General features: G+C 36.3%; 1 protein-coding gene and 1 long non-coding RNA gene across 5 annotated transcripts; both read left to right on the top strand.

Annotated features, from left to right (window-relative positions):
• The first annotated feature begins 24907 nt into the window (after positions 1–24907).
• Positions 24908–60733, top strand: YTHDC1 (YTH N6-methyladenosine RNA binding protein C1). Of its 4 annotated transcripts, none has more exons than XM_082728031.1 (17): positions 24908–25318; positions 35145–35246; positions 35616–35944; positions 36064–36496; positions 41201–41290; positions 41760–41813; positions 42380–42474; positions 43930–44038; positions 44122–44239; positions 50346–50430; positions 51465–51631; positions 54116–54198; positions 55466–55502; positions 55599–55638; positions 55745–55807; positions 57488–57622; positions 59721–60733. In XM_082728031.1, exons 1-17 carry the CDS (start codon positions 25291–25293, stop codon positions 59943–59945), a joined length of 2193 nt encoding a protein of 730 aa, XP_082584157.1. In that variant the 5' UTR covers positions 24908–25290; the 3' UTR covers positions 59946–60733. The 4 variants fall into 4 exon arrangements, with proteins under 4 accessions (XP_082584157.1, XP_082584156.1, XP_082584159.1 ...); XM_082728030.1 differs by having other exon boundaries at positions 24918–25318; positions 55575–55638; XM_082728033.1 differs by lacking the exon at positions 41760–41813 and having other exon boundaries at positions 24922–25318.
• A 1631-nt stretch (positions 60734–62364) lies between these two features.
• Positions 62365–67283, top strand: LOC309862499. Its single transcript, XR_014310549.1, has 3 exons — positions 62365–63269; positions 63553–63626; positions 66576–67283. It is a non-coding gene; the product is annotated as an uncharacterized lncRNA (long non-coding RNA).
• Positions 67284–72089: the final 4806 nt, after the last annotated feature.

The following is a 72089-nucleotide window of genomic DNA, read 5'->3' as shown; positions in this document are numbered from 1 at the left end:
CATTTGGTTTTCCAAGCTTTTCCTATAGAGTTTACAAGCCCAATTGACACATGGTCTGCATTATAAGGAAAAGCAGGTAACAAATTTACTGAAAGTGTTGCTACTACATAAGATAGCTGTCCAGTATTTCTTCACTCTCCAGAGCCACGAGCTGAGTTAATGCCACGGGTTTTTTTAGGTTTTTGTTATGGCAGTACCTCACTTCTGTTACCAGTTACTGGGTTACAAGGAGTAAAGATCACTAGCAGCGTTAGTAATAAATCTCAAATCAGAGAAGCATAATACAACAAAACTTTGTGTTCAGTTCCTAATGTGACACAAGTAGCCCTTTCAGGTGACTCTACTCCAAGTGATGACTCACTTTTGGATTCCTTCCTTGGTGAGACTCTTCCATCTCACTTTTCACCACCTGAACAGAAAGAGAACTTGAGATAATAGAAAATACATGTCCTGGACTCTGCCCTCAGTTCCTGGCAAAGAGTTCTGAAAACCCTTGTAATTTCCTAAGTGACAAGAATACTAGGAGCTACTCTTATTCTAATATTTGTCTTTGACCCCATCCCTAACACAAGACTCCTAAAACCCTCATAAATTCCTAAGCAATAAGAACACTAGGAGTATTTTTTGTTTTAATGAGGCAACTCTGGGTGGACTCCTGGATGGCTTCCGGATGGTGGCTGATCATGGGAAAAACCCAGGCATGGTTAGAAACTTAGAATTTTCTGTTCCATCCCCCCTCGTACCCTCTTGCCATCTTTAGAGAAGGAAGAGGGGCTGGAAGTGGAGTTAATAATTGGTCATGTCTATGTGAGGAAGCCTCCATAAAATCCTAATAGTGTGGGGTTCAGAAAGCTTCCAGGCCAGTAAAAACCACATGGGAGAGTGATAAACCCCAACTCCATGGGGATAGAAGCTCCTGTGCTCAGATATTCTCACACCTCATCCTACATATCTCTTCTCCTGTTTATACCCTTTATCATATCATTTAATAAACTGGTAAACATAAGGAAGTTTTTCTCTGAGTTCTGTGAACCGTGCTAGTCAATTAATCAAACCCAAGAAGCTGCTGTTGGGACCTCTAATCCATAGTGGGTCGGTTAGAAACATAAATAATAACCGGGGCTTGCAACCAGTATCTGAAAGGGTGGGTAGTTTGGTGGGGGCGGGGGGCAATCTTATGGGACTGAGCCCTTAGCCTCTGGGATCTAATGCTGTCTCCACATAGAGAGTGTCAAAATTGAGTTAAATTGTAAGACACTTAGCTGGTAGTGGGAACTCCACACATTTGGTTATCAGGAGTATCAGAAGTGAATTGTTCTTTGTGAATAATAAAGGAGACTCATACAAAAGAAACACACAATAGGGAAGAAATGGAATTTTCCTTACATATGGGGGGAAAAATCCCTGAGGTTTTCCCTCTGGAGAGTATGTACAAGACTGAGGAGATATTTTAGTGGCTAGCACTGGAAGCCGCAAACACCACGCTTGCTCATTGTCCATAAACTAGTCACTTGGCCCCAGACTGATGATGACAAGAGTGGCTGGGAAATGTAAGCTTCCTGTGTGCTTAGTAAAACGAAAAAGTATTGTTCAGCATGTAGCTGATGGATCTTTGCCACACTATGATAGGGAGAAAAAGCCCAGGCTTAGAGCAGTTATATTTGATACGAACTCTTAGTTCTTACTAAATATTTGGTCTCAACCAAGTTAATTATTGTCTCTAATCTTTGTTTCCTAATAGGTAAACACTATTCATAAAACCTATCTTTCTAAGGTTATAGAGATGCATAATTCAATTCTATATGCTGTTGGTCAGGGTTATCAATACAAGAAACAGAAGCCACCTCTAATTTAGGCAAAAAAGTAATTTATTGAAAAGATTTTATGTAACTAGGAGAACTGCCAGGAAAGCTAGAGAACCACATTCTGACATGTGGAAAGTACCAAGAATACTAGGCAATAGACCACAACTGAGACCGTGGACCTCGGGCCACGAGAGTACTGTTCCCATCACTGGTGAATGTTGGATGCCACCACTTGCACAACCACCCACCGCTGGCACTGGACTCCGTTGGCCACACTAGTTCTATTTCCACCAGTGCCACGGAACAGGTGGTTGCCCATGTGCTGCTGCCACGATCACAGTCGGTTCTTCACCACTCCTGTGCAAAGTTATGTGGGTGCAGCTAATCAGTGGAGCCCAGATCATGTTCCTGTGCCCTTGCTGAAAGGAAGATGGGGTATAGAGTACATGGGCTTTAGGGCTTCTGTCAAAGCGGCCCATGGTGAAGAATTCCATAAGTATAAAAAGGGAATTTGCACTTGGCGCAAAGAGAACAACAAAAGACAAATATTTACTTCAATTAGTGAGTTATATCTGGAATTTCTGGGTTCAAGGGACAAAAGTCAATGTAATAGTTCCTGCCTCTAAAAAGCTGTATATGAAAGTATTTTATGAATTGGAAAGCCCTCAGAAATTGAATATCTTGATGTTATTATAATAATTTTAATGTCTAGATTATACTAATAGATTCTGGAGATATTTTACAGACTTCTGTTTATTTAGACTCATGCATAGCCTTAAAAATAAACATAGTGTTGTTTTCTGGGTGTGCGCATTTAATCTCTTTAAAAGATAGTCCCTTATAAATCTCGTATTGTTTCTTTTTTTCCCTTACTCGCCATGATATTTGAAGATTTGCCTAGCTATATTTTAATATAGAACATCAATTCTGAGTGCTGCATATAACTTAATTATATGTCTATCTCTCATTTCACTTCCCATTCCTTCCCTGATAGACATCTAGGCTTCCTCCATTCTTATTACCACAAACGGTGCTGTAAACAGTCTTCGTAGTGACAAGTACAAGAGACCTGGTATAAAACTGTTACAGCATGTAGAGTGTATAAGTATGGCTAATTTACCAAGTACTGCCAGGTTGTGCTCTGGAATAATTGTACTAGTTTACTCTCCCTAAAGCTGTATGGGCGGTTTCTTATTTCCTAAGATCCTCAACACAAGTTAATATTATCAGACTTTCCTTTAAAAAAAAATAATAATAATTAATTAATTTATTTGGCAGAGAGAGAGACACAGAGAGAGGGAACACAAGCAGGGAGAGTCGGAGAGGGAGAAGCAGGCTTTCCACCAAGTGGGGAGACCAATGTGGGGCTCAATTCAGGACCCTGGGATGATGACCTGAGCTGAAGGCGGATGCTTAACTACAAACCACTGAGGTACCCCTTATCAGACTTTCTAATTAACATTCCAGTTTGCATTCTTTGTAATCAGTCGTAAGGGCAAATAACTCTTCAGTTGCTTATTAGCCATTTGGGTTTTCCCGTTCATTTTTTTATCTTCTGTTTCGACAGTAGAAGGCAAACTTTATGGGTGCTGCTATTGATTTGAATCTTCCTTCCTTTCCTGATCAGTTTGATCAAAAACTGTTTAAATTAACCTTTAAAAGAAAAACAAACTCTGGAGTTTTATAGCAATGTTGGCACATAGATGCTTAATATATATCAAATGAATGATGAATAAAGGAATACAAGACAAATGAGTGTATTTTGCTGGATAGTAAACACCTGCACGGCTCAGTGACACAACACGGTATGCAGACTGGTCTGCTGGAAGCTGTGGCTCTGCTGAGATCTACCAGGCTCGGCTCCAGCCTGCAGTTCAGTTGAGGTCTGTGAAGAGAGGAAACTATCCTTTGGATTTTAAAAATACTTTTTGCTCAAAAGGTTCCATGTTTTAAATTGCCTTCCTTTAAAAAATGAAGGAGAAAATATGGTACAGAACATTTACAACCCAGGAAGCCTAACAAAACACCTTGCAAGCTGACTTGCCAGGAAAATATCTTGCATAAGATCATATTTGATTATTTTCTCTTCTTTATTATAACTTAATATCCCCTACTTATAAAGTCTGACTTCCAATAGAAAGAAGACTCTCCAATATGCCAAATTGTTTTACTACAGACCATCTTAATCCCTCTGGAATAAAACAGCTACCCAAAGTGGGTCTTAAAAAAAAGGAAACAAGCAAAGCATGCTTCAGAAATTTGTGTGAAAGTCATCAGATATAAAGGCATATTGCTACTCTGCCAGCATACATGACCGTACCAGTTGTTAACATTTTGATGCAAGTCCGTGTCCATTGGTAGATCAACTCTACTCCTGAGCCCCTCCCCACTGCCTCTCCACTGGCCCAGCCTGTCCCAGGTATATTCATAATCCCCATGGGGAAAACACAGCCAAAGCCTCCCGAAACTTCCCCTGGCACTTTAGCTGGCGTCTGCTCTGATCAGTCAGTGCCCCATGCCCTGCTACACATTCCTCGAGTAAGTATACACATATACATATGACACATGTGACACACATGCTTACTCTTTGAAATCTCTGGGGGAAAGAAAGCAGTGCAGTCTTGTTTTCCCCAAAGCTATTTGTATTAAAGATGCCTCCAGCAGTTTCTGTTCCAAACACAAGGCAAAGCTTTGCTTCTTCCATACTCTCCGCTCCCAGTTACCTTCTGAATTCATTCCTTTTCTTGATCAAACACTTTCTCCCACAGTGTTTTCATATATCCTGGTGTGTCAGCCTTCTGAGGCCTTGTATACCTTACAATAACTTATTCAGCCTTATATGTAATTAATTAGAAAACAAATTCTAGCTTCTAGTTTCTCTTATTTTAACACTTCCTCTGTCTCTTCCCATATGGATCCTTATATTATTCTTTAATCTTTCAAAATTCGTAAGTCACTATGTCTTAACCTTTCTCTGGTTTTTAGTACAACTTTGTACCTTTGTTCCAAATTTCTTCTGGCAATGATCACTGACCTGGTATTACAGCTTACAAATTTGTCTTTCAAGTGTATTTGATCTGATAAACAATATCCCCAAAACAGCAAGAAGGTATAGCTGATACTGTTCTTACTGTATTATTTCATCTAGTAGACTTTTCATATTCAGTATCTCCAACTGGTGCTTTTCCTGATTCATGTTTCCAGTTTTTTCCCTTTAGTTCTCTAATATTATTTTTTAATTCTTTTTAAAAATCCTTGTTGGTTCTGGTCCATTCATTTGGTTTCCTCTTTTAAAGATTTTTCAGTTTGCTTACTTTCTTTTCATAGTATTTTTATAACTCCTTTATTATTTTTTTCCCATGTCTCTTAGGATCTAGAGTACTATGTAAATGATTTAAAACCAGATAGCATGGACACTAACTAATCCTAATAGAATGCTGAACATACTGGAATAGATAGATGCCCATGTAACTACCTGATACAGGCACTTTGCTGAATGACAGCCCAATCTGGGACTATCAGCAATCTTTGCTGTTTATACATACCAGCATATCCTGAATAATATCTCTAAAATGCGAAGTTTCTTATATCAAAAGTCTCTGCCCAGTGACCCAATTCTGATGTTGAGCTGTTATAACCTCGTTGGCAAACATTTTTTGAAATCTTCTCCCTGAAACAATTGAAATATAATTCACATTTTATTATGAACAATATGATTTTTAAGATTATAAAATGTTTAAGATGTTTCAAGTTAAAATAAGATATGTTCAAGAAAAGCCCGCAGTCACAAATATTCTGTTTCTCTTCCAGGGGTATTCTTTTTATTTCCAAATTAGATGACCTGACACAATATCAAATTATAACCATGGATTATTTTACATAGAGTTTCTAAATCAAAATGTATCAAAACAGTGATGAGCTTTATTTGATACCACAGTACTCACTGTTCTCTTTTAAAATATTTGGCTCTGACATTCGAGTGTCAGAATCTCTCTTCCTAGGAACTTGCTTTCAATTAGCCTATCTTGCCACTAGATGGAGAGTGATGACCGTCTAGGGTCTTGTAACCAGTCAGCCTTTAAGGTAGCTGGTTAAGGGTAATGCATATGTTTGGGGCCTTGCGTTCATCTAGCAAAAGATTAATATTCTAGTTTCAAAGGTGAATTTAGAAAAGTTTTTTCCCTTCTAAATCACTAAATACAAATAAAACAAGACTTCTTTTTAATTCCTCCTCTAAATTTCCCTATATTTATTTGGGGGAAAGGGGGGGAGAATTGTTAGCTGCAGGAATAGTAAATAAGTAAGTAATCCATTAATCAGCGCGTGCATCCTTTAATCCCTTAACATATCAGTCTAGATGCTGAACATGCTGCCTGCTGGAAGAAAAAGTCGTGGGAGCTGTAATGCCAACAGGCTGAGTGTTCCCCAGAATTCATTGAGCCACATTAATCAGGAAAGGATAAAGATTCCATCAGCAGGTTCCAGCAGATGAAATGGCGGCTGTCTGTTTCAACCTTTCAAACCTCCCTGAACCAAAGAGCTCTTTCTTCAGAGCTTCTCTCCTTCCAGGGCTCCTACTGTGAGTGGCAAGACATTCAGAGCTGGATCCAGGCATGGGTAACCCACAGACTATACTGATAGATATTTAGACACTTACAATTCACATCTAGCATTTGCACCCAAAATTGAAGTAACTGCCTCCTAATCATGTTACATAATCTTACTTTTAAGTTAAAGCCTACAGGCTTGGTTAAGTTTAATTTTAGAGACAGTAAAAGAAGAAAGTTTCCTTAATGCTTGTTTGAAAGACATACTCTCTGTCTACCAATACAGGGCTGTAGTGAGAGGCCACTAGATCTTAATGTTACTTACTTAACTAGCAATAAATATGTGAGGAGAAACAAAACAAATGTTATATTTCTCATCATTTGAGATAAAGAATGAATGCATTATTGAAAACTACTGGGGGACTTGGTAAAGACTTGACTGTAATTCACCTATGGTAAGAATTAAAATGTTCAAACTCACTAACAAAAAAAATTCTTAGGGTTTTTCTTGTTGTTTGTATGTGTGTGCGCGCGCGCGCGCGCGTGTGTGTGTGTGTGTGTGTGTGTGGTGTGTTTTAAGTAAACTCTACTCCCAACATGAGGCTCCAATTCATGACCTCAAGATCAAGAGCCACAGGCTCCATCGACCGAGCCAGCCAGATGCCCTTAAAATTTTTAGTTTCTTTTTTCATATAAAATATTTTATTTATTGGGACGCCTGGGTGGCTCAGTGGGTTGGGCCTCTGCCTTCGGCTCAGGTCATGATTTCAGGGTCCTGGGATCGAGCCCTGCATCGGGCTCTCTGCTCAGGGGAGCCTGCCTTCCGGTCCCTCTTTGCCTGCCTCTCTGCCTACTTGTGATCTCTCTCTCCCTCTGTCAAATAAATAAATAAAATCTAAAAAAAAATGTATATATAAAAAAATATATTTTATTTATTTATTTGCCAGAGAGGAAGAGAGTGTGCACAAGTAGAGGCCCACAGAAGGAGAAGCAGACTCCATACTGAGCAGGGAGCCCGACATGGGGTTTGATCCTAGGACCCTGAGATCATGACCTGCGCTGAAATCAAGAGTCAGACACTGAATCAACTGAGCCACAACACCCTGTGTTATTTTCCTTTTTATAAAAATACAAATGTGGGGGTACCTGCTTGGCTTTAGTTAAGCCCTCAGGCTCCCTGCTCAGCACCTGCACCACCCCCACCACACCTCCGCCACGCTGTGCATGCAATATTGGGTGCCTGTGCATGCTCTCTCTCTCTCTCTCTCTCTCTCAAATAAATAAATAAATCTTTAAAAAAAGAAAAGTACAAATGCATTAATCATGATTGACAATATAGAACAAAGATGGCTGTAAAAAACATAAACTCTTTTAAGTTTCCAAGAGGGCGATTTTGCAATAATTATAAAAAACTTGAACAGAATTCATATTGTTTGACTCAGAGATTTCACTTATAGGAATTATAGGAATTCAATTTATAGGAATTGTACTTATAGGAATATAGGATTTCATTTATAGGAATTTAATTATTTATCATGGGGAAAATATGTATCAATCTAGTATCAAAATTCAAAGAATGATTAAATAAGTTATGATTCAATGCTCTACTTCCATCTCAACCTATTTCTAATAACCTTTTTGTGCCTTAGGGGTTGGAAGGTAAAAACTACATTTACCAGATGCCTTCGCTGTTAAGGCGGTAGATGGGTATGTGTCACCCCCCACCCCCACCACCATTTAGCGACATGGGGTCATGGAGGGAGAACTCACAGCAGTGGCTGGTTTTGGTGCTGCAAACCCAATGGTGCCTGAATTGTCCTGTTTGGTCACCACCCTGTGGTTTGATGACATCGTAGGGGCAGTGCCTGCCTCCAGAATGCGGAATTAGCAGGCGAGTGGAAGTTATCAGAAGTTCACTTAGTTCCAGCCATTCCAAAGAATTTAAGCCATCGAATACCCAGTAATAAATTTGTGCTTAAACTAGGTAGGACAGTCTTCAAGTGCAGCCCATAGCTAATAACTCATTTCATAATATGACACATCAGTTCCAAAATCACATTGTGTCAGGACCATTGAACTCACAGTGGTCAAGAAAGAACTCTTGAGACATTTTACACTACAATTTAGTATATTTAAGTAACACTGGGACCACAGACCAGATCCGTGGGTAGAAAGGGCTGTACTTTTGCTTTATGAAGCTGGTATTTATATAATTAGCGTTCAAGGGGGAGGGAACATGCAGGGAATATTAGATCATAAGTGTTTGCTTCAAATTTCTACTTGTAAAACTTTCACAAGATTTTTCTGGTGTTTGTCATTCATTCACCTGCATGTGAGCTATCAGTGAGATGTACAGACAGTCATGTGACCCTTTAAGAATGTAGCAACCAGCACGTATTTGATCCTTATCAGAATTATGCAGGCTATCTGTTAGCCTTCTGGGCTAAAGGTGAACATTTTTCTGCTTCTGTCCTTCACCAACATTGTCAAAATTAAGACTTGATGATATACAAAGTAAATTTCTAACTTTTTTTTTTACTGGGTCAACTTATTTTCCACTGATTTATAATGTATGCATCATTACTTAATGCCAAAAACTATTTTCTTAAAGGGCCTCTATGTCTTTAAGAGCAAACACTTAAATACATGTAATAAGTTTAATCTGGTTGTAGGGGAAATTACAAATGATTTTTTAACTCAAAGCACTAAAAAGATTTCTTTTCTGCTGTTCACCTTAAGCCACAATTGTTCTACCCAGTTTCCTTCAAAAGCATTTGTTTTTAGGAGTAATGCAGTTAATTATTTAGCCTGTCCTTCAATATTCAAACAAATTTGGCTCAAACTCACATAAATGGCGTAAGTCTTGCATATCTCCTGTTTCTAATTTTTCAGCTAATTCTTGAGAAGAGATGGAAGGCGGGAGGGTGGCTTCATTTTGTTTTATTTTGTTTTGATTTCTGGATGGTTTATCGAGTGGTCTTCTGCTTGTTGTCTTCATTCTTTATGAGAGCGCAGAAATGTCTCTCCCTCTGTTATGAATTACACTACTTCCCTTACCTGTGTCAAATTAACTAAAAAGAGGCCATTAGACTGAGGAGGCTTTAAATGCCCTTTCGGTCCACATAAAGCAAACCAAACCTTAAGCTTGTAAATGCCTCAATGTTATTACATCAAAAGCTAAATGCAACCAACCACAAACAGCTAACTAGACTTTAAACTATAGCCAATCAATAATTTCCTTCCTTGCTTCAGTTTTTTCTTTATTAAACATCTCTCCCCAGTTCCTAACTACTTCTGATTTGGCACTACCCAATTTGCATTGATTTTTGCTCAGATAAACTCAAAATTTTTAATATGCCTCGACTAATCTTTTTAATAACAGATGGAAGAAGCAAAGTCGATTTTAGTTTTAAATATGTTTTCTACTTCCTTTCTATAAGATGACTCTGTCATCATAGTTGCGTTTGAAAAACTTATAACTTAAGACCACACCAGTATGTTCTGCATATGTTTGTAGACATGTTTGGTTTAAAGACTATAGACTGTAGATCAAAGCTAAAGTCAATCATTCAGAGGAAAGACTATAAGAGAATTTCTAAAAAATGCCACTTTTTATTTTTTTCTTCAACCTCTAGAACTGACTGGAGTTAAGAGCTGTCGTATGAGTCCCCCTGTTACCCCACCTGGTCTTCCCAGGCTACCATGACTAGGAGGCAGTTTGGTACACAGTCTCCCGGGGGATTCAAGATTGGTTAGTTCTGGGTTCAAGTTTGAATTCTCCTACATTAACTGCATTACTCCTAATTTGTTTGGTGAAATAAGTTAACTTGATATTTCAGTGTTTTCATCCTTAAAAGTGGGGATTATGAGAATGCCTTCCTCATAAGGTTATTATGCAGATTCCATGAGAAAATGCATGCAATTAAATTTTAGCATTTAAAAGTCTAAGGTCCTGGGGTTGGGAAATTGACCCGAACTGGATTTACAGTCCTTACAATCCTGATTCTTCTTTTAAATCCTTATCTCTGCTAATACATCTTTTGGATGCTTGTCAAGAACAGATATTATTTCCTTCTCTGAGCTAAGTATAATTTTGATTCTTTTAAAACAAGCAATGAGAAGAAAATTTCAGAGCAGCCATAATGGTAGAATATGTTACATAGGGATTAAATAAGTAAATGCATGGAAAGTGTAAAATAAACTAATAGTAACAAAATAAATCTTTGCCTATTTCTAGATAATAGAAGCAGTCAGAACTCTTCTCTCTCTTTTTTTTTTTTAATTTTTAATTAATTTTTTATTTTTTATAAACATATATTTTTATCCCCCGGGGTACAGGTCTGTGAATCACCAGGTTTACACACTTCACAGCACTCAACTAGTTAAGTATCTAGTCATGCCGCAAAAGCTTGACCTGCAAATTGTGGGGAAATCTTCATGTCCTACTTCTCTTCCCTCAAAAACAAAACAAACAAACAAACAAACAAACAAAAAACAAGGCACTGCAAAACTGCCACCAGTAATAACTGCAAGAACAATACTCCCAGTGGTGCATTTAGCCCAGGTTATGATCCCAGGGTCCTGGAGTTGAGCCTGGCATTGGCATCGAGCTTCTTGCTCAGTGGAGAGCTGGTTTCTCTGTCTCCCTCTGTTGCTCCCACTGCTTGTGGGCTCTCTCTCTCTGGCACATAAATAAAATCTTAAAAAACAAATAAATTTTAAAAACCCACCACCACCAATAATACTAATAATAACGTCCTTCTTTTGAGCATGTACTGCAGTATGCCAGATACTACATGTGCTTTTAATTGCTAAACTTGCCCAGTTACTTTCTGAGCTAGGAATTTTGATCTACACATACCCTCAGACATTAAGACACCCAGTAGGAAGAGGTTAATTTGGCCAATAGCTCCTAAATGGCAGAACCTAGATTAGAAGAGAAGGTGTTTCCAGGCTGATTTCTCCTAAAGAGAAATAAAAATTTGCAGGGTTGGGCTGCCCACAAACCAAATCACTAGATGCATGGAAAGTGACAGACTTATTTTAAAATGTAAATCCACTCATGCTATTCTTTTGAATCATTTCAAATGCCAGTTAAAAGGGCAGATTACCAGGCCAAGATCAAGCCCCTGAATGTGATCTCTAGGATTAAGACTAGGAATCTGAATTTTCAATAAATTTTTCTTTGGACTTTATGCACAATATAAGATTCGACTTTAAAAATCAAGATCAGATCAAGAGGATGAAGTTCAAACTTTTTATTTTGGCACAAAAACCAGTATCTTGAGCAGTGCCTAGCACAAAATACATGTTCAATAAATACTTGTGGTGGGAAAAAAAAACAAGGATTCAGGAGGGGGAGGAGAGGGTTAGGTAGGTCTGGCTGCTTAAATATTAGGTAACATTAAGGCTTAAGACAGAGACGGAGAATAGACTAGTTACCCTACAGATACTCTGCACATATTAATTCCAGTCCACTTTCTGCTTTGTTATTCTTTCTCCAAAAGTTTGCGTAGCCTTTGAAAAACAAATGAAATGATTAATGGTCAAATTAACTATTTTACTTTTCATTTTTTTAAAGATTTTATTTATTTGAGAGAAAGAGAGAGAAAGTGAGAGAGAGAGAGAGAGAGAGGACAAATGGGTGGAGCCCAAATGGGGCAGATAGAGGGAGAAGCAGACTTCCACGGAGCAGGGAGCCTGATGCCAACCGGATCCCAGGACCCTGGGATCATGACCTGAACCAAAGGCAGACGTTTAACCAACAGAGCCACCCAGGTGCCTGTTAACCATTTCACTTTTTAATGCCTTTCATTCTTTCCCTCTTTTTATTACACCATTCTCTGCTTACACTGGCATGTGAACTGGTTTAACTGGTCACATCAGTTTGGATGGAAGCATTAATTTACAGGAGCACAGCTTGCATTGAGGTCCTTCATATCCATGCACAGCCGTACATGAACAGAAGTAGTGGCTGCACATCTGTATTCCAGTTAGCCCACAGCATCTTTTTAGATGTTCCTGGAAATTTGGCCTCAACGTTGCTTCAGAAAGACTGGTACAATTTAAATCCAAACTTACCCAAGTAAAAAGTCTCCTAATGATGTGTTTTTTTTTTTTTTTTTTTAAGATTTTGATTATTATTTATTTGACAGACAGAGATCACAAGTAGGCAGAGAGGCAGGCAGGGAGAGAGGGGGAAGCAGGCTCCCCACTGAGCAGAGAGTCCAATGCGGGGCTTGATCCCAGGACCCCGGGATCATGACCTGAGCCGAAAGCAGAGGCTTTAACCCACTGAGCCACCCAGGTGCCCCCTAATGATGGTTTTTGAAGAGCAGTTTTAGACTCACAGTAGAATTGATAAAAAGGTACAGAGATTGGAACTTGTTCTTATTCCTACTTCATTCTCCTTAGCTGTGGCTAGATGATTACTATAACATTATACAAAAACAACTAACAATAGCTGTGGATCTGAGGGGCAGTTAAGGGCAGTAGAATGTTGGAGCAGTCAAAATGACCTACAAGAGCCAATTATTCAATTTTCAGAAATTCTGGAAGCTGGTTGTTAAACATAGGAGTTATTAAAAATTAGATTTATATAAAGTGATAGTTAAGTATATTAAAAACAAAAGTAATAAATTTCAAAACTGATCAATTCCTAATTTTTTCAACTAAAATTTAATATCTATGTTCTTGAGTTTATCTACATTTATATCTATTACATCTGAAGAGTGGAAATAATATATGTTACTGCATAGTTCTCAACTCTGTATTCAGTAATGTGATGTCACATTTGTAGATTGAAATAAGTCATGGTGTGAATATTTACATCAGAAAAATTGGCAAACACTACAAAGACGTTTCGGGAGGGTTGTTTGTTAAATATATACCAGCTCACCACTGGTTAAATGAGTCAAAATATCCTTTACTATTTATGTCTTCTACTGTCCTAGAAGATAAATTTCCTCCGAACTGGCTATAACACCATTGATTCTAATACAATGGTTTCTTCTATGATTTTTGATATTCTAATCAGGTTATTAAAAAAACTGAGTATGGACCCTGGTTAGCATGATTTGAATTTAATTGTTTATGAATCTTCAAAGACACCCACAATCCAAATGTATTCTTTATGGTAGAATCCATTCTCCAAATGATTGACTTCCAACATTTTTCTAATCTTCTCATCAGTGGCAGTAAAGGATAGAGGGTAAGAGCACAGATCCTAGAATCAGAAAAGGCAGATTCAGACTCTAGTTCTGTAATATGCTGGCCATGAGCTTCTATCTAGCAATCAGTAAAATAAAGGTTAAATGAGAGAGTGCACATAAAGCACTTTTTATAGTGCTTCGCACCTAATCATTACTCAGTAGATTTTGAATTGTCATCTGAGGACATTATTGTTCATGTATCGGTTGCCTTCATCTCTAGTTTCCCTAACTCTCCCAACACACATGTACATGTGTAAAACTTACCCGTGTATTACCCATAGCTTCAGTATGCTGGGCCTGTACTCAATTTAGATTTTCAAGTTAGAATCTCATTTACTGAAAAAAGAAAGCATTTTTTATTTTGTTTTCATGTTTGCATTCAACAAATAATGGTTGAACAGTTCCCAGTGTGGTATTATGGGAGAAGAAAGCTGCAGATAGCATAAGGATCATACATTTTCCAAAAGATTTAAAAAGTTGGTTACCATTTATTTTCATGAACACTTTATAGAGAACTGTACCATTTTGGCACTCAAATTACATGCATCCCAATTTTGATTCAAAAAGTAAGGTGGTGGTTTTAAGGCTAAATTACTGATGACTGAAAAGTGACTATGCGTTTGGATAGCCACGTTTACAAGTAGCCACAGGAGAGGAGCAAGCTTCACTGGACCACAGAGCAGGCTGTGGTCACTTGAGGCACACTGGGTGATATCTCAAAAAAAAAAAAAAAGTAAAACTACTAAGTTGTTTGCTTTTATATAAGATATACATACTTAAAGAACATTGATTAAAATTAAATAAGAGAAAAGTAGAAAGAACATGTAACAGTTAGGAAGCATGCTGGATTCCTTATACAGAGCACAGAGATACCCAATACACACAGAGTTTTTGTGTGTGTCACACAAGTGACACACACACACAAGTGACACACACGCAAAATAAATAAATAAATATCAACAACTAGAACATAATGTAGGATACAAAAAATAGGTCTGATTGTTTCACAGGTTTTATCGACTTAAACACATCCCTAACATATACCTCTCAGAAGTGGGAATTACTTTTTTTCTTCTCCTAGAACTGGCCCTAGAACCCAGAACTAACTGGGGAGTTAGGGTTGATTTGTTTGTTTTTTTTTTTTACTTTGACTACTTTTTATGCCTCAAGCAGCATTTTGGTCATCTATCTTGACCCTGTGGATAATTATTTTTTATTCATGGCTTCTGACTTATCTGTTTCTCTCTGTTTCTGCCTACTTTACTGTCTTCTCTTAATTGAGATATAAATGACATATAACATTATATTAGTTGTAGGTATAGAACATGATGATTTGATATATGTATATATTGTGAAATGATTACCATAATAAATTTAGTTAACATCCATTACCACACATAGTTACAAATTTTGTCCTTGTGATGAGAGCTTTTAAGCTTTACTCTCTCAGCAATTTTTTAAAATGCAATACAATATTATTAAATATAGTCACCATGATGTATATTACATCCCCAGGGCTTATCTTCTTACTGGAAGTTTGTACCTTTTAATCACTTATCCTTATTTTGCCCACCTTCCCACTCTTCGCAGGGCTTGAACTCATGACCCAGAGATCAAGACCTGAACTGAGATCAAGAGTCAGACACTTAACTCACTGAGACACCCAGGTGCCCATAGTTCCACTTTTTTTTTTAGATCCAACATATAAATGTTATCATAATGTATTTGTCTTTCTCTGTCTGACTTATTTTATTTTAATTAGCATAATATCCCAAAGGTCCACTATGTTGTAAACAGCAGGATTTTCTTCTTTAAGCTGGGTAATAGTCCACTCTGTACACACACACATGCACATGCACACACATACGCACATCATATTTTTTATTCATTCATTAATCCATGGACACTTGTTGTTTTTCTACCTTGGCTATTATAAATAATGATGCAGTGAATATGGCAGTGCAGATATTTCTTCAAAATAGTGTTTCTATTTTCTTAAGATAAATACCTAGAAGTGGGATTTCTGGATCATATGGTAATATTAATTTAATTTTTATTTTTCATACTGTTTTCCATGGTGGCTGCACCAGTTTGCATTCCCACCAACAGTGCACGGGGGTTCCCTTTTCTCTGCATCTACCCAACACTTACTTCTTTCTTTTTGACACATTGTCATATACCTATTGGCTATTTGTACATCTTCTTTTGGAAAAATGTCTGTTCATAACCTCTGCCTATTTTTAACTGGATTGAGCTTTCTTTATCTTTATTTTAATTTTTTAAAAGATTTTCATTATTTGTCAGAGAGGGAGACAGAGTGAGAGCAAAAGCAGGGAGAGCAGCAGGCAGAGGGAGAAGCAGGATCCAAGCTAAGCAAGAAGCCGCATGTGGGACTCAATTCCAGGATCCTGAGATCATGACCTGAGCTTAACCAGCTGAGCCACCCAGGCTCCCAAGGGCTGGGTTTTCTTTCCTTCTGTCCCTCCCTCCTTCTCTTCTTTTCTTTTTGTTTCTTCTTTCTTTTCTGCTCTTGAGTTGTATGGGTTTTTACAAAAATAGATTTTGAGGGCGCCTGGGTGGCTCAGTGGGTTAAGCCGCTGCCTTCGGTTCAGGTCATGATCTCAGGGTCCTGGGATCGAGTCCCACATCAGGCTCTCTGCTCAGCAGGGGGGTAGCCTGCTTTCCTCCCTCTCTCTCTGCCTGCCTCTCTGCCTACTTGTGATCTCTCTCTGTCAAATAAATAAATAAAATCTTTAAAAAATATATATATATATTGAATGTTATATATATATATAATTCATATATAATATGAATATATATATATATATTTTGAATGTTAACTCCTTATCAGATATATGGTTTCTCCATTCCACAGGTCACCTTTTCATTTCACTGAAAGTTTTCTTTACTGTACAAGTTTTTAGTTTGATGCAGTTCCACTTGTTTTTGTTGTTGCCAAATCCAAAAAGTCATTGCCGAGACGAATGTCAAGGAGCTTACTCCTATGTTTTCTTCTGGGAGTTTTTTGGTTTGGGCCTTACATTTGCCTCTTTAATCCATTTTGAGTTGATTTTTGTGTGTGATGTAAGATAGGTGCCCAGTTCCATTCTTTGGCATGTGGCAGTTTCATTCTTTGCCAGTTTTCCTAGCACCATATAATAGAGACAGTATCATTTTCCTGGTTTTTTGTTGTTGTTGTTTTATTTTTGTTTCTTCTTTAAAGGTAACAAATGCTTATTCAGAAATGGATAAGTAATAAAAAGTCTCCTTTTTTATTGCCTCTTCCTCTCCTTTCAAAAAAAAGAGACATGTAGGGAGTGTAGGAGAGCGAGAGGTAGAGAGGGACACAAGGGTGACTCTATTCTCTTCTCCACATCCCATGATGACAGCTTGCTGAGCAGAGGAGAAAAAGAGGCTTCAGCCCCCAATGTATCATATGGCTATCCAGAGGACAAAGTCCAGATGGCCAGGCAGCTGCAACTGGACTTAATGAAACTGTGATAACCAGAGCAGCCTGCATGGGGATAGGATGGGGAGCGAAGCAAACCATGCAGGCAGTGTATTCACTGTCCCTCCATGAAACAGAACCCAAGCAGTGATCCAATAGCCCGATACCTGAGAGACCAGGTCTGAGTGTTTTGTGGGTGCTCTCTTTGGCCAAGACATGAAAAGGGTCGGAAGAATGTCTTCCAGCTGTTAAAGAGAACTGAATTTGTACCTATTTTAAAGGGGAAGAAGGGAACAAAAGGAGCTTTTTATTTATTTATTTTAAGATTTTTATTTATTTATTTGACAGAGGGAGAGAGATTACAAGTAGGCACAGAGGCAGGCAGAGAGAGAGGGAAGTGGGTTCCCTGCTGAGCAGAGAGCCCGATTCGGGGCTCGATCCCAGGACCCATCATGACCTGAGCCAAAGGCTTCACCCACTGAGCCACCCAGGTGACCCCGAAAGGAGCTTTAAAAAAAAAAAATAGAGTACCATCAGGCACATTCCTTAGCTTTCCCAGAGCTGGGCAACCTCAGAGTGGGAAGACTGAGCTGGGAGCTAACCCTGGGTCTTTACTGCCTCAGAGAATTAATTCTGTTTCCAAGTTTTTCTTCTTTGCTGGGCTAGCGCAAGCAGGCCATGAGAGGCTCTTAGTACCTCAAGTCCCTTTTACTTTGAGGCTTGTGCCTTTCGTAGCACTTGCTGCTGGTTTTGTAGAGCTCCCTGAATCCTGCTCCCCAGCTTCCTCCAGCTCTGCCAGCCTGGATTCCCATTAGAGCCCCAACAAAGAAGCAGGAGACTGAGAAGGACACTGGAGTAAGGACACTGGTATTCTGGGGCTGTCCTCTGTTTCTACACACATCTCCAAACACACTCTTTGGAGCATTTGGGCTTCAACATAGGAGTTTGGGGGAACACAGTTCTATCCATAGCACTACACTAGGCTAGAATGAGCAAATTAAGGGGGGGGATTATCAGAATCCAGATAGGATAGCGGTATAGTGTCGACTGCTAGGAACGGGGCCATAGATAGAGGGACAGAGCCAGCCTCTGGTAACACTACAGAGAGGGAATTGTGAAAATCAACAGTTAACCCTCACTTTCCTCCTACTTTCAGATCTGCTTGTGCTTCCCATTGTTTGAACTCAACCAAAGCCATGGAAGGGAACCAACTGGGTCGTGTATATGCATCAGCTTTCTAAGGTTCGGAGCAGGGTGGAGTGTGTGAACAGTAAATGGGCCAAGGCAACCAGGCATTTATAGCACGTTTGTATACCAAGATGCTATCAAGAGAAGGAACAGAGGAGGGAAAAAAGCAAAAAACCCTAAAAGACTAAGCATTTACGTAAAAGAAATTCACCTACTCAGTAAAATAAAGATAACAATCATTTCTCATGGGGTTGGTAGATGGATTAAGTGAGGTAAAATATAGCCAGCATTCGGGGATTGTTAGATGGATTAAATTAGATAAAATATAGCCAGAATTCAAAACATTCAGATTGACTAAGTGAGTTAAAATATAGCCGGCATTCAGAGTACTTACACAGAATCAGCACTCAGTAAATGGCAGTTACTGATATTATTGAGAAGCCAGAATTCTTTAATATCCTAGGAGTAGATAATTATTTCTTAAAAGCTGTGCAAAACTCTGTTTTTTTAAATACTTATATTTTGAAAATCTGTTTCCTACTTTGAGAATTAAACCAATATAATTTTTGTTAAAGGAGGCAAGGCTGCCTTCTGCGGTACACAAAAAACTAAAGGAAACTTGATATCTTGATGCAGAAGAAAAGGTTAAGTACCTGGTTCAAATCAGAAGATTAATACATTTCTGAATGTAAGAATACTTGGTAATATTTAAACAGGTAATATTTAAAATATTTTATTGACTTTTTCAATTTTAAAAGTTACTTGTTGTTATATTAAATATTTAACTCCCAAGCTGGGAGTGCTGTTTAAGTGAGATAATATATGTGAAAGAGAAGCTCTAAGTAAATGTGCCAAATGATATTGTTAAGACTACATAATATGCTCAATTGTGCAAGTAGGAACTCAGTTTAACATCAAGTACTCTGCTACATTATACTCAACAGTTCAGCAATATTTACTGCAGTATAGTTAATGTGCTCCTTCCTCATTCTTTGGCAGTTCTGGAAAAGTTTCAAGCAATTTGTTACCAGAAAGGACCTAGTCTTCCTAGGAACCAGACATGAATTCAGTCCGATTCCAGAAGGTGGTGCAGAATACATATTTAAATATGTTTAATGATTACCATCAAGGCATTTTTTTTAAGATTTTATTTATTTATTTGACAGAGAGAGATCACAAGTAGGCAGAGAGGCAGGCAGAGAGAGAGGAGGAAAGCAGGCTCCCCCCCTGCTGAGCAGAGAGCCCGATATGGGGCTCGATCCCAGGACCCTGAGATCATGACCTGAGCCGAAGGCAGAGGCTTACCCCACTGAGCCACACAGATGCCCCACCATCAAGGCATTTTTAAATCCTTATAAAACTAAATCCTTATAAAAACTTCAGATGGGTTGAGGACATTCCCTCTCTAACCTCTTGTGTTATTTTATAAAACGATCTCATCCTTAGGAGGCATGAACTGCCTCATTCAGTTACTGCTTAGCTCTGATAGGATAATCATGGGTTGAGATCACCTCATTTTTTTTTTTTTGGCTGTTTCTCTTGCTTTTTCTTTAAAATTATTAAAGAAAATCTCATATATATTTTTAAGAAAGTGAAGAGGAGAGTATGTCTGTCCATGTAGGCGTCACCCATTTTCAACTCATAAGCAGATGTGTTTCATAGCTAACCCTCACCTATAACTCCTGCCTTACCTATTTTATTTTGAAGAAAATCCTATAGACTGTTTCATTTCATCTGAAAATATTTTAGTATGTGTCGTGAAATTATAAGAATCATTTTTTAAATATAACTTACAACTAAAAATAATCAATAGCAAGTTTTAAAAATCATCAGATATTCAGATTTGAAGTCTGTTGATAGGTATATGTGAGAATGAGTATGTGTTTGTGTCTGTACTCATGTATTCAAATCAGTATCTAAATAAGGTCCAAGGTACTAGTTTTGTAGAGCTGCTATAACAAAGTACAGCAGTTGATTTAAAGCAATAGAAATTTATTCTCATAGTTCTGGAGGCTAGAAGTCTGAAATCAAGGAGTGGACAGGGTCATGCTTCTTCTGAAACCTATAGCAGAGAATTTTTCTTTGGCTCTCTTAGCTTCTGGCTTTTGCCTGTTATCCTTGGAGTTCTTTGGCTATTTCACCCAATCCCTGTCTCTGTTGTCACAAGTTTCCTTGTGTGTCTCTATCACTATGTCTCTTTTTCTCTTGTAAGAACAGCAATCATATTGGGTTAAGGGCACACCCTACTTCACTATTACCTCATCTTAATGAATTACATATGAAACAACCCTTTATCCAAATAAGAGTTCATTCTGAGGTACTTCAGATTGGTCTTCAACATATTTTTAAGGGGACACAATTCAACCTGTAACATCCACTGTACTAGAATTGACATATTTTTTACATTTCTCATATGTTTACTTTAAAAAATTTTTTTTATAATTTTTTATTTTTTATAATAAAAATTTTTTTTAAAGATTTTATTTTTCAGAGAGACACAGCGAACAGTGAGAGAGGGAACACTAGCAGGGGAAGTGGGAGAGGGAGAAGCAGGCTTCCTGCTGAGCAAGGAGCCTGATGTGGGGTTTGATCCCAAGACCCTGGGATCATGACCTGAGCTGAAGGCAGTGGCTTAATAGCTGAGCCACCCAGGTGCCCCTCTCATATGTTTACTTTAATGTTTAGATTACTTCTGTAAAGTTTCCTATTGCCTGGATTTTGCTAATGGTATTTGTATGGATTGCTTAAAATATTCACCTGTGCTTTGCCTATTCCCTAAAGCATGATTTTTCAGCATAAGCACTATTGGCATTTGGGTAGGACAGGTTTTTTTTTTTTTTTTTTTTTTTTTTTAGTGGGTAGGGGTGTGTGTGTGGGCAGGGTTTAGTTTTACAGACTTGCATGCCTTTTAGGATGTTTAACAGCATCCCTGGCCTCTACCTACTATGAGCTACTAGTACTTCCTCTGTTGGGCCAACTATAAATTTCTCCAAAAATTGCCTGATGTCCCTTGGGGCAGAATTATCCCTGGTTGAAAACCACTGACAAATGTTTTCCTGGGTTTAGTGTTTTGGCAAGATTATTTCACAGATAATGTTATGTATTTCATTAAGATGCACATAAAATCTGATTGTCTTTCTGATATATAAATTAGGAACCTTTAATAATCATTGCCTTGATCTGTACTTCATCAATAGCTGTAAAATGGCAATGTGCTAGTTTTATCACTGCTCCACCCTGACCATATATTAGCTGAAATACTTCCATAAAGAAACTTTCCTTCATTGACTATTTGCTTGGTAACCCTGAGATACAGTTCTAACTGGAAACCCAAGATCTATGATGATTTTTGTTTACCAGTTTTCAAAATGACTTCTTCCCTAGCATCATCTAAAGAAGATTGATTTTTTTAAACTATTATGGAATTTATGGATTGAAACATAATCCAGTGCAGATTTATCTTTACAGATGCTCAGAATGTCTCATATTTGGTTAGTGGGAGCCACTTTAGTTAGCAACTCTTCTGAGTCATTTTGACAGGATCCTAGCATTCGTTCATCACTGCTTTCTGGTATGACAAGATGTCCTAGGTTCATACTGTATCTTTGCTTTCCCTGTATCAATATTCTTTAAGATTTGGGGCAGAGTCTTCTTTACTCCTCACTCCTACCTCCCCCCCCCCCACCCTCCAGAATCCATGCACTTGATACATAGACACTTCAATCAGTAATATTGGCCAGGGTTAAGGCAACTGAGAGGGGTAATGGAGGCCATGTCTCATCGAAAAATGTTTGGTTAAAAGCATTACAGTTCAACAAAAGCACACAGGCCCTGTGTTGGTTCAAGATCAGTAGGCACCAATTTGCAACCTGTGTTATATATAACCTAGTCCTGACCTGATTTAATGTTGAATAGTGTGAAAAATATGTTTCAGAGACTCCAGATTTTATTGTCTTTCTCTGAGGAGTGCTGATCACTTTGAATTTGTGTATGCTTAGTTTTAAATTTTACAGGCATGAATCTTTAGGGAGCCCTCCATTCCTGTCCTCCAGTGGGTTCAACATCAAAATTCTGCCTCTTTTTAAATCTTGTACTGCTTTTGTTTTAGGCTAGGTCCTGATTAGTCCCTTACTCCTAAGATAGGGCCTGTCCGTCAAATACTACCTCAGTCATTTGCCTTGTCATTATCCGGGCTCCAGCTCACTGGCATTCACCTTAAGTTTTTTTTTTTTCAGTATTTCGACACTTTTTTTTTTCTAAAGATTTTATTTACTTAGTAGAGAGAGAGAGAGAGAGAGACCCCAAGTAGGCAGAGCAGCAGGCTGAGGAAGAATGAGAAGCAGGCTCCTCTCTGAGCAGGGAGCCCGATGTGGGGCTCAATCCCGGACCCTGAGATCATGACCTGAGCCAAAGGCAGCCGCTTAACCCACTGAGCCACCCAGCTGCCCCTTACATTCTTGACCATACCATGGCCTCTTTCTCCCTCAGAGCCTTTGTACGTGCTGTTCTCTGTCTGGAAGACTCTTACCTCTACCTTTTATTAGGTATCGTCTCAACTTCACCTCCTCAACCAGGCCTTTACTCATTTTTGCACTTAAAAAGCTCCCCTCCCCAGCCCTGCCTCACCATAATAACTTCTTACTTGCTTCTTTCATTGAATTCATCATGATCTTTAATTTCTTTACTTATGCCTTATTTCCCCAACTTAATGTAGAAACTAGATCCTATACTAAACGAATTTTTTAACCCCAGAGCCTGTAATAATATTAGGACTGAATAGGAATTTAATAAATACTAGCTGACTGAATTAATAAATGAGTAGAACATTATATAATGCTTTTCTCGATTCAGCCTTTTCTTACCTAACCATTGACTATCAACCTGAACTGAACCATGAGCAGCTTTGCCACCTAGGACCTTTTGTTTTTTCCTGAAAAAGTCCTTCTAGCCACCATCTTTACCCTTTCTCCCTTTCATCGAGACTGATAATAGTCTTTTAGTTCTCAAGTAGCCTTAATTTTTCCTTCTCCAGAAAGCTACCCCCCACCCCATGTCTGAGTGATGTGCCCCTGAAAGTTCCAATTACATTCTAAGTTTACTGGAGGCACTGTTATCAGTTGAGTGGGGGCTGGAGGTAAACTGCCTGGCGTTGAGCCATGTTACTAGTACTCCTGACCTTGGGCACTTTAATTTCATATTACTTCACTTTCCCTTTATGTAAAATAAAGCTAGTAATGAAATCTAACTGGGTTTTTGGAAGATGAAATCAGACTGTATAGCTCAAATACTCAGAACAGTACCTGGCACACAGTAAAAACACACAATTTTCAGCTATTACTATTACACACGAATTTTCTGTTAACTTGTTTCATATATATATATATATATATATTAGATTTTATTTATTTATTTGACAGACAGAGATCACAAGGTGGCAGAGAGGCAGGCAGAGAGAGAGGAAGGGAAGCAGTCTCTCCACGGCGCGGATGCAGGGCTGTATCCCAGGACCCTGGGATCATGACCTGAGCTGAAGGCAGAGGCTTTAACCCACGGAGCCACCCAGGCGCCCCAACTTATTTCATATATTATACTGGAAAAGTCCTTAAAGGAAGAAATACTGTTTGGTTTACTCTTCATTCTAAAGCATCTGATACACAGCTAGGTTTTATATTACCTGTTTTTCTTTCCCCCTTTTCCTGCAGGCCCTCCTTAAACTCTTTCCACTGATTTTAGCTTGGTCTCAACTTGTTAGCCAGCACACTCTAGACTGTCTTCCTTTTATAACAGTGCTACTTTCTTCCCCTTCAAAATCTCCTTCCCTTTTAAACTCAGTTAGGAGGGGTGACCTGGGTGGCTTGTTTGGTTAAATCTGCCCTCAGCTCCTGGGATGGAGCTTCGCATCAGGCCTCGCATCAGGCTCTGCTCAGCAGCAAGTCGCTTCTCTTTTTCCCTCTGTGATCTGTCTCATTCTCTGTCAAATAAATAAAATTAAAAATATATATATTAAACTCAGTTATGGAACAGTGAAGCAAAATGACCTTTTCATTCCCTTGGATAATGAACTTCCTGAAAGCTTCCTTGCATTTTTTACCATATTATATAGTTAAATAATTTTTGGTCATTTCTGTAGTTTCAATTTCTCAAGAGTCTGTTTAAATCAACTGTGTACCCCAGCCCCTCGATGAATTTTTAAATCAAATTTGCCATTATATGAATTACAAAGCTATACTACAATTCAACATAACTAATTCCCCCAGTTGACAAAACTAGTGGGAGAGCAGGCTGCTTCCCGCGCTGCCTTCGGCTAAGCCTAGGGCAGGAATTAAAGAAAGTGTGTCTGGCAACCAGAGTACAAAGCGGCGGCTGCAAAGGGCCGGACCCAGGCTAAATCTCCGGTTTGCAGAACGGGATTGAGAGCTCCGCGGAACAATCGGAAGCACTTTTGCGCCAAGGTCCGTCACTAGGCTTTTCAGGTGAGAAAACGGAGCCCCCCGAGCGTACGCGCCTCGGCGGGCGGCCCAACAGGCTACAACGGCCGCCACCCAATCCCTGCACACACGACTCGGGCCCGGGGCCCTCCGGGCTGTGGGAGACAGAGCGACGTGCTGACGTGATCACGTTTCCCTTGACCGCCCGCTTGCCCCGCCCTCTTGCCCCGCCCTCTTCCCCGCCCCTCGCCGCACTGTGACGCTCCCACGGAGGAACGAAGCGTAAACAGCGCAGGGCATTTCGGGAGCGGGATTGTTTCGCGCAGGAAGCAGGCTCCATTTTAGCGCCGCCCGCCGTCGCCATCTGTTTCCCTTCCCTCCCCCTTACCCCCTCCCGTCCCCAAACCCCAACGAGAAGGCTGGGCCTAGGGCACCAGAAAGGTTGCAGTGAAAGGAGGAAAGGAGACAAGGGAGAAAGGGAAGAAGCGGGAGGAAAAACGGTGAGTCGAGCAGGGTGAGCGGTGGAGGCCAAGGTGTGAAGCGCGCAGCCCAGCGGCCGGACTGACGGACGTGCCCGTGCTACGGCTGCCGCGGCTGCGGCGCCCGCGCGAGTCGCTTCGAAGCGGCGGCGGCGGCGGCAGCGGCGGAAACAGGAGGGGAGCAATGGCGGCCGACAGCCGGGAGGAGAAAGGTTAGTGCGGAGAAAGGTGACGGGTGGAGGCGACGCTCCGGAGTGGGTCGTTGTGGCGGGGTGGGGGTTGGGGAGGTTAGCTTGTCCCGCGCGGAGCCGATCCTTCCCACCCGAGACACTTGGGCTCCCTGGAAGAAGCCAGGCCTGTCCTTGCGTCCCCGATCTCCATTTGACCTAGCTCTTCGTCTCGCCTGGGGTTGGTTTCCGTGTGCCGGTTACTGGTTTTTTTTTTTTTTTTTAAATCCTATTCCCTCTTCACTTTACGTTTAGCAGTCCTGGGCGCGGCTGAGGGGGCCTGTTCTGAGTGGCCGACCCTTAGGTTCATTTCCTGGTAGGATTCTGCGGATGTAATGCGTATTTTCAGGACGACCCTTTTATTTTAGGCAAAATTTCGAAAACCCTTTAAAGGCGCCCTCAGAACGATGGCCGTGTACTCAGTGACCCTATTTAAGAAGTTGTACAAGTGGATTAGTCATCTCGAGAAATATCTACAAGTAATTTATGGCTCTTCCTGTTAAATAGGCAAAATGGCAAGAATTGCCCATTTAAATCCTCGAATACTTATTTTGGAAAACATGATGTTTGAAAAGATACTTAACACGTTTTAGGGTTGGCACAAATCATTCTGGCCGCTGTTGGGATAGAAACACATTGTGCTAGCACCCAGAGGATACCACCGGGAACCCACGGATGGAATTTAGAGAGAGCTGGAGGAATAACATTACAGTGAAATACAGGAAGAACTGATGTTGGCAGAATGGAATGTCATGTCTTTTGAAATACCGACCTCCCAGGCCCTACAGAAATTAATGAATATCCTGGATCATTATCGGTCTGGAGAGTAGGCTAGATTTCATGTTGCCTAAGGGTCTTTTCTTTTCTTTTCTTTTCTTTTTTTTTTTTTTTTTAAGATTTTATTTATTTATTTGGCAGAGAGAGATCACAAGTAGGCAGAGAGGCAGGCAGAGAGAGAGGAGGAAGCAGGCTCCCTGCTGAACAGAGAGCCCGATGCGGGACTCGATCCCGGGACCCTGAGATCATGACCTGAGCCGAAGGCAGCGGCTTAACCCACTGAGCCACCCAGGCACCCCTAAGGGTCTTTTCTGACTGTGAGGATTACCCTGATATTTTGGGAAGTTTATAGTTGATAAAAATATGGCACAGCTGCTGCCCTGTATCTCAGAAGTCTACTCTTCTGTGTGGTTGATTAACTTGGGGGTGGGGGCATTTGTTAAATAGATTCTAGGGTCAAGTTGCATGAGGCCTGTTTCTCTTTTTCTCCTTAAGAGAAAGAAGCGTTTTCATGCTTTAGGATAGGGACAAGCTTGGAAAGTGGTGTGTATGGGAATATGTTTAAGCAATTAATTCAATGATTAGCTTGTAGTATTTAATTGACCTTCCTTAAATCTTATCCCCCGCCCAAAATTTTGCAAAGCACAGTAGGGTTGTAAACTTCAGGTTGTATGATGTTAGTGACAAAAATAAACTTTTTAATTAGTAGTAAAATCAGTTATTAAAATAGATGATTTTAATCAATAAAATTAATTCTGTCAACACTTAATTGTATCAGAGTGTAATCTATGAGCTGTGTGTGTGGGTGGTGGTTGTGGTGGGTGAGGTAAACCAAATACAAAACGAGTAAAAATTAAGTACTTCCCAGGAGTTCATTGTTAAAATGGACATAGTTGTTAAGTTAGTCATAGGCACGTTAACATACATTGTGGAAGAAAAATAGGTTATGTTTTAAAAATTGTTTTAGAAATGGGAGTAGTGATAAAAATGCATTCCAAATACATAAACTTTGTAACTATTCTTAGGGGCTTACAATGCCCCCTATTATTAATACTTAGGATAAGTCATCAGCTTCTGAAATATCTCACATTTGTGTAGTTTTAAAAAATTAATTTCATTTCCGTAGTTGAACTTCTATTTTTAAAATCTCTGATATAAGTGCTTAGTTTTATAGTTTAGATCAAAGATTGTCTCTGGTTTACTGGGAAGGCTAGCAAATAGAAACCTACCGGAATTGCTGATGGTTTAATGAATGAGAAGATTGCTAGAATAATTCATTTTGTAAATAAGGAAACTGAGGTCCAGGGTGTCTCACTTTGTTGATCATGGTCACTCAGCTAGAATAATAACCAGGTTTAGAATACCTCATTCCCTCTTCCTTCTCCTTTTTCAACAAGAAAAAGTGGGAAGAGAAGTACTGAAGACTTATTAGTTATCTTATACGAAACATTATGAAATTATAACGTTAAGCCCTGTAACAATATTAGACTTGACACAGGCCTTAAATGATTTCATGAATGATGTAGAATCTTGTTAAGAAATGAATTTAAATTGCAGAAATCTGCTGTTGGTCACAGAACAGTCAAAAGACTAGGTAATAGAGTCCTAGGATTATTGGGCTTAGCACATTAATTGTATAATAAACATTAACTTTTATAATGCCTCTATAATACCCATACTTAGACACTGAAGCCTGTGTAAATTGCCAGCTCTGATTCTAGTGGTGATTATATGTCCAAAAAGTGAATTTAAAAGAGTCTGCAATGTTGGTGGTGTTAACTGTTAGTTTTTCTATATGAGGTATACATATCTTTTCTACTTTAAATGCCTTGTATTCATTTTATTTCTTATGCACTTACGAACTTCTTTCTGAAAGAGGGTGAAAATTTAATATATCCAATATGAGGGTAATGAGTTACCACTTGCATAAGTAATATGTTTTCTGCATTATCAGACTGAAAGCTCCATCAGGGCCAGGATTGCTTGTGTCTGTTGTTTACCAGGTTCTTTGTGACAGTTAATCATGACTCAGTGCCTTGAAAAAATGACTTCAACAAAAATGACTTCAAGGTTGGACTTGAACTCTTAACTAAGTGACATTTGCTGTTGCTGTCCAAAGCTAAGAGTTTTCTCAGTTTCAATTGTATATGTACACACACAGTCATATAGGCAAGTACATATAAGTATGTACACACAGTTACATATACATACACGGATTGTATGTACGTAGTATAGCCCTCACTGTAATAGGGTTTTAGAAGAAGATGACTTCCTAGGTCCACTGGTCTTCTGGAAAAGTAGCTCGGTAGTCTACAGATTCAGTTCAGGCTTTAGAAAGCATAGAGTATATATTTGATTTTCCATTATATTTGTTTTACCCATAATAGAAATAGGATAAAAAATTTAAAATGCTGCCCTTAGACTTCAAATTGTATGCTTATTGGAGAACAGCAAATTGTGTGGGACAGGAAATGCAAGTCTCTACACTTCACTTTAGAGGGATGATAGTTAGGAATGACAAAACAGTAGCTGAGACTGGTCTAACCTAAAATATAACAGAAGGGGAGGTTCCAGGAATTCTTGCTTCTTGTCAAAGCCCATTAAAAATACATTAAATGAATTAAAATAAAAGATAAAATGTACTTTGGTGGTCTGTAAAACAGAATGGTAGTATATTTAACTGCCAGGTTTTCTTTGTTTGGCTATTCTAGGTCTCAGTTTGTTAAGCTGGACCCTCAAATAATACTTGTATCTCCTGACCCAGAAGCTTTCAGGTTCTAAACAATGAACTGTGTCTCAGATAAAGGTTAATTTTCTACACTGCTATCCTGGAAGTTAAGATTTGTGGCCTCCCTGGGCCAGGAATTTCAAGATTAAAGAGGAGTTCTGGTATAGAGCAAAGAGCATTAAATTTGGATTCATAGTTGTAAGATTTTAGTGAAGTCACTTCAATTCTGTGGGCTTCATTCTGTCATTCTTGTTATATACCTAACCTGATGGTTCAAGTACTTTGAAAGCTAGTTAGATTTCCAGTTTCCCAATATTATCTAAAACAAACAAAAATCCCCCAGTAGAACAATTAAAAAAAAATAAGCCATGTTATTCCTAACATCTTGACAGGTTTTGAATAAGTTCTGAAGAAAGTAATTCTTTTTATTTTCTTGTTTGCCTCTTGTACCCCTGGATCTTTACCTTTGTTTCAAAACTCAGTTTGCTATTAATTTGAGATGACAAATAAGATTGTGCTAGCTTGCATTAGTGATGATAGTGAAGGCTTTTTTATAGCACAAAACATTCACAGATTGCACTTACACAGAAGAGTCAAGCTGTAGCAACAACCTGCATTTTTGTTTTGTTTTTGAGGCAGTGTTTAATAAGTCAGTCAATTCCAAATAAAAGTCTGAATTTGGGTATCCTTTTGAAACTTTGGACGATGGGACAGTATAGTGCTCGGATTTTGTTAAGGTAGTTAGTTAAACCATTAGAGTTGTAGGATTGTCCTCCTTACCATTTCTACTCTTTCACAAAGTATCAGGTATACTAAACTTTGCAGTTATTTAACATTGTTATTCAGGAATTACAGGCTTACATGCATACTAGGGTCAGGCAGATTAAAGTCCTTGTTCAATAATTAATGGTAGGTATTATGTTAAAAAAAGTATAAGAGATGGCATGGTCTGTGTGTAAGCAGTATTTGTAAATAAATACACATTTACCAGACATAAACCCAGATTGTCTCTTGCAAAACCATGGCATATATTACCTTCTCTGTATCAGGACTGCTCCTGCTGGTTGCTTTCAGATGAGAATCTGGTTTCTTAATGACCAGATAGTCCTTTTAAAAAATGCAAGGTGTGCATTTTTGTATGGATCCTTGGAGTTTCCACAACTGTGTCCAAGAGCTAGATTCCTATCATCTAGATTGTTAGGGTATAACTTTTGGATGAATTTATATTTTAGCTTTAAAAAGAAATACTGTTTAATGAATAATTTTGTGTTTCATTTGAGCTAATTCACTGTGACAAAATTCATTTTGGTGTGGCATCCTTGGTTTTTTAACTTTTTAAAATAATTTTCAAAAACTGTTTTTTAAAAAAGATTTTATTTACTTAAGAGCATGAGCTGGAGGGAGAGGGAGAAACTGACTCCCTGCTGAGCAGGGAGACTGATGTAGGACTTGATCCCAGGATCCCGGAATCATGACCTGAGCTGAAGGCAGACATTTAAGCGACCAGCTGAGCCACCCAGGAGCCCCAATATTGTATTCTTTATAGAGACTTAATCCAAAAACTGTTTGAAGTGCTTTATCTCCTAGAAATACTACAGCAGTTATTTTTGTAATACGTGAATTTTATGTTCATAGAATTCTTCTTAATCTGGCATTTGCTAACCTTTGTTTTTTTTTTTATCGTTAATAAAGTGCTGCTGTCAAGCTACTATGAAGGAATTGAATATCTAAAATATACATAGTAATAATAAATTAATAGAATATATGGTGTATATTTTTATGATGAAGAGTGATTTAAATTTCTTTATTAAAAATAAAGTTTATTTAAAAAAATAAAAATTAAATTTATTAAGGTACTTTAAAGAAGGCCACACTAGAGAACTAGTGGGTATTATTTTAAATTACTTTTATTTTACGTAAATTACTTTATTCCAAAAGGAATATGCCAGTGATGATTAGTCATCAGCAGCAGTAGCTTCTCAGAATATTAAAATAATATTTGCTTTTTTTATAATTCATTCTGGGTTGAAAAATGAATTGAAATATGTATAGAGTGTACTTTTTTCTAGCCAATCAAAGAATTGGTCAGAGAAAGCAGCTTAAGTTAGCTTTATAACCCATTACTGTAAACTCTCACATTTTAAAACTGTATTTCATTTTTAAAATACACCTTACTTTTGTAATTAAAATCCTTAAGTTTAAACAGAACTAAGTAGATGGTGATAGCTTTGAAAACACCTACTAAGTATTTGACACTTCTCCATCCATTAGGTAGAGTTTTTGTCTCCTCTGTTGGAACCTGAGTAGACTTTTGTGATTGCCTCTGAATAAAATACTGAACTGAGCTTTTGCTTGGCTTTTTCTCTTTCGGGGTGTACTTATTTAGAGCCCTAAACCACCATGTAAGAAGTCTGCCTCCCCTGAAGCTGCCATGAGAGAGTGACCACAGAAAGAAATGCTCTAGAAGCCTCAGCTGTATTGAGTCTTCCCCTTCAGGTGGTTCTAGCCCTACCCATCATCTGACCGCAGCCACACGAGAGCTTCGCTGAGCACCAGAACTAGAAGCAATAATAATAAATTATTGTATTGTTTTAGCCACTGTGTTTTGGGATGACATATTATATAGCAGCAGATAGTAGAACATGTATATATTTGTTTATTTTTTTAAAACGGATTTTTGTGTTTCCCAGATTTTATGTATCATCTACCCTAGTCATTAACACAAGGTTCATGGCAGGCAGGATTTATTAGAATTTGATAGTGATAGGGAAAGACTTATAGGTTAAAAACTCATAAGAGATTCAAATAACTGTGCTCCTGTTCCTTTCCCTGAACACCGATACTTTTATTCTAAATGCCTCTTATCAGAAGTGAAGAACCTGGAGCTCAGACTGGAACCTTCCTGAAGATAACTTAGGTCTTAAATGAAGTCCTGGATTTTCTTCCAAATCCAGATCTTCTGTATATTATATTACAGTAAGGATATGAGAGGTTTCAGTGATGGAGAAAAGTAATTTAAAATGTCATATATATTAGGAGTTGGCAAACTTTGTAAAGGGTCAGATACTAAATATTTTAGGCTTTGTGGACCACATGAAGGTTTCTCACATGTTCTTTGCACTGTGCCCCCCTCTCCACCCCCACACCACCTGCTTTGAACACAGTCTTAAAGATACAGAAGCCATTCTCACCTTGCTGGTCAAATTAAGTTATAGGCTGAATTTGTTCTTCAGGTTTTTGTTTGCCAGTATTGTGATAAAAATAGGTAGGTTATCGGTCTAATGACATATATGGATAAAAATGTATAAAATATCAAGTGAGGATGTAGTGTTCTTAAAGTAAATTTCAAGATGCTATAATGTCAGTGATACAGAGCTTTCTGGTACATTTATTTGAAATACAGTGCATGTGACTTTTTTATAATTTCTGTTTTTGTTGTTTCTCTTACTTTGTGTTTAAAGGTTTTTCAAATGTTCCCCATCTAATTTAGTTCTAGATTTAGAAAACCTGAACTTGTAGGCTTGTACCCATCTGTTTCTAGACATAAGAATCTGGTCAGCTTGTATTTCTGAGCTCCCTTTTTTTTTTTTAAATCAGTGAAGTAATGGATGATAAAACATACTTTAGGTGTTTCATGTAGGTATATAAATGATATATGTGAAAGTGGTAAAATGTTAAAAAAAAAGTAAGCATTGGTTAATATTTATTGTCTTAAAACGTTATAGCTGCTTTTAAAAAACTACAACCAGTCTCTACATTTGACTAATACAATTGTTAAGGCACTTTTAAACAATACCCTTCTTTTAAAATAGGGAAACCATAATTTAAACATGTCTGAAATTTAAATTGATTTAAATCAACCTGCACAAATGATTCATTCTGTATTAGATTTAGCACATATAAAGTGTATAATTTCATGTAAATGTTTAGGCTTTTGGGTTGATATTTCTAATATAGAGCTAGTGATTTTATGAAAAGATTTGTGTAGCACTGTGTTTACTTAATTGTCTATTTCATTGTGATAGGGTTTTTTTTGCCTTTTTTTTTATTGTGATGGGTTTTTTTGCCTTTTTTTTCTGGCTCAGAAATGTAGTTGATTCTGTGAAGATCTGTTGGATCTAGTTTTTTAATGACTAGAGAACTATAAGGAAAAATAAAAACAATCCATATAGTATATATATTCATTTTAGAAAACCAGTATACTGTTAACTACCCAAAGAAATCAATTGATATGCCATTCCAGCATATGGAATGTTCTTTTAAGATTTTATTTATTTGAGACAGATAGCATGCGTGCATTGTTGGGGAAGAGCAGAGGGAGAGAATCTCTAAAGAACATACGCTTAGCTTGGAGTCCCAACACAGGGCTCAGTTCCATGACCTATGAGATCATGACCTGAGCTGAAACCAGCTCTCAGAGAATTGAGCCACCTAGGTGCCCATGGATGTTCTTAAGCAGCAACGGTCTTTAATTCCAAACACTGAAGAAGATGTGTTCTTAAATAGCAATTGTGTCTGATTCCAAATACTGAGTGGTTATTTTTCCATATCCCATGTAATCTGTTTTTCTTATACCTACATTAAGTATTTTAATTCTCTTCAGTCACTGATTTCTGTCCACCTTTGAAGATATTTTAGTCTCATTTATCCTGTTTATAGACCTCAGGTCAGGTTAGTAGCCCTTGTTATAATTTTGAATGGGCTTTGCTTTTTGGCTGGAGCCATAAATAAAATTATCAGTGTTCATGACTTTACATTTCCCTTCATCATACTTTAAATTTGGAGAGATATTTTTGACACCAGAATACTTAATAATGTTCAAAGCATTTATCGTTAGCTTTAGTGCACATCTTAAAAATTATTTATTTATTTAATTTTTTAAGAAGATTTTATTTGAGAGAGAGTGAGCAGGAGAGCATGAGCATGAACAGGGGCAGAGGGAGAGGGGGAAGGAAAGAGCAGACTCCCTGCAGAGCCGGGAGCCCAACGTGGGGCTCTGTCCCATGGGATCATGACCTGAGCCACAGGCAGACATTTAATTGACTCAGCCACCCAGGCACCCATATAATAAAAAACAGTTTAAAGTAGTAAATAGGCATGTATTTCTAGGATTTATTTTGTCCTATTGTATATGGCGGGAGTATAAGGATACAGTGAGAAAACGGAGTTGCTGGTTTTTACCATCATTCAGTATGTCGATTATAGTCAACAGTTCTCTTGTCTGAACAAGTTAACATGTCTCGTAGTTTATACCAGCATCCTGAAATGATTTCTGTGTAGGACAGAAGTAGTCTTTTTTAAATTATTATTATTTATTTTTTATTTTTTACTTTTAATGTTATTTTGATGTTTTTGGACAGAATAGCTGAAATAGTACAACAAAAGATTTTTTTACCTTTCAGCCATATTCCACAAATGTTAACTTTTCACCACATTGTTTTTCTTGGATTCAGTCTTCCCTAATTTTCTCTGTGGACATAAGCCTATGTCCCTGAACCATTTGTCAGTTGCAGACATGATACTTCTTTGTCCCTAAAGACTTAAATGTGTATTTCTTTAAGAATTAGAACTTTAATTACTGATGGTACTATCAAAATTCAGGAAATTAACAGTGACATTTACTGTAATCTACAGACCTTACTACTAGCTTCCCAGTTACGTGCCTTATTCAGTTACCATGTCTTTTTATTCTCTTTTAATCTGGAGTAATTTTTACTGTTTGTAGATCATGACTCTTCATTTCGGTTTATTTGTTGTTTCTCACATAAAGGTTCAGAGTTTGCATTTTTGCATCCGAATATCTCAGAATTATTGTGCATCATGCCAGGTGGTCTTTGATACTGATTTGGCTGTAGTTAAGTTGGAATCTGTCATGTTTCTTCATTGTAAAATATTCTTTTTTCTTGATACTAAGTATCTTGAGGTGTACACAGTCCTTGGTAAGTGTGTGTTGATGTTACACACTTGTATTTCTGTCCTAATTTTTTGTGCACATTTTAAAGCAGGTAGAAAAATTATATTAGAAAATGAGATATAGTTAAAGAAATTCTTAACATTTACTTTTTGTACTCCAGTATATGCTTTTATACCCTATGGGGTGGGTATATACTACTCCTGGCTTTGTAGACAAGAGGTCTATATCATGTCCTTTATTTGTATGGTTTTACAGAATTAGTATTGTGTCTTGATCCTGAAATAAAATGTCTTTGAGGGTTATGTTATCATGTATGTAGACCCAGTGTAGTAGTCAAAGATAAATGCTTAATGGTAATGATTTTTCCCTATTTTTAATTTTCTTGCTTTCAGATGGAGAACTTAATGTTCTAGATGATATTTTGACTGAAGTACCAGAACAGGATGATGAACTATATAATCCAGAGAGTGAACAAGATAAAAACGAGAAAAAGGGTATGTAATTTTTAAAAAAATTAAATTTTTTAAAAATGTAATTAAAAAAAAATTAAATAGAGATTTAATTTATTAAGAAAGTGACTTTGTATTTGTTCTTATTTGTTCAGTCTGTTAACACCAAAAGTACAGTCATAACAAACTGTTGTACCCAGTTCTTTATGAATAAAAGTGATCTATTTTTTCAATGCGTGAAATATCTCATGCCTGAATTTATTCCAATATTTACAAGCTTTTTTTTTATGATTAACATTTCAGAAGACATTTTAAAGAAATGAGCCTTTGATATGTATTATCTGTTAATCTTGGGTGAAACAAATAGAATGCCTAGAATACATTTATATGCTTTCTTTAAATTGTATTTTTAAGGATCAAAAAGAAAAAGTGACCGAATGGAATCTACTGACATCAAGCGACAAAAGCCTTCTGTTCATTCAAGGCAGTTGATTTCTAAGCCACTGAGCTCATCTGCGAGCAATAACAAAAGAATAGTTAGTACTAAAGGAAAGTCAGTTGCAGAGTATAAAAATGAGGAATATCAAAGATCCGAAAGAAGCAAGCGTCTAGAAGCTGATCGAAAGATTCGTTTGTCAAGCAGTGCTTCTAGAGAACCTTATAAGAATCAACCTGAAAAAACTTGTCTCCGGAAAAGAGATCCTGAAAGGAGGACCAAATCCCCTACGCCAGATGATTCTGAGGTAGTAAATGTTCTTGCAAATGTAAAACAAAGCAGTTCTTTTTGAGGCTTTAGAACTGTTTATTCACTCTGACCTTTTCTGTTTTATGACTGCTGATTCCCTTTTTCTTTAAACATCAGAGAATTGGGCTTGAAGTGGATAGACGTGCAAGCAGATCCAGCCAGTCTTCTAAGGAAGAAGTGAACTCTGAAGAGTATGGCTCTGACCATGAGACTGGCAGCAGTGGATCTTCTGACGAGCAGGGCAACAACACTGAGAATGAGGAGGAGGGGGTGGAAGATGTGGAGGAAGATGAAGAGGTAGAAGAAGATGCAGAGGAAGATGAAGAAGTGGATGAAGATGGAGAAGAGGAGGAGGAGGAGGAAGAGGAGGAGGAGGAGGAGGAGGAAGAAGAAGAGGAGGAGGAAGAAGAAGAATATGAACAGGATGAGAGAGACCAGAAGGAAGAGGGAAATGATTATGATACTCGAAGTGAAGCTAGCGACTCGGATTCTGAATCCGTTTCTTTCACAGATGGATCTGTCAGATCTGGTTCAGGCACAGATGGATCAGGTACTACTTTTTGTATTTATAAGTTTGTCTTTTAAATTAAAAAAAAGACAGACTTTTTTTTAAAGACAAAGATTTATTTCTGAACATGTTTAAATTGAATTATAAAATATTTTGAGATGTGGGGTGTTAATAAGATTGTCTTGTGTTTTGTACTTTTGAGTAATATAAATATATTTGAGATTTATATGTCTTAGTAAATGTGTTTCCCAGCTTCGAGTTGATTGTATTCTAAATGAATACAAGTCTGATTATTTCTCTGTGTGGAAATGTATTTCAGATTTTAATGTTATAAATTCTTAGATTTCCATACTAGCCAACATCTTATTTAAACACTAATGTCTGGTGTACTTAAAGCATATTGGTGTGGAACCTGTCTACTAGGTACTATAGTTTTGCCATGTTAAATAAATGACTATAGACTTCTATCACATATGGTAATAGAAATCTTAACTTTTTCTTTTGGGAGTATACACTGTTGTTCCAATTCTGTACTTGTGGGTTGACTGACTTGGGCAGGATCTCTCAAAGGCTGGGTATAAATACAAGAGGTGAAAATAAGAATTTAAGATTCTTGTGGGGTGGTTGGTTAAGGGCTCTCTTGGGTCGTCATTCCTTCGATACTACGTGTCCTACCATTTTATCCCTATCTGATCTACGAGATATAAATATAGGAATGCTAGGTAGTTGTAGTCACTAGGCTAAGGGTGGAGACCCTCTTTTGAGGGGAATTTGATAGTGTACAACAAGGAGAGGTCAGGGTACTTAAAAGATCCCTGTCCATTTTATGATGGTCATGCATGCTGTCATGGCTGTCTTCTGTCTGGATGTAGCCAGATCTGCTGTGTATTCTAAATGAAGTAAATGTTGCAATAGTAAGATAAATAATATTCTGTTATATAGGATCATTATAACTTCATTATTACAAAATTTTAATATTTTTATGGTACATTGTTAGTAAGTCATATTAAAATTGTATAGGTAATAGAACAAATGGCCAGCTATTTTCTGTTTTTTAGAGGTTGGTAACTAAAGTGCTTTCAACCTTTTGCTCACTTCAGTTCTAGTTTGGGAGTTGTTTGAGAGGATTATAAAAGGGGTTAAAGAGCTAAAATGAGTAGACGAATAGTTAAGTTTGATAAAAACAAAAAACTTTGTGGACTCTTTCTTTTTTTTTTTTTTTAAGATTTTATTTATTAGAAATTAAGAGAGCACAAACGGGGTGGGAGCAGAGGGAGAGGGTGAAAGAGAAGCAGACCTCCCTTTGAGCAGGGAGCCTGATGGGGGCTCAATCCCAGGACCCTGGGATCATGACCCAGTCCTAAAGCAGAGGTTTAATCGACTGAGCTACCCAGGCATCCCAAACTTTGTGGAATCTTTAATTGTACTTTCCCATCATACTTTTTGCAAACTGATGGGATCGTATGTCTTCTATAATTATAGTAATGGATAGAGAACAAAAAGTGCATTTATAATTTGAATGAATGTTTACTTACTGTGATGAATGTGTTAAATATCCATGGGGTAGGGGAAATTCTATTTTACGAATCTTTTTGGTATCTGTGTTAGGAACAATCTTTCTTATTTGTCTTATTTAAGTCAAGGGAGATTTATTTAAATGGATAGGACTTAAAATCTACATTTTTAACAAGCTTCTAGGTGGTGCTGATACTGTAGCAAGGTACTTGATAATACTTCCTGTTTTTATGGAGAAGACATTTAATATTAAATGGTAGCCCATAGTTTCATGAACCTATATATCAAAACTGTTTATTGGAGAATTTATTATTTTCAAAGAGATACCTGGAATTCTTACTTTGCTTATGAAAAGAAACTGGATTATCCTTGGAAGATCCCTTATGTGGAACATGATTTAGAGATTTTGTTTATTGTGCAGGAAGTTACTATTTTTAATCATAGAGTAGTTTTTCATAAAAATGTGTGAAAGAAAAATGGGGGTGGATTTGGAACTCCTTAATTAGGAGATATCTGTTTTTTTTAAAGATTTGTCTGACAGAGAACATGGGTGCGTGAAGGTAGGTAAGGGGTAGAGGGAGAGTCTCTAGCAGATGCTCTACTGAGTGTGGAGCACAGTTCAGGGCTAGATCTCATGACCCTGAGATCATGACCTGAGCTGAAATCAAGAGTTGAACGCTTAACTAACTGAGTCACCCATTTAGTAACCCCAGGAGATGTCTGTTTTTAAACAGAAGGGATCAAAGTTTACTTTGTGTTAATGAATTTTCTAGTTTCTAGTTTATTTTACCTCTTTTTTTTTTCTTCAGAATTTTCAGTAATTTATTTATAAAAGTGGCACACTTTGGTGGTCATTAAAAGTTTGTTAGATGAGTTTCATTGTTCTTTTGAGCTGAGAATCATAGTTAGGAGAGGAGATCATAAACTTAAGAGCAGTAAGAGTTACTTATTAAAAAAAATGAAAAAAATCCTTGGAGATTTCTAATGGTATTTATTTTAAAAGTTGAAGTTTTCTCTTAAAAAAAAAAAAGGTGGACAGGATTTTAACTTTGCTTCTTTTTTTTTTCTCTCATGTTAGTGAGAGATCTTTAGTACTTTATAAAATATTGTTCGTAATTATCAGCAGAAGGTGTATTATTAGTGATCAGCTCCTAATGCTTAGACTCCTACGTGTTCCAAGAGAAAAAATGATAGACACACTAGAATTTTTAAATAAAGAATTTAACAAGGTTGTATTTTTAATCTTGTGAATGTCATACTCATTGATTCACTGGATTGTATTTCTGCAGAGTGCTAGGCACTATATATGTACATGTAGTCAGTGAACAAAATACAAGTATGAGAAAGAGATTTAGCATTTGACAAAACCTGTTTCTCATCTATTTGGGTGAGGTTTTTAGTCATTTTATACCAAAAGGCTTCAGTCTATTCACTTGAAGTCTTATAGTTGACCCTGAGGGAGAGAATTCCTGAAACTTTTCAAAGTTCAGGGGTGCCTGGGTGGCTCAGTTGGTTAAGTATCTGCCTTCAGCTCAGGTCATGATCTCGGAGTCCTGGGGCTGAGCCCTGTGTCCAGCTCCCTGTTGGGCAGGGGGTCTGCTGCTTCTCTCTGTGATCCCTCTTGCATGCTCTCTGAAATAACTAAACAAAATCTTTAAAAAACAAACAAACAAAAAACCAAAAAAAAGCTTTTGAAAGTTCAATTATCAGTCAAAGCAAGTAAGCCTGGAAATAAATGCTTTTCTGGAAATATGTTATACTTGGTTATTTGAGATACTATGATGTCCTCATGGCTGCTAGCTTTAAATGGGCTTGGCTTTGTAATTTGTGCCGGTACGTGCTTCCCTGCGCTTCTCTTCAGTCCTGTGTTAGGAAAACCGGTGTCACTTACAAGCTGCTTAGGTCTTTTTGGAGAAGCAGCAGTACATAGTAAAGGGGAGGATGTTTAAAAAAAAAAAAGAAAAGGAACTTAAGAATGTCCTTGGAATTTTCCATCTTCAAACTAGTTAGACCTGGAATCCCCCTTCAGGAATAGTAGGAAAATGCCTTTTCTATTTGCTCAGTAAGAAAAGAACTCAGGGCTTATACTTTCAAGCTAGAGGACTTGAATTTGAAACTAGGTTTTGCCATCCAGGAAATGTGGGACACTGGCCAAGTTGCCTAACCACTCCTCTTCTGTAAATGAGAATAATGGCCTTAAGTATTTCATGAGCTTGTTATGAGGATTAGGGAGATAATTTAGCTAAATCTTTTTAAATAGGTAACTGTTTATAGTCATAATAGAAAATTGTATGCAGGATTTTTTTTTCAGCTTTCTGCTATTTTTATAAAAATATGTGCATTTTGTTTCCATATTTGTTTCTTCTTGTAGCTGAAAAGTAAAAGAATTTACAGTGGTATGATTAAAATCCCAATAAATAGACAGGAGAGCCTGATCCCATTTTAGGTGTTTGTTTATATGCTTATAAAGTTCCAAATTAAGGTTGAAATTGTTCGTAAATAAACAGGTAATGCAAATCTCTTCTGTCTACTAAAGATTCTCAGCTTCTTAGTAGAAATACATAGGCTATAAATACATAGGCTATCAGTAGCATTTTAAGAATAAATTTTAAATTCAGTTTGCAAAGAACAACAGGAATCCAAGAGGGAAATGATCATGAAGAAAGGAATTGAAGACACAAAAGCAACCAGTGGCAACCAGAAAAGGAATTACTAATGTATTATTATTATTGTTATTTTTTTACAGTTGAAAATCTTTGGGTTCTGGGGTTTGTCAGACATCTAAGAATCAGAGTTGGAATTGTAATGAAGAATTATAGTCTTGAAGAATGATAGTATACTTTTTAGAGAGAGGACTTAGAACAGTGGTCCCTGGTACATAGAAAGAGACATAGTGTATTTGACTGAGATAAAAGCTGTGTTTACTTTGCAGATTTTTTCCCCTTGGAAAACTTTATTCAACACTACCTTTATGTATAGGATAAGTAGTTCTCAGTTATGGCCATGTGTTTTTAATTTGATTGAAGTTGGTGGGAGTAACAACATGTTTCTGTTTTTTGAACAATGTCTTTAAAATGGAACACCTTCTGAGGAAACTGAGGGGTCAGGAGAGAGATTAGCAGTGACTAGTACTTAGTGATTGTGCAAAACCCAGGCACATGATGTATTCTTATTTGAGTACCTGTACCTATATTGTAATGTTTTAAAAAATCTTGTTTGAATTCCTTTTAGATGAGAAAAAGAAGGAAAGGAAGAGAGCTAGAGGCATCTCCCCGATTGTTTTTGATAGAAGTGGAAGCTCTGCATCAGAGTCATATGCAGGTATCCTCATTTTACTTTTATTTGTGATCATATCTGACTGATTCTAATGTAACTTGCTATAGAAAGTGTGGAGGCTGTAGTTTAGTGTGAACTTGTTGATGTTCATTAGTATTGATTTTTGGCATGTTCAGTGTAATTATTCTAGAGGAAACTAAGCTTTTTCTTATTATTTTAATCCTGTTCTGTTACTGCTTAAGTGGAATTTCACTTTTTTTTTTTCTTGGAAGATGATGATTCAGTGACTAGTTTTCTGAGTGGGAAACTGTTCAAATATACGTATTTTTAAAAAATCCAAACAACCCCAAAAATGAAACACTCGTACACATTGAGAAGTATTTTTTTTGTGTGTGTGGGTGCGCCAGGAAGAATAATTTGTCTTGAATGAGAACTTTATGTGACAAGACTGTAGAAATTTTGTCTTATCTCTATTAAAGCTCAATCTGAACAAATGTACTTTGGCTAAATACAGGTTCAGAAAAGAAGCATGAGAAATTATCATCTTCCGTTCGTGCTGTCCGAAAAGGTATCATTTAAATTTGAAATTGTTTTCATTGCATGCTGCATAAAGTCATTATTTTGCCTTATTAGTTCTCCATTAATGGTTGGTTTTGATGTAGTAATGTTCTGATATATTACATTTAAGAAAATCATTAATAAGGTAGTCTTACAAAGAGACAGCTCCATATTTACTTCCTAACTCCATATCTTTTAGAACAATAGCAAACGTTTCAGGGTATTTTGTGGTTTTGGACGCAGTGGATGGTATATATATATATATTTAATAACATAATGGTCAATTAAAATGAATAATCTGGTAAAAGATATCTATAAAATTTGTAGCTGTTTTCATACTTCAATATGAATCTGATATATCGGAACATCACTAGGTTTAACTTCTTGCAGAGTGCTGGTGTCTTTTCTTAGCTTTGCTCTATTATGTGTTGTGGCTTAGCTTTCCAGATCGAATGGGTGATGATGAATTCTAAAAGTTTAGCTGGGTTGTGGAGGGCTAATTTCAGTACAGCTTACACCTCTGTAATAATGGCCTCCAGTTAATCAGTTTGGATTTTATTTTATTTTATTTTCCAGATCAAACCAGTAAACTCAAATATGTCCTACAGGATGCAAGATTTTTTCTCATAAAGAGTAACAACCATGAGAATGTGTCTCTTGCCAAAGCTAAGGTAGTAGCATCAGTTCTGTTGAAACTATCCCAATCTTGAAAATTTTAAATGGGAAGGTAGACTTTGATTATCTTGAGTAGTGTACTCTGATTTTCATTAAAGCTTTAAAGATCCATAGTCCAGTCGCCATTTAGGGTCTGCTTTGTAGCTGGTTAGGCAACCTAATAGTAATTTGAGTGTTCTAAAGATAATTTTAGAAGTCAAAATATGTGATACTGAAGAATATGTTTTTTTATACTTTGTACCATAAAAGAGTGTTTCTTTTGATTTTTATGTTTCTGTATTCAGTTGCTAACTTACTGTAATAACACTTCTTTAAATGTCTCTAATTAACCATTTTTTGTTTTATATTGATGCTGGTTTTACACCTTGAGATCTTGAGAAGAAATCATTCTTTTATGGAGAGTTTCTTTTATTTTAAGCAGTAACATCACTTGAATTTAGAAGAAAAAGAGTTAGCTTAAAGGCCCACCCAAGGATTTACAAAAATGATATGTCCCGTTGCTGTAGGATGTTGTAAGATACTAATTTTCTGTTTGTTTTTGCTACAAAAATACATCTGTTACACCATTTAAAATTTTTCTTTTCTTGGTTTAAGATGAGTCATTATAGCTTCTATTGATCTTTAGAAAGTCAATTTTTCTAACCATATTTTTTATCAATGTTCATATCTTAATATTTGTCACATTAATGATTACCCATCAAACTTTATAAATGGAAGCTATATGCCAAGTAGCTAATAGTGGAAGCTTATTTTGTTCCTCTGCTAGAGTGAGTTTAGGCAGAAGTAATTAAGCACTTAGTATGAGTGAGATCATTTGTATGAGCAGATTGAACTGAATTAGAGCTTCCGCCTTACTTTACCATGCTGTTGCTTCTAATCATTTCACAAACAGGTAATAGATTAAAATGCTTTACAGAGCCTCTATATACAACACATTTTCTCTTTAGTCAAACTATTAATGCATAAAAATTTGAACTTAAATAGAAAAAAAATTGCTAGGAACTGGACAGATTCTTCACTGATGGATTTAATAATACAGTATTTTAATTATTTTGGTTAAGCAGGTTTTTAAGGAGAAAAATGTACATATTATAACTCATCTTTAAACAACATGTATTTACCACAGTAAATAGTTGTGATATTACAATAATTGTAGGTGATTGTCTCTATTATGTAGGATTCTAGCCCATAAGATTTATATCCTCCCCCACCCCAAGGTATTTCTAGTTGCCTTAAATGATTTTGTTAAGGTTGGGATTTTCTCCATATTTTTCCTGAGTTTTCAATAAATTGGTACATTATTTTGACAGTTGTTGAATAAGACCTTTCTTCATTATAGCTTACTTGAATTTAAAGTATAATGGTTATCAGTAGCCTTGGTCTTTTGCAAATACATTTGCGAAGATGAAAATTTGCATTAATTTCTGTCTGATCTTGTATCATTTGTGTAGGGTGTTTGGTCCACGCTGCCTGTAAATGAGAAGAAATTAAATGCTGCATTCAGATCTGCAAGGAGTGTTATATTAATATTTTCTGTCAGAGAGAGTGGAAAATTTCAAGGTCAGAATAAAAATAATTTGGCTATATAAAAATATCATTTAAATTAGCATCTATATTTTAATGTTGTGATTTGATTCCCTTAGGATTTGCAAGACTTTCTTCAGAATCGCATCATGGAGGATCTCCTATACATTGGGTGCTGCCAGCAGGAATGAATGCTAAAATGTTGGGAGGAGTTTTTAAAATTGACTGGATTTGCAGGTAAATTACACTTTAATGGAGATAATAAAATTTGCCCTTGTTTTAAATGGGGTAGTAGTTGGGAGTAATAACAAAACTCCACAGTTGTTTAGTTTTAATCTATTCTTTGTGATTATTATTCTTTTTTGGGCTTTGTTCGTAGGCTGATTTGGATGCAAAAAACTTTAGCAGTGTTAAAGTGAAAATACATCGATATGTTTTGCTTGTCTTATTCACTGTCTTCATAAATACAGGATGTAAAGGGCAAAGGTTTATTTAGTTAAGAGCTTCATGTATTTCTTTTGTTCTCTATATTAGTAATACAATAAGTAATTAGTTTGTCATGAATTAGTTGCTTGAAATGTTACCTGGATCTATATGATTTTAGTGATTTAATATGTCATTTAGCAACTGGAATAGGAAATTAGTAGTCACTCTTCAACTTGGCTAACATTTTGGAGGTGACGAATTAAGTTGTGAACAAGTCTTTCTTAAGGAAGTTAGCAAGTCATGTTTAGTTGGTATTATGATGTTTTGAAGTTGATATAATTAAGATTAAATATGCTTATTAGAAAAATAGACTCGTTTTGAGCACTGGGTTATTACCACTATTTTTATGTTCTTACTGAATGAATGATTGTGCGTTGTTAAAAAATGATTAAGGAAGTAAATTTAGATGATAAAAACTTTATTTAACACTTCATGAAATGGTCAGTGTCCTGTGGAGAACTATAGAATGGGGCAGAAGGCAGGAAACTTTTACAGGATAAAGAATAAAGAACAAGAAAGAGCCAAATAGAAAATGGTTGGATAGGGCTATGTTGTCAACCTGTTTGGGATGAGAAAGCCCGAATTGAGGTGGCTTGGTGTTTGGGAGTTGGCAGACTGGATATACTGCATTTCTGGTCAAACTGAGCACTTAGAGTGATACAGAAGTTAAATCTAAGCTTCAGCTTGCTGACATGGCACCTTGGGCACGAACAGTTACATCCTGGAAAGTTATTTTAACATAAAAAGGTAATAATTTGAGTGAGTTTTATATGACATGCATACATCTATTGCCTATAAAATTAATTTCAGTTAAAAAAAATTTACCCAAAACAGACCATATGTATTTTTTTTTTTTTAAGTTAAAGTGAACTTAGCTGTTAGATTTTGATAGAAATGGAGGAATTGAATAAGAAAAAGGATGAAAAGTACCGTTCATGTTCTGGAAGGCCAACTAGCAGAAGGAAGAGCATGGAAACACAAACAGGCTGAGGAGGTGGGAAGGTGGGGGCTATGTAAGTGGGGGAGAGGGAGATACCTTTTTTTTATGAAGCAGATAATAAAGAGAACAAAAGACAAAAATGAACAGTAATACTGGCCAGCTTAAGCAGTTAAACTTTTTATTTATGGGACAGTGAAGGACTCTGAAGTTACATGGGCAACAGTATAGTTAAAATTAGTGCATTAGGTTGATTGTTGGTGCTGTAGCAAAATGCTGTCTGCATGAAAATATATCATAATTCCTCATTCCATCAATAATTTCTATAGGGAAAAATTAGAAGCAATCTCTAAATTCTTCCATATAGAAAATCATTAAGTAAATTATGGTTTGTCACTTAAATGTAGTATGCAGAAGTAGTTATCTATGTAACAACATGGAAAAACATAACAAAGTGTGTATTATGTTGGAAGGTGGTGTTAGGGTAGTGAGACTGTAGGTGATACTCCCTTACTCCCAGGGTTTTTAAATATAAATTTATGCTTGTTTAGAAAGTAAGGTTGTAATTAAGTTACACTTAAATTATAATCAAAATTACAATATTTAAAAATCTGGAGGTACTTCATAGAGAAAACAGGGCGCTTACTATTTCTTAGCAGATAGACTGACTGACTGATTTATTTATTTATTTATTTATTTATTTGGATAGCTATAACTGTAAAGGCCCGAGAAGTTTGTTAGTTTATGGTTTTATGATTAGAAATGTTGGTGTTACTGGAAATTATTTGGAAATGATGATGTCCTAGTATTAGGAGACAAAATAATTAACTTACTTTTAAACTTGTTGCAGCATATTTTGTTTTGACCGTAACTTGTTCATTTAACCTTCATTTCCATATTCTTAATAAGGAAATTTGTGTATTTCAGAAGATGAGCTTAGTTTGTTCATATATTATTGTCTTCCTATTCTTCTTCATTGACTTATTGGCTATTTTACTAACTTGTTTGAAATGTGTACACCAACAGAAGAGGTACAAACCCAAAAGTGGATCCTACTAATGTTTTGTACAAAATTTTGGATAGTAAAGGTTCCTTATTGTATTTAAGTTTTAGGTTTACCTGGACTTTTTCTTTCTTTCTTTCTTTTTTTTTTTTCTTTTTAAATTAGAGAGTGTATGAGTGGGAGGGGCAGGGAGAGAGGGGAAGAGAGAATCTTAAGTGGATTCTGCCCTAAGCCCAGAGGCCTGCAGGGGGCTTGATCTCACTACTCTTGAGGTCATGTCCTGATCTGAAACCAGGAGTAGTGCTTCACAGTGCCATCCCATGCTCTGAACAAATATTCTTTTATTATTATTATTATTTTTTAAGATTATTAATTTGAAAGAGGGAGCATGCACATATAAATGGGGAGGGGCAGCGGACAGGGTGAAGCAGACTCCTTGCTGAGCAGGGAGCCCAACGCCAGACTCGTTCCTAGCACCCTGAGCCAAAGTCAGATGCTTAACCAACTGTGCCACCAAGGCACTTTCTGAAAAAATACTCTTAAGTAAAGTTACAACTTTAATTTTCTCTATATATAACTTTAATTTTGAGAATACTCAGCACTTAGTTCAAGGCTAGTTTTATAATACTTAAGAGTTCTGAGGGGTTTAGAATATTTATTACATTGGTATTTCCTTGGGGTAAGTCTTTTGTACTCTTAAGTTTTCATTATAAAAAGACAATTACGTTTGACTCCCTTAAAACATCAAATGTTAAGGCTTTGCTGTCAGTAACAATAACTGCTATCAGTATTTTTCTTTTGAGATAGAATAGTTACGTTAGACTTATTTAAGTACCCTTTGGATTTAATAATAATTAGACATAAGTTTCTTTGTGTGTGGCCCCAAGATTACTTGAATCAGTATCTGGTTGTTAAAAGGCCAAATCTTGAGACACACGCAAACTGATGAATTTCCTTTTTTGTTGTTGTTTTTAAAGATTTTATTTATTTATTTGACAGAGATATAACATGTAGGCAAAGAGAGAAGGGAAACAGGTTCCCCGCTGGGCAGAGAGCCCAATGAGGAGCTTGATCCCAGGACCCTGAGATTATGACCTGAACTGAAGCAGAGGCTTAACCCACTGAGCCACCCAGGTGCCCCTGAATTTCTTATGGCTTAGGTATTTTGTAGACAAACCATCACAACCAGATGGTGCATGTTAGCCATTAGGAGAGGAACCACAAAAAAATGACTTATTTAAGTTGTTAGTGGGAGTTAGTTTAAAATAAGGCTTTACAATATGAAATGTCATTCATCCAGAATTAAGTCTCCTGATGATATTTTATGGTCACTCCTTTAATGTCCATTCCAGATAACCCATTTTCTCTTTTAGAATTTTTCCATTACTCCTTTTAATTTTAATAATTTAACACTATCCAGTGTATAAGAATCTTTGTACAGTTGTATAGTCTTTTGTTAAATTGGCTTCCACTTAACCAAGCCTCTTAAATCGGTAAGTTACTTCCATGTTCGCTGGAGTACTCACAGTAAAGCTTAGGATGCTTATTCTATAGTTGTGATGACCATGGTCCTGCAGTTTCTCTTAATGTATTCTGAGTCTTGTTTTGCCTAGGGCCTCACAGTTCTTGGCAGATATCGTGGTAGAGATTAATTTGTCAACACAGAAAAGTGTCTCTAGAACCTGGCTAGTTAGAACCAGTGACCGAAGATTAATCCCAAATGGCTCAACCAGCTCAAATGTAATGGTTTTACTTTGGACCTTCCAGTATTCCATTGCTAATATTTAAATAACAATGATAACTTTGTGCAGTAGTAGTTCGTAATTTTCCTGTATTTTGGTGGCTTGTAGGTTATTTATTCCTTTCCTATAACTGATTTTTCAACTGGCAGTTTAGAGGAAAAATTTAAGAAAGTATTAAAGTTCAAAAAATTGTTAAAGTTTTTCCTCTGGATACTCTAGACTTTGGTATAGACTTGTTAGTGATCGTCTTTTTGTTCTTTTTAACCCCTGATAGCCTGAAAAGGTAAAAGAAAAAAAAAAGCATGTATGTAGATATTTTGTATATGTGTACGTATACATTCTTGGACAACTCTTGATTTGTGAAGTAAAATGAATATCACACTAAGAATTCAAGATTTTTATGACCATTTCCACTACTCATAGGCCACTTCCCCAGTATATGTTCACATCACCATCACCACAGAGCATGCCACCTTGTTACTTTGACTTTAGATAAACATTTCTTTTTTTCCCACGTTACAAAATTTGAGCATTCTGTATTCATTTTTAAGAAGATTTGTGTAAGATTAGAATAAATTGTTACGTAGCTTATCCGCTGAATCAGGTTACTTGTGTTTTTTCTTCTCTGTTATACCTTTGCACAAGCTCTCATTGCTTCAACTGGAACTCTTCCTTAGCTCCTAACATTTGGCTTTCTTGGGTCACTTTTCTTCTAGGAAGCATTTTTTTTTTTTTTTAATTTTCTTTCTCTAAAATATATATGGCCATCCATATTAAAAACAACAAAACTTGTCTCTTCTTTTTGTGGTACCCATTCTTTTTCCAAAATAATTTTGTGTGCTCATTCTTTTTTGATAATTCTGGAAGAAAATTTAGAAATGCAAGCAGCTCTTTTTTTTTTTTTTTTTTTTTAAATAGGCTCCATGCCCAGCATGGACCCCAGTGTGGGACTTGAGCTCACAACCCTGAGATCTCAAGACCTGAGCTTGAGTTGGCTCCTTAACTGACTGAGCCAACCACCCAGGGAAAGCAGCTCTTTGTATTTTGCTTATCTTTGTTTGTCTTTGGGGTAAGCAGTTTCATGTGTATTGTAGATACAGTAAATAGTTCTTTAAAGTATTTAATTTGGCATTACTTCATGCACATATAAATAAAACTTATCAGATACTGTTAATTTGATTATTTCTTGACAGTTAACAGGTATTATATATAGTGTTTGCATTCAGCATTGTGCTAGGTTGATAAAGAATATAAAAATATAGAATATCTTTTTTATGTTGGTGAGACCATTTTGCCTTGTGATACAGAGTTTAGAGCCAGGATTTAAAGTTAAGTAGATACTGTACCATAATGTAAGTGAAGGGCATAATTAATGTGTGCAGATAGATGAATTCATAAGTAAATACTCATATTATCAAGAGCCATTCCATGGATGGTAGGGAATATGGCCTTATTGAAAGGGGGAGAAATGGGGTGCCTGGCTATTTCAGTCAGTTAAGCATCTGCCTTTGGCTCAGGTCACGATCTCTGGGTCCTAGGATCCAGCATGAATCAGGCTTCCTTCTCAGCAGGGTGTCTGCTTCTCCCTCTCTTTCTTCTCCATCCCCACCCCCCCCCATCCCCAGTCATGCTCGAACTCTCTCTCAAATAAATAAAAGTTTTATTTAAGGAAAGGGGGGTGACATTTGAATCTGGGAGAGCAGCGCTGAACCAAGGATGATGGGTACTATTTTTAATTTGGTATTAACTGTCTGATTAAGTTCAGCTCTTTGTTGATTAGATAATAAAAAAATTTTTTTGAGTACTCAGAAGCTAGAGATAACGAAACATTTTATATATTGCTTTGCAATATATATGAAATGTAGGTAGTGATACTCTTGTTTCTAAGCTGAGGAACCCGGGCTCAGAGAGAGGTTAAGGGAGAGCTGGAATTTAAACCTAAACTGTCTGAGTTTCTGAGCTCATGTTCTTAAATACAGTATTTACTTTTTTTTGAGGACACTGGAATGTGGCAAGAACACATCTCTAAAGAGGCTCACTGGAGAATAAGTGCTCTTAGTCTAAGTGATTCTTTAAATTTCAGTAACATTTAAATCAAGATTAATTGCTGAAGTATAGTATATGGTCCCTAAAAGTTTCTGCAAAAGAATATAATTGACATTACTTTGTATTTAGGCGTGAATTACCCTTCACTAAGTCAGCTCATCTCACCAATCCTTGGAATGAACATAAACCAGTAAAGATTGGACGTGATGGACAGGTTTGTTGTTTTAATTGATTATTTAAAACATACACTTAATTAGTCCTTTTAGATATTTTTATTGAAGGACATTTCTAAGCCATTTTTGAAATAATTCATGTGATAGATTAAGGGAGAATATTTGGAATTCATGATTACTGTGATTTTGACTGTTTAGTAAGACCGCCATGAATGTTTAAAGACAGGCATCTTTATATGGTATTTTCATTAAATACCAGTTGAAACCCTTTTGAAGAGAAATTCTTGTCCTGAATTTTAATTTTTTTCATTATTATTATATTTTTTATAATTTTTGAAATGCCATTAGAACATCTTCATTGAAGTTTTCTGACTAGAAGGAAGCTGTATGAAAAGTATGTGTACCTAGGTTTTCAAGTCTACAAATGAAATTAAAAGTGGTGGTTTAAAATAAACCAAAATCTTTGACTCATAGGTTCTACTCATAGTAGAATATGTTTCTATTCATAGTTTCTACACGTAACTTTGACAAGAAGTAGTCTGCTTTCATTGCTCATAAATGAACTGTTGGTAGTTGAAAATAAAAATTCATTTAAAAAAGTCTATTCATTAGTAACTACAAAGTTAATATTTTAGTGTAGGTAGCAGTTCTTAGTTATCAAAGTTGTTGGCACACACTAACATGTTTTTCCTCCACTGTGTTAAGGTAGATAACCCTGTCCTGATATTTTTGTATTTTGCACAAAGAGATATTCCTTTGTTTGTAGAGGACAATTGTCACAGAGTTTTAAGCAACTGCATAGGTATATTAAACTTTGGAGATTCTGCAGTTTTAGTTTTTACCCTTATATAAGTACATGGAACACTTTAGAAAGGTGTTTTTTTGTTTGTTTGTTTGTGCCCCCCCCCCCCCAAAAAAAACCTTTGAAGGAAGTTTTTGGAATCCTGTATGGTGATCAGCCTTGAGAAGGAAGTCTCCAAGTCAGTCTATTTTTGTTCTTGTCCTTCAGGAAAATACAAGTCTATTGAAAGTTTCTTCTGTTTTCTTTTTGTAAATTACTACTTTCCTATTCTAGGAAATTGAACTTGAATGTGGAACCCAGCTTTGTCTTCTATTTCCCCCCGATGAAAGTATTGACTTGTATCAGGTCATTCATAAAATGCGTCACAAGAGAAGAATGCATTCTCAGCCCCGATCAAGAGGACGTCCATCCCGTCGAGAACCAGTCCGGGATGTGGGAAGGTTAGAAACGTTCTTTGGACTGATAATAGGCACATGTATCAGAATAACATGATGGAGGAATGTGATTCGTCAAAAGTTTGTCCTGCGGTAAAGAAGAAAGAGAAAATCCTCAAATCAAGCTGCATGGACTAGTTTGTGGCTTCATTGAGGATTTCACATGGTCACCTTGGTCTCAGTCATTTTTCAAGAGGAAAATGGGGATCTTTCCTTATGCAGAAAAAATTATTTGCTAAAGAGTGATAACCGTTTAAATTAGATAATATTCTGATTATACAATGTATACAATTGAAATGAGGTAGGCCTTTGTTGCTCAGAACAGGCTAGAAAGGAGGAAGAGGAGGAAGTCTTTATTTGCAAAAATTGTTAATATTTTGTAAAAAGCCTTTTCTTTCAGGTGTGTCTCTGGATAAGCCTTATCAGATATGGGACTTTTATAAAGGATCACTAATGTTTTTTCAGAAGATGACGCCTCATTTAGAGGATAAAATGTTTTAAGTTATTTTGATATTCAAGAGGAGCATTATTGGGACTGTTTCAGATTTTACCATCGTGATGTGTTAACCCCATTGCCAAATATTCTCTAACATGTACCCAGTGAATTCACACATCTTGCTGAGCTTCTGAAAACAATAGGTTCTTTCCAAAGGGGATCAAGTGGCCCTGGGAGACCCGGCAACAAACCGAAAAGAAGGGCTGTTGCTGTGTCTGTTTACAACTTTCCAGATGCTGGCAGTACCTGTGGACTTAAAGTGTTTTTTAGAGGATCGCCATGGTTATTGATCACTACTTTATGAACTAAGCAGCATTTTCCAGGAAAAGGGGGTTTAACTTGTTACAGAATTGGAGAAGTCTTTGCAAAGGACTGGTTTAAGCCCTTCCACCCAGCACCTTTCCCTGTGTAGATTTGCATACAGCTAAACCTAAAATATTCTGCTAAAGACTGTTGGATGTATGGTTGATGGGATGAAACGTTTGGTTAAGTTTCCTTTTGGTGGAAACATCCTGTGGTAGGTACAGATAATCCAACAAGAGTCCCCATTTCTTTGAGCTTAAAAAGGACACTGTCGAGTAGGTAGGAGGAAACCTGGCAGAGCCCCCTTATTTTTGGCCTTAAAGGACTGAACACCAAGATGTCTTTTGAAGTTTTAAGCTAAGAGGTTTCCAGTGCAATACAATATATACAAGTGAAGTTTTTACCTCAGTTTTGCAATGGACTGCAAACTATACTTATTACACCACTACACCTTCTCTCAAGCCTGCCAGGGCCTCCATATATGTATGTGGCTTACAGCTTACAGTCAGTAGTTGGACTACTGTATGAACTGTTACTATCATGTTTTATACCGGTCGTAAATGCACTCCCCAAACTACAGGAAAGCGGTATGTTTATTTTTTAAACCAGCTTTTAATTTTCTTAGTATTATTTATTGTAGATGCAACTGTTTTTATTTTGTTGGGGGGGTTTGGGGTTACTGCACTTTGCAGTTTGAGTGAACTTGTGTTGGAAAAGTTAATGAAAGCAGTTGATAAAGAAGTAGCTGGAAAACTAGCGATGCCAGGTTATTATAGAATTTTTATTTGGCATTAAGGGTAAAATATTTATTACCAGAAAACTTGGAATTTTCGTTTTTATTTTGTGTAGTTCTTTATCAAATGCTAAATAAAATGAAGTGTATTTATGATGTATTACATTAACCCTTGAGATTTATGGGAGACCATAAAGAGCAGCCCTCTGTAGACAGTAAAATTTCATCTTCTAAAGAATATATTTTGAAATTGTTTAATGAACTCTGTTAAAACTGCCCCAGCTTTATTTTAAGGCATTGTCTCTAGAAAAAATTCCCTTAATTCTAAATGTTATTAACTAGAATTAGTTTTTCAAAGTATTAAGATTTTTAAAACTTTCCTGTAAAGTCACTATAAGTATCAGATTTTCTGTATGATCATGTGAAAAGCATAATTTTGTGCAAAGCAAAAAGAAATAAGAATTCTTTATTTTGTTTAGACTTCTAAAATGATACTAATAATTTTGAATATATAGATTTTAGAGTTACCTGTTGTGTGTAATGATGATAGTTTTTTTTTTTTTTTTTTAATTTCCTTGCTTTTTCACCTGAATGGAGACTTTATTTGGGAAAGTATTTTGTTAAACTGGATATTTACATTAGTTTGAGGGCCGCTCATTTACTTTTGTTTAAAATACTAAAATTTGATTTACATGTTTTGAACAGTCTATTTCCAAGTTTCTCATCATAGTAGGAGGATTATAGAGAATATTTGTTTCCAACAATACATTCAAGAATTGATTTATAATAATTAGAGGAATTAAAATTTAGAAATTTTAAAATTTGTTAGCTAGAAATTAGGATGTTATTTTAAAGGAAATAATGGGCTTTTCTTTGTACTTCTGTCAGAAACTCTTGCATTGCTGTTTGTTGTCCCAGCAGTTTTTGGTTTAATTTCTAATGTGTCTAATTTGTGTAGGCGTCGACCAGAAGATTATGATATTCATAACAGCAGAAAGAAACCAAGGATTGACTATGCCCCTGAGTTTCACCAGAGACCAGGTTAATATTTTATAATCGTGCAGATATTTGACTTAAAATTATGAAACAACAACAACAACAACAACAACAAAACATTTATTACAATTCTGTAGTTCTAAAAGTGAGAAAATTTTAGGACATGACTACTTAAGCCATAGGAGATTATCAATAGCTGTCACTTAAATTCTATTTTGTGAAGGCTACCTAATCTATTGTAGTGTGACTCATTATCATAATCTGTTAATTACCCAGTGTTGCTAATTTATAATTATTTCACGAGTGGAAACTGCACAAATGTTTTAACATTAAAAGTGGTTAGGGAAAGCAGTGATTTTACACTTTATTCTTTTTATATCCTGTTATACTTAGTATCTTATGTGGTAAATAGCTTTAATTAGACACTGAAGTTATATTTTTCTAAATAAAAATCTTTAACATCATGTTTTTAGAGAGGAATGAGAAGTACTTGTTTTGTAATCTACACAGCAGCTTTTCAGCTAGTCGTTCCCTTACCAGAGTTAAAAAAGGTGAACCGTATTTAAGAGAAGATACTTATTTAATAACAGTTAATACACATAAAAATTAGGCAATTTGAAAATTGGTATTAGCATTATAGCATTTTTACATAACCAGTGGCTTGATAAACCTCATTCTTACCCAAAATGGGATATTCTGGAGAGTGAAATTAGTTTTTCCACAGTAACATGGCCACGCAAATGTTTTCACATTTTAATTTGCTGAGTCTTTACTAAAGAAGGGGAGAAAGAATATTTCTTTTCTTCACTAAGGTTCTTCACTTAAAATGTATAATTTCATTTTTGTGACTTTTGCAGTTCTGTTTTTCTCCCCCTTAAGTTTGCATTTTTTAAAACTATCTGGTTGACTTAGCAAAACTTGTGTATACCTAAGATGGAAGGTAAACATTTGTTTTAAGGAAGTCCTGTTACAGTGTCCTCAAAGATAATTCCTCTGCCCTTACTTTCCTTATGGTGCAGAATGAAGAAATTTTCTATCTAGCGAGAATTGGGGTGTGGATTTAGAAGATTCATATGAAAACCTCTCTAGCAGTTTATAATTCTGTGATATCAGTAAGTTATTTAGTTACTTCCTAGATTATCATGTAATCTGAGAAGAAAATCTGAAAATGGAATAATACAATAATAGCATCACTTAATAGCATCACTGTATTTCATGGGAAGAGTTGAAATGAGTGGTAAGGAAGGTTTAATTATAATGCCATAATAAAAAATATAAATTTGATTTACTAAAATGCTTGATGTTTGAACAGGGTATTTAAAGGATCCACGATACCAGGAAGTAGACAGGTAAGTTGGGTTCACTCTTGCTTAGTTCTAAATTACATTCTTGGAACTAGTTTATGAATTACCTGAATTTAGTTTCACAAATCTTATTCCCAACAGACGATTTTCAGGAGTTCGCCGAGATGTGTTTTTAAATGGAGTAAGTATTTTATTTTATGTATTTAATGTTCGTAAAACCAGGATCTGATTTACTTTTTAGTTCTGGATGTAATTTTTATTATTGACATTAATATTTTTCATTTTAGTCCTACAATGATTATGTGAGGGAATTTCATAACATGGGACCACCACCGCCTTGGCAAGGAATGGTTTGTATTCTTTTTCTGCAAATTATTTAATTTCATTCACAGTTCCATATATTTTGAACGCTTATTTGAAATGTGGTTGTTACAGTTACCCATTAAGAGATTTAAAATATATATCTTCAGTGATAAAGAGTTGGGGGACTATTTTTAAAACTAAAGATTAATAATGATTTGTGTTGTTTCAAGTTTATTAAGTGTTAGGGTTTTTTATTGTAGTGGTTAGTATTGCAAACTGCCTGGGTTCAAATGTTTTCCCTTCTCAACTCAGTGACCTTGGACAAGTATCATAATATGTTTCTTAGTTTTTCTTATCTGTAAAACTCAGTGAGCATTTGTTCATTCTTTGGCTCATCGAATATTTAGTGTCCATTCTGTGCAAGGCACTCTGCTTTAGGCTGCGTTGGTGAATGAAATGGATAATGTGTCTGTATGGTTTGAAATTTAATGAATATCAGTGTTGACCTCATGGGAGTGTAGAGAAGATAATTTACAAAATACATGTAAAGTTTAGCATAGTGTTTTTGATCCCAATACTCAGTAAATTCTTCCTATAAAATAAGAAAGAACCCCTGAGATCTTTACACTTTCATACCCCTGGGTGGCGCAGTCGATTAGGCGTCTGATTGTTGGCTTCTGTTCAGATGGTGGTCTCTATCTAGGTCTTGGATCTAGCCCCGTGTCAGGCTACATGCTCAGCATGGAGTCTGCTTGGGATTCTCTCCCCCTCTGCCCCTCCTACTTTTGCTCTGTTTCTAAAATAAATAAATCTTAAAAAAAAAAAAAATAAGGTTAATTAAATCCTGTGCATAATTTTTTTTCCTGTGCACAATTTTTAGTTTTTCTTCTTTCTGTAAGAAAACTGAATCTTAGAGTATCTTTGAAGGTATTGAGGATAGCTAAAACATTAGTTCCTGAGAAATAAAAAATTGGGGAATGTAAGTAGTTCTTATTGTTTATGTTTTTTTTTTTTCTTTAAATGCTGCCTGTAATATGGCCTCTTCATCTGACTTACTTCACTTAAGGTACTGTATGCAGATAGATGAATTGCTTTCCTTTAGATTCTGGGAAATTTTAAAAATTTTTAACAAGAATATTATCTTGATGCTAACTAGGAAAGTAATCTTTGATTTGCCCTTAACTCATTTTATAATGGCATTTAAAAATTTAGTAGGTCCTGGAGGTTTTGTTTTTTTTTTTAAGGGTAGATGTTTGATTAGTGGTTAAGATGATTGATTCTAGAGCTGGATGCCAGATGTCCCAACTCCACCTTTTTACTAGCAGTGATTTTAAGCAAGTTACTTAACCAGTTGCTTAGTTTCCCTTTTTTTGTAACTAGAATAACCAACACCTATCTCATTGGGTTGATGCAAGAATTAAATAAGATGTTTAAAGTGCTTAGGACAGTGCCTAGCTTAGTGTAAGCACTGTATACTGATTTGTTTTGTTCTGTTCGTATTTAAATGATAGGTTATGAAAGTGTAAGCATGTTAAATCTTAATAGATGTATAATTAGTTTGTTACATGTTTTCAGCAAGCACATAAAGAGGGTATTTTGTCAAAGTAAATGGATCATACAGATTATTAAATTGTTTGGGATTGGTAGTTTGTATAGGGAAATTCTAAGAATGGTTTATTTGCAAGGATATTTGGTAGATGTTTATGGAAGTGGTTTTCTTTTTTTAGGCTCCTTATCCTGGAATGGAACAGCCTCCACATCATCCTTACTATCAGCACCATGCTCCGCCTCCGCAGGCTCATCCCCCTTACTCAGGCCACCACCCAGTACCACATGAAGCAAGATACAGAGATAAGCGAGTAGTAAGTGCATGAGAAGGCTCAAGTTGAGGGAACAGCTTTGAATTCTGCTGATAATTTAAATGGTTGCTAGATTATGTTGAGTGGTAGACTGTTTCATATTCTTACTGACTGCTGTTTTGAAGTAATTCACAACTTTTTTTTTTTAATTTTTTTTTTACAACTTTTAATTAAAAATGGGTAATCCCTTTGGATTATTTGAATAGACTTTCTTTTCACTGATCAAGGAGACGGCTCAAGTTGTGGCTACTTTGCTTTGTAACTCTTGGTTGATATCAGAGATAGCATATAGTAGGATATTTTCTTTCGTACAGGAGTCTTCAATTATAACTGTAATTATTACTGCCAATAAGTATTTCTAAGCTTTCTGTATATGTGGACTCCATTTTCACAGGATAGATGTTTGTATATTAAGTTAGTTAATAGGTTATTTCTAGTCTCATTTAGTTACTTGTTTCTCTGCCAAATTTTGTTGGTTCACCTCGTCTGATTCTTAAGATGATGCTAACAAATGACAGATGTTAAGAGAGGCAGATGAGTAATTGTCCTTTAGTAATTATTGGTTCTAATAATTTAGTATGGTTGATTTGGAAAGTTTTTTTGATCAAAACGGTGAATTAAAGCAATCTCTAGTTAGAGATGTCTGGGTTTTCATTAGACTAGTTAGATAGAGGTTGTTAATTAAGTGATTAATACCCTTTTTTTCCCCCTAATAGTACTTGTGTCTTTTAAAACTGAAATTATCTCCTTGTACTTTTTATTGCAGTTCCTTTGTGTATAAATTTGATAGTCTTAGAAAGGTAGTTTGGTTGTTAAGGTGTGATCTACAGTCTGGAAATCCCTAACCTCCTCCCTGCCACCATACGTGACATGATGAATTTTTTGGCAGGGCCAAATAAACATTCTTTATCTTCCCACTTTGTTGAAGAGCATGCATATTTGAGAGTAGGCCAGAGTAGAGTAGCCCAGCCTACCTTTGAGATACTTTGATTTATTTTCTTAATCTCATAAAGATACTGATTCTTCAAAATTAAATCATTATGATCTTTAATATTCAGTGAAACAATTTGAGAATCCTAATTGACTAACAGACTTACTTTTCAGTTACACAGGAAGAGATACATAGTCTCTATATGATAAAATCTTAGTTGTCTAGATGGGTTGTGGTGTTTTTAAAAATGCCTTTTATAAATGATTACATAATTTTCAAAATAGGGATTTTTCCTATGATTCTTTTGTGAAAGGATACTTGCCCTTTTTATTTAATTTTTTGGTTAGTGTATATATTTTATACTAATATTCATGTATTCATTGTAAGAGGTAAGGTGGAATTGTGTTTTTGAACCTTATATTCTGAATATTTGAGCTGACTTGAAAAAAGACCGAGTTTAGTAAGTAATAGTGAGTTGAGAATAAGAGTAGAAAGCCAGAGCAGGGATCAAGCTTACAGGTAGCCATAGTGACAACTTGGACCTCACTTAGACAGTTGCTCATCTTATCCTCTCTCGTCGTCCTCAGCCTTTTATGTATTATTAGATCTGCGTGGAGTAGTCTTTGCAATCTTACTAAAGTACTTATTTTCTTAAAATTATGTCCTATTTCAAAAGTTGTCATTAGCATTGCTTCAGTTTAAAAGAATATCTGGAATATAAGAATTCCTGATTTTACCATAAGAGGGCAGAGTTGGTTCAGGTTAGTTTGTAGAATTAAAGAAGGGGAAAAAGAGTTCACCTATTGCAGAAAAACATTGATGATAATCAGCATAGTTGGCTTCAGGCTTGTATCCATGTTGGCTGATAGTCATCTCTAGATAATTACTTTGGCCTAAATCTTTTTAAGAAGATTGGATGGAAAAGTCATTGAAGTTATAGAGCAGACTGCACGAATTGAGTTCCAATAGATTTGAATAATTTCTGTTGTAGGTTTCTAGTAAGACATCAAAATCCTTTTTCTAAGCAGTGTCAAAATTGCATTTTGTGAGTTAAGGCATTAGTACAGTTTTCTAGATATTTTCTCTATCGTACAGTAATTATAATATAGGGACTCATAAGTGCCTTTTTTTTTTTTAAACATACCTAACCAATTTTTTAACCTTTTCTAGCATGATTATGACATGAGGGTGGATGATTTCCTTCGGCGCACACAAGCGGTTGTCAGTGGTCGGAGAAGTAGACCCCGTGAAAGAGATCGCGAGCGTGAGCGAGACCGCCCTAGAGATAATAGAAGAGACAGAGAACGAGATAGAGGACGTGATAGAGAAAGAGAAAGAGAGCGATTATGTGACCGGGACAGAGACCGAGGGGAGAGAGGTCGATATAGAAGATAATGCGCTTTTGGAAGCACTGATTGTTTAAAGATAAAGAAAAATCTTGTATTTTTTTTTTTTTTTAATTTTGTGTGTGTTTACAAGTAGTAAATTTATTTTCAGCGGTCTACTTAAAGTTCATTGTGTAGAAGGGATTATTATATCCCTCTTTGTTCCAAGCATGCAGTATAATAAGAACTGGAAAAACTCAAATCCTCCAAAAATGCACAGTTGACAGTTTGAGTTGACACTTTTATTGGAGCAGAATGGAACAGTCCAAGAATGTAGATAATTGATTCATTCTCCGTAAATGTTCATCTGCTTATAGTATGTTCATCCTAGAGTTATTATTTTATTTGTTTTCTTTTTTTCGGATCTTGATTGATGACTGCCATGATATTTTGCTTTGATGTGTTTCTAAATGTAGTTGCACACGGTTCAGTAAAAATGCTGCTATCAAGTATGCAAATATTGAAGTATGATGGTTTGACAGTATGGCAGTGTTGTAGCAGCCTCTTTGTTTCTCCCTTTCCCTCTTTTTTTTATCTTAAAAAGTCACTTTTTATTTTTCTTCAGTCTTCAATGATGAGAGCAATATTAAGAAGACATTGCTATCTAATTTTTAATCTTTTTAAATAAAAAATTCCTATGTTCAGTAGCATGGCTGATGCTGGCCTTTAGCCTTCCCTCCAAACTGTATCCATTGGCTTGGAATGTTCCCAACTTGCGTGTGTGGCAGCGGAAGATAATTCCCATATTCTACATGGCTACTGTTTTGTATAAAATAAATTGGTAAAGATTGACACTTATTCTGTTGTACTTCTTTCTTGTCTGTTTGCAAGTTTGTTTTCTTACGCATTCGTGGACACAAAATAACGCTTTGTTTTAGGAACTGTAGGAACCCTGGTTACTCTTCATCTTTTTTTGCATAGTTTACAGAAGTGATTGACCTAGGCCAGTTATGTTAAAAGCTTAGTTCTGTTTCTAATGTAAGAACTAATGGTACTTGCTGGGATTATGTTGATATTTGGTTAAGTATTTATTCTTCTAACATTCTTGGATCTACTCTGGTGACAGGATTATTTCCTTATTTCAGGCTTTCTGTTTTCATCTTTGATAAGTGAACAACTTTAAAGACGTTTTTCTATCTTTTAAAATCTACTTCTAAATTAACCTCTTACAGATAACATCGTTTAAGTTAACCATCAATCCTTCCCAGTGGTAACAAGCTATATAAAATAAATGGCCACAGAAGAATATAGTTTATGAATACAGTTTACAGAAGACTTTGTTGCATTTCAGTTTCTTGAGTTATACCTGAAACTTTGGCTTTTAATATTTAAACATTTGGGATATTTAAATATATGACCCCCTTGGTGTTGTACCAAATCACGATCGCAATTTTGTATTTAATCTGTGTTGGTCTGAAAAGGGGAATGCATGAACTTCACTCCTGAAAGACACTTAAAACTATCAGTTTACTGCTTTTATATTCTCCCTGGCATTTAGAATATTTTTTCTGTGTACTCATAATTAATAGTTTTATTTATCTATTGCAAAAATTAAGCCTGAGGATATATGTTATGTGTGCAGTATGGTAGAGAAGAGAGAACATTTAGCTGGTTGTTACAAAACCTGGGTTCTAGTGTATCATTGCCTTCAGTTAGACTGAAAACAGTTGGCGATACAGGGGAAGTCACTTAAGTGACATTTGTATTCATCAGTAAGTTACAGTTAATATAATAGCTAAGGGTTTTTATTCTTGCCCTTTAAACTGAAAGCTTCTAAGATACAGAGGAATCAACAAAAATGTTATTTTAAGAAATAACCAGTTACACAAAATTAGGTAATATTAAAGTAATTTTTCTGAAATAATCATAGTAAGAAATTGTAAGTCGTATTCAACAGTCTGCAAAGGTACTTTGTGCTTCATCCTCCTGTAACATCCCACTTCCTATTTTTATAGATGAGGAGACACCCAGAGAGATTAAACTTGCCCAAAAGGACAAAAGTAGCAATTGATGGAACAAGTTTACATCCGTATTTTTATCTAATTTGGTATTTCAAGGGAAGCCATTTCATCTGTTTTGGAAAGAAATAGAACATAAATTAATGTATATTTAAAACAATGATGCCAGGTTCTACTAAGGATATTAAACATATTGTCTTCAAGCTTTCTTACTAAGAGAGGTATTTCCTAAAGTGTCTGGTCACTAGCTTGTGCTTTGTATTTGGGTCTTAAGAAGGTTATTAACTATCCACTTAGTTTATTCTAAATATTTAGCTAACATGTATTGAATTCTTACTAATATACTTATTTGATAATTTAATAATTATTAATTATAATTAATTTAATCCTCCCAATAACTTTTCTTCTGGTTTTTTTTTTTTTTTTTTTGAGGAGGAAACTAACAGGAATGTGGTATGAAAGGTTGCTTTATAATTTTATCCCCTATGCAGAGGAGTCAAAGTAATATATCTGTAAAATTGAAATGTTTGATTAGCTAATTGAAGACGTGATAGTTTTTTTTACTGTGAGAGGTGTGGTTTCTTCCATGGACTATGTGATGTTAATCTAAAACTCTCTACATCAGTAACAAGCACTGTACCATATGTTGAAGTCAAAAACAAAATTCAGTTATTCAAAGTTTAGAAATCAGTCCAGGATTTTATTATCTGGAGTAAAAGTTCAAGAGAGTGAAACTGAATTCAGGTATGTTACTTCTCTTTTGGCTTTGCTTTCCCTCTATAATGGCTTTATTCTTAGTTGTACTCTAAGTGTTCTAAAAATGTCCCGTCACCACCTCCAGTCTCCTGTACCCATATACTTAGCAGTGTCAGAAGGAGAGAGAGCAGTTTTCCACTGAGTTGATCATTTCCTCAAAAGGACTGAATAGCTATGCTAGTTTTCATGGAGCCAGCTCTGATCTAATATGTGTTCTAATGTGTGTTCAGGGAAGTGGGGTTCTTAGACCAGCCAGTGTGGAAGACAAAAGAGGCAGGTGATATAATACAGTCCGCTCCAGGGGAATTACATTAGGAAGGACAGTTTCCAAATGACAACAGATGTCTGATCAAATTTTAATGTACAATCTCATTTAGAACTAATATCTGAATGTCTGACTTTTCACTCACAGAATATTTTGTCGTAGGCATAGCTTCCTTCTGGATATCTCTTTTCATTCTGCTGTAGAAAGCAATGAACACACTTCTGAAGGACATAGATTCTGCCCTGTCATACTATTAAAATTATCTCAAGGGATGTTGGATGTATGGAATAAGAAGAAGGAAATGAGAATTATTGCCAGCATTTCACTGACTATTCTAGAGTTTCCTGACCTCAAGGTAAGGGTGATTGACACATTAGTCATTTTATCCTGATTTTTAATATTACTTGATTTGGGTAGAAAAAATGCCTAATGCAATTTGATACACTTACTAAGAATGAGGCGTGTGACATTATTGAGCCAAACCCTTTTTTTGTGGGGTGGGAAGGCAAACCTTTAGACCTCAAGTTCATTTTAGTAGGTATAGGAATCTTAAAGCTTAATTTACAGTCATCCAAGTCATCTAATTTTTTGGCCTCTTCCTTGTTTCTAAATCTCACACATCTGTGTTTCCCTTTCAGTTTCTTATTTCTGTGTGTGTCTGTGACATCTGAAGGAATGTTCAATCCTACTAATGATATTCAGGGTATAACAGGTCAGTAAACTCATAGTAGATTTGGCTTCCACTGATGTCACTGTCATTTTTAACTTATATGGCAAGAAGGCAGGAGGCTACAGTTAGCCTCTCAAAGTTTCTAAGGGACTCAGTACTTCTGAAATGTAAGCTCAGTTTCTGGCTAAAAATATTAAATCTGTTAGCAAATATCTGGCTTATAGAATGCAAAAATGCATACTTTCTGGTTCATTTGTAGTATATTTGAGAAGTGGATGAGAATTTTGGTACAAATGAATACATTTTTTAAGATTTTATTTATTAGCACAAGCAAGGGGAGTGGGAGAGGGAGAAGCAGGCTTCCTGGATGCAGGAATTGATCCTCACCTAGGGTCATGACTTGAGCCAAAGGCAGATGCTTGACCGACTGAGCCATCAAGGTGCTTGATACAAATTAAGACTTAAGTGGTTTTAATGGGGACATTTCCTTTAAATGAAAGAAGTATTTTCTGTTTAACTTCATAAAGTTTTTAACTGAAAATTAATGTAGAATGTTATTGGGATTAAGTTTAAGCTCAAAACATTAATTTGTTATTTTTGTGTTTTCAAACTTTAAATGCTCGTGAAAAAATTTCAAAAATTGGGGCTATTATCGTACATATTGTCATTCTTTGTAAGCAGACATCTTCAGAAACATGCATTGTAGTATAGCAAGTGTCATCACTGTCCTGAGGACACACAGTTTGAGAATTTGAGAACAGACCCCATGGACTTTCTATTTATAAATCTTAAATAATGGTTATGATGAATCTTACTGATTTCCTATATGGCCTCCATTCTTTTATTCACCCTGACAGTTCTTTATCATTTAACTATCCTGTCCTACCATAACCTGTGTGATTGAGGAATAGCTGGCCCCATCCTCAGAGTAGACTTGATTGGCCTTATATTAGGTTATTACCCTAGGAACTTAGTCCGGGCATGGCATTCCTTTTGCCAGGGCTTGGCTTAGAACTGAGCAGTTTACCATACATAGGCCAATGAAATGCCATGGGAGTTTTTCTGAGGACTTCTGGGAAAGAGATTTACTTGCTCTCATGGGACAGATACTAGACAAGATACATTTTCACTTCAGGGAACTAAATTACGTGATTCTGAGCCTGGAATTGTTAAAACTACTTTGCGGTTTTGGGAAACTGGTTTAAGATAAATCTAACAAACAAGACAAAGACAGAATTATCTTGCATAATAGAGTAGAATAAAGCTTTTTTAATGTTTGAGGAACTTTCGTTTTTCACTGGACCTTGAAACAATGATCCTGCAGGTACAGTTAGGGATTTGGGAAGAGGTCATAATCTAGTAAAATACAGAGGATGAGGGCATAGTATTATTAGGGACAAACATTATGTTAAAGTACATTTTGGCTTATTCAGAAGCCATACAGGGATATGTTTTGTAACTGGACTCATCAGATCCAAGTGTGGATGTGGAGGAAAGGTGCTCCGAGCACACTGGAGTTGCATAGTAAGAAGTATGTTAAAGGAGGACAATTGTAAGAGAACTTTTATGATGTCACATTTAATCATCACATCATCTCTGGTGGGTGCTTCAGATTTCATTGCATGCAATAAAGTTTGGCTTTGAGCCTCATTGTTTTTGTTTTTTTGTTGTTTATTTTGAGCCTCATTTAACTCAATAGCCCACAATCATTTTTTTTTTAATTTATTGACGTATAATTGACATACAACATTATATTAGTTTGCAAAATGGTCAGCACCGAAGTTTAGTTACTATTATGCAGCAAACTTAATGCAGTGTTATTAACAATATTACCTGTGCTGTACATTGTATCCCTGTGACTACTTTTATAACTGTACCTTTGTACTTAATCGCCTTTACCTATGTTGTCTCCCACCACCAGCCCCTTCTCCTCTGGCAACCACCAGTCTGTTCTCTGTGTTTTGTTTTAGATCCCACTTATAAATGAAATCATACAGCCTTTGTCTTTCTCTGTTAGACCTATTTCACACAGCATGATACCCTCAGGGTTTTTCCCATGTTGTTCATATGACAAGATTGCATTCTTTTTTGTGGCTGAGTAACATTCTAGCCTGTGTATGTGTGCATGCACATGTGAAACACGCACACATGCCTCTGCGTATGCTGTCTTTACCCAGTTTTTCCACTGGTGGACCCTTAGGTTGTTTCATTGTCTTGGCTATTGTTAAGTAATGAAATGAAAATCAGGAGATATATATATATATATATATATATATAAAATCTTCAACCTGGTGTTTTCATTTTCTTTGGGTACATATCCAGTAGTGGCATTGCTGGGTCACATGGTAGCTATATAATTTTTTGAGGAAACTTAACACTGTTTTCTGCAGTGGTTGAATCAATTTACATTCTCCCCAACAGTGCACAAGTGTTCCTTTTTCTCAACATCCTCACCACTACTTATTATTTTTTGTCTTTTTGATAATAGCCATTCTAACAGGCGTGTGGTAATACCTTGTGGTTTCAATGTGCATTTCTCGATTATTAGTGATGTTAGCACTTTTTCATGTACCTTTTGGCCATCTGTATGCCTTTAGATAATGTCCCTTCAGATCTTTTGCCCATTTTTTTTTTTTTTTTAAGATTTTATTTCTTGGGAGAGAGCACACAGGAGCAGGAGTGGGGAAGGATCGAGGGAAGGGGAGAAGCAGACTCCCCACTGAACAGGGAGCCCAAATCAGTGCTTGATCCCAGGACTATGATCTGAGCCAAAGGCAGACACTTAACTGAGCCACCTAAGTGCCACCTTTGCCCATTTTTAAATTGGGTACTTTTTCTGCTGTTGAGTTCTTAGGAATTCATTATATATTGGATATTCACCCTGTATGAGATACGTGATTTGCAAATGTTTTCTGCTATTCTGTAGGTTGCCTTTCATTTTTACTTTGGTACAGTCCCACTTATTTTTGCTTTTGTAGCTTTTGCTTTTAGAGTCCTATCTAAAAAATGGCCAAGACCGATGTCAAGCAGCTCACCAGCCATGTTTTCTTCTAGGAGTTCTGTGATTTCAGGTCTTAAGTTCTGGTCTTCAATAAATTTTGTGTTAACTTGTGTGTGGCATAAAATAGTGATCTATTTTCATGCTTTTGTATGTGGCTGTCCAGTTTTCCCAACACCATTTATTGAAGAGACTGTTCATTCCTCATTGTATATCCTTGGCTGCTTTGTTGTAAATTAATTGACCATATATGCATGGGTTTAAATTTGGATTCCAGATTCTGTTCCATTGTTTTTGATTTTGTTTTTGAAGTAGGTTCCATGCCCAGCATGGAGCCCAGCGTGGGACTTCAACTCATGATCCTGAGACCAAGATCTAAACTGAAATCAAGAGTCTGACGCTTATCTATCTGACTGAGCCACCTAGGCGCCCCACCAGTACCTTACAGTTTTAATTGCTTTGTAATTAAAAAGCTACAAAGCTACTTTATAGCTTTGTAATACAGTTTGAAATCAGGGAGTGTGATACCTCCAGTTTTGTTCCTTTTTCTCAAGGTTGCTTTTACTATTCAGGGTATTGTTCCCATACACATTTTATGATTGTTCTTCTATTTCTGTGGTAAATGCCATTGTAGTTTTGATAAGAATTGCATTGAGTCTATATATTATTTTGGGTAGTATGGACATTTTAACAATACTAATTATTCCCCCCCGGCGAGTACAAAATATCTTTCCATTTATTTGTGTCTTCAGTTTCTTTCAGCAGTGTCATATAGTGTTCAGTATACAGGTCTTTCATTTCCTTGGTTAATTTTTTTGCTAGGTGTTTTATTTTTTTTTGATGCAGTTGTAAATGTGTTTTCTTAATTTCTCTGATAGTTCATTATTAGTGTATAGAAATGCAATGAATTTTTTATATTTGATTTTGTAACCTAGTAACTTCACTGAATTTATTAGTTGTAACAGTGTCCTGAGAGTATCTCTGTTGGCCTCTGGAAGTGTGCCAAACCGGAAGGCTGGCATTTAGGCCATAGCTCTTGAAAATAGGCCTCTTTCTCAGAAAGACTGAGCATATGCTTCTGTCTTCTATCTGTGCAGTGCCCTAGGGATGGTAATCTGCCAAGAGATGCCTTCCCAGTTGTTATAGTCCTACAGGCCTCACAGGGCCAAGTGATCAAGGTCTTCCTCTGAGTTGCAGCTGTAGGATCAGGGACACCAGATGTAAAAACTGGTGATCAGGGGATCATAAAAGCTGCTCTCGGGGGGATTCTCGCACTCTGGAGACTGGTAGAGGGAGAGGATGAAGATGTGAGAGGAGAGGGACGAAAAAGTGTCCAGAGTGGCTCCCAGCAGCCTCTATCCCTGGAGAGTATCCCAGAGAGCTCCTGCCCTTCTGTCCAGTGCTTTTAAGGTTAGCAAATGAGTTTTTTTCACATGGGTTTAGAAGCTGCTCAGATGGCTGCTTCTGCACTGAGCCCTGTGGTGAGTGAGTCTGCATGCGAACCCTTTAAGACCTGTTTCTCAGTTCATCACAGTCCTTTGGGTCTTGGACATGAGACCCATTAGATTTCAAACCACACATTTTGGGGCTCTTAAAAGTTGGGGTGTCCAATTTGCGGGTCTAAGCCTTTGCTTTTCAGGAAGATGTTTCAGGGTTTTGAGTTCCCTCCTAAATTGTGGGTCCCTACACTGGGGATGGGGTTTATGGTGGGATTGGGTCTCAAGCTCTCCTGAGTGGCCTCTGTTTCATTTGCCCAGTGTAAAGGAGTTGCTCAGCTAGTTTTTCAGGTCTTTCTCAGAGGAAATTATTACATATGTAACTGTAAATTTCATGTTTATGGGAAGGGGCAAGTTCAGGATCTTTTCTACATTACTGTCTTGAACTGCCTCCTCCAAAACCCCTAATGTCTAAGAGCTTCATTAAAAAGGGTAAACAAATCTGAACTAGTACAAATTTTGAAAGTACATTCAATACAGCAGGTCAGTAAATGTATATTAAATTCAACAAAAATGTATGAAACATTTTCAGTGGGATATTCTGAGAGATATAAAAGACAATCTCTACCTTCAAGGAGGTTAAATCCTACATAGAGATAAAATACATATTCAGAGAGAAGAGTTTAAACTCATGATGAAGAGGATTGTTTGGGGGAAGTAGATTTAGAAATAGTATAGATGTATGGGTGGGTGTTGGAAATGGGAGAAGACTATAGTTGAAAATATATTCAAAGCTATGTTGGAGCTAGATTGCTAGGAATTATTGACTAGTTTTTTCTTTTGTTTTAATGTAAAGTAATACTTTAGAAAAGTCTGAAAGTACTGTAATGATCTATTGAAATTACAACAATAGTGGATGCCCCTTAAACAAATATTAAATCAGAAAGTACAAAAATGTAATAGCCTGGCTTTCCAATCTAATCTAATTTCCATGGATAGTATTATCAGTTTGATACTATTATTCCAGGTTTTTAAAAAATATTTATATAATCATCTATATGCTTTGTTTTAAGATTATTTTAGGAAATATCATATACATCTGCAAATAGATTTTTTGCACTGCACAGTGTACCGTAAACATATTTCTGACTTACTACATATTGAATGCTTTTCTTTCTTTTAATGGTTTTCATATTTTCTATTAATGAGTATACCAAAATCTCTTTATCCATTTACTTTTCCTTGGACAGTTAAATGTTGCCCTTAACTGCTATGCTGTAATGAATATTCTTGAACCTATATTTTAACATTTAAACTATTTTTTGTAAGATAGGGGTCTTGAATGATATGGTTTGGTCATTTTACATTTGGATAGGTATTGTCAAGTGATTAAAGTTGTACAATTTAACAGTCTCTGAGACTTGCCCATTTACCACAGTCTCTTATTAGTACTGGAATATTTAGAGCCCTTAAATTGCTGTCAGTCTAACAGAAAAAACTACTTCATTTTTATATTAATTTTATATTAATTAATACTTATTTATAAATTTGAGCATCTTTTCATAAATCCTTTTAATCATTTACATTTCTTTTCATGTCAATTGCCTTTTTCTAATCTCTGCTCATAAACATTTGTGAGTACTTTTTTTTTTAAAGATTTTATTTATGTATTTGATAACAGAGAGAGAGACCCTGAGAGAGGGAATACAAGCAGCGGGAGTGGGAGAGGGAGAAGCAGGCTTCCTGCTGAGCAGGGAGCCAGATGCTGGGCTTGAGCATATGAATAATACACATATGAGTATTAGTGGTTTGTCTCTACTAATGATAGGTTATCGGTTTGTGGTATCTTCATATAAAAGCTTAAATCTTCAGTATAGTTAAATATGTAAGTAGTTTATGGGCTCTTGATTTTCTTCCATTTTCACTGCCACTTTCTTATATATTTTTAAATATTAAAGTTTTCTTTTGTTTTTAAATCTGTAATATTCGAGCTGAAATTTGTTTTTTTGTAAGAATTAAGTATTAGAAGTTAGACTGATCAGCCAGGGGAACAAGACTGAGACAAGGTGAAAGTTATGCAAAGCTCTATTTTATGCTAAGCATTAGAAGTCAGACTGACCAGCCAGAGCCATCTCTGAAGAGGGTGGACCCCTCCCCATCTTACAGACTACCTTTTATAGAGCAAAAGTCTGGCCACACATAGGTGGCCAGTGACATTGTAGTCATGTTAGGTCACACACAGGTGGCCAATTAATTACAGTTTACCCTATAGTAACTATTTGACCTAACCTATTACTCTGGTCAGAATTGGCGCTCAAGTTTGGCGCCCGAAAGGCGGAGTTTACATTCTTCGGTGGTTAAGGAGGCAGTATGTGTACTTTTACTGATTGGATGTCTCTAGCTGGCCTGACTCGTCCTTGTATTCTGGGCTCTGTTATTAGGAACTAGTCGACCATATTTTACTGGTTTCCCAGACTTGCTTCTAAGTAAGTTTCTCAGGGGGGCGAGGCAGGGTCAGTTTTACTGGACAAACAACAGAATGGCTTTAACCAAGATGGAGTCGCTCTGGCTAAAGAGGTCCTTACAGTTACCATCCAGGTACCTGGTAGTTCTTGTCATTTTTTCACGTCTTTATGTTTTTAAGTAAACCTTTATATTTTTCCTCCAGTATGTATTACACCTTTCTCATTAGGATTATTTTTACTTATTTTATGTTTCTGTTGCTATTATGACAAATTCTGTAATACCTTGTGATTAACTTTTTTTTCCCTCTTAAGACATACACTGATTTTTATTTATTTAAATATGTATTTATTTATTGTTAGGGGTGCAGGGTCAGAGGGACAGAATCCTTTTTTAACTAGTTTAATTTTATTAACATATATACTATTTGCTTCAAGGGTATGGATCTGTGAATCATCGGCCTTAAACAACTTAAGTCTTAAACAACTTAAGTCTTAAACAACTTAAACATAGCACATACCCTCCCCATGTCCATACCCAGCCACCTTATCCGCCCCCCCTCAGCAATCCTCAGTTTGTTTCCTGAGATTAAGAGTCTTTCATGGTTTGTCTCCCTCTCTGGTCACATCTTGTTTCATTTTTTCCCTCCCTTCCCCCATGACCCCCTGCCCTGCCTTTCATATTCCTCATATCAGAGAGAGAGATCATATGATAATTGTCTTTCTCTGACTGACTTATTTTGCTTATCACAATATCCTCTAGTTCCGTCCATGTTGTTGCAAATAGCAAGGTTTTGGTTTTTTGATGGCTGTGTAGTATTCCATTGTATATATCTACCACATCTCCTTTATCCATCTGTTGATGGACATCTAGGTTCTTTAAGCAGACTCCCTGCTGAGTGTGGAGGCAAAGGGGAAGTTGGGCTAAAATCTCACAACCATGAGATCCTGACGTGAGCCGAAATTATGAGTCAGGTTGCTTAATCAACCGAGCCACTCAGGCACCCTAGAAATAAATTCATTTTTGATACTGCTCTTACATTTAGTTATCTTACAGACTTTAAGTATTCTGTGACAATTTTTCATTTGTTGTGTTTGATTTTTCTTAATAGCATATTACCCACAAATGATGACAGATTTTCTTCCTCTGTTCCAAATTTTAGTATTTTTACATATTTTACTTTTGAATTGGCCAGGCTATCCAGTACAGTACTGAATAGTAAAGATTAACAACTAAACATTCTTGTCTAGTTCTTGACTTTAATGATAATACTTCATTGAGGAAGGGAAAAAAAAAAAAACTTACCAAGAACTTAAGAATTCATACATGTGGTTAAATAGACCAAATGGTGTCTATGGGCTTATATGAAAAAGAAGTATCTTCTGATGATCAGCCGTATTTAACCATTTCAGTTTTTGTTTTTGCTGATAGTTGTCAAATCTCTAAATAATAGGATACAGCTATTTCAAAATTTATACAGTGCACATAATGTATATGTATTTAAATTTATCCAACCTTCATAATACTTTGCTTCCTTCCAAATCAGCTTCATTTTTAGTCTCAATTCCTCCCCTGAGAAACTGACCACTACCTCTCTTTTTAGAGAAA

The sequence above is a fragment of the Mustela nivalis genome (assembly GCF_964662115.1).
Source record: "Mustela nivalis genome assembly, chromosome: 4".
NCBI lineage: Eukaryota > Metazoa > Chordata > Mammalia > Carnivora > Mustelidae > Mustela > Mustela nivalis.
This window is presented reverse-complemented; position numbering and strand designations above follow the sequence as displayed.

What these genes read in the sequence shown, in the direction of transcription:
- YTHDC1 (XM_082728030.1), top strand. Translation starts at nt 25,291, where the DNA reads ATGGCGGCCGACAGCCGGGAGGAGAAAG. An exon ending in AAAATTGACTGGATTTGCAG is followed by an intron (nt 44,240 to 50,345) that starts GTAAATTACACT and finishes CTTTGTATTTAG; the next exon opens with GCGTGAATTACCCTTCACTA. An exon ending in TGAGTTTCACCAGAGACCAG is followed by an intron (nt 54,199 to 55,465) that starts GTTAATATTTTA and finishes ATGTTTGAACAG; the next exon opens with GGTATTTAAAGGATCCACGA.